Source organism: Oncorhynchus mykiss, chromosome 10, assembly GCF_057628025.1.
Source record: "Oncorhynchus mykiss isolate SJ-2025 chromosome 10, ASM5762802v1, whole genome shotgun sequence".
In the NCBI taxonomy this organism is placed as follows: Eukaryota; Metazoa; Chordata; class Actinopteri; order Salmoniformes; family Salmonidae; genus Oncorhynchus; species Oncorhynchus mykiss.
Window position 1 is genome coordinate 87,511,657 of NC_143031.1, and position 72,089 is coordinate 87,583,745.

Consider the following 72,089-nt stretch of genomic DNA (forward strand, 5'->3'; position numbering starts at 1 on the left):
TATTTGCACATAACACGACATTTGAAATGTCTGTTCATTTGTTTATTTAACTTTTGTTTATTGCATTGTCAATGTAAACATATGTTTCCCATGCCAATAAAGCACCATCCATTAAACTTGAATTGAGAGAGAGAGAGAGACAGAGAGAGAGGGAGAGAGAGACAGAGAGAGAGGGAGAGAGAGAGAGACAGAGAGAGAGAGAGAGATGGACAGAGAGAGAGAGAGAGTACTTTATCTTGTGTCCTTTAACCATTTGTACATTGTTAAAACACTGTATATATTTATATAATATGACATTTGTAATGTCTTTACTGTTTTGAAACCTCTGTATGTGTAATGTTTACTGTTAATTTTTTGTTGTTTTTCACTTTATATATTCACTTTGTATGTTGTCTACCTCACTTGCTTTGGCAATGTTAACACATGTTTCCCATGCCAATAAAGCCCTTGAATTGAAATTGAATTGAGAGAGAGAGAGAGAGGGAGAGACAGAGAGAGAGAGAGACAGAGAGACAGAGATAGAGAGAGACAGAGAGACAGAGAGAGAGAGCGAGACAGAGAGAGAGACAGAGAGAGAGAGGGAGGGAGGGAGGGAGGGAGAGAGAGAGACAGAGAGAGAGAGAAAGAGAGAGAGGGAGGGAGGGAGGGAGGGAGAGAGAGAGACAGGGAGAGAGAGAGAGAGAGAGAGAGAGAGGTCAGTCGTGATGAGCGGAGGTTGACTCCTGATGACGCAAAGAGAGACCGAGCAGGGTGAAAGGAGGAGGCAGACAGAATGGCTGCCCGGTGCCGCAGCTCCAAATGCACCGTAGAAAGGAACGGATTCAAGCGGGAACTCGATACCTGGCGGCACAAACTGATCAACTGCGTCGGTAAGAAGAAACCTAGGCATCTTTTTTTAAATGGCCTTTTGAACTTGGAAGCGATTTTACATCCCCAAAGTACAAAAAGGGAAAGATCCACAACATGAGTTAAACCCGGTTTAGCTGTAACGTTAGCCGCTAATGCTAGATACCTTTACAAGCTGTCTTTAATAACAGCAGGTAACTAACGTTAGCTGATAATGCTAGATACCTTTTCAACAGCAGGTAACTAACGTTAGCTGATAATGCTAGATACCTTTTCAACAGCAGGTAACTAACGTTAGCTGACAATGCTAGATACCTTTTCAACAGCAGGTAACTAACGTTAGCCGCTAATGCTAGATACCTTTTCAACAGCAGGTAACTAACGTTAGCTGCTAATGCTAAATACCTTTACAACTGCAGGTAACTCGTTAGTCGCTAATGCTAAATGCCTTTACAAGCTGCCTTTAATAACGTCAGGTAACTAACGTTAGCCGCTAATGCTAAATGCCTTTACAAGCTGCCTTTAATAACGTCAGGTAACTATCGTTAGTCGCTAATGCTAAATGCCTTTACAAGCTGTCTTTAATAACAGCAGGTAGTTTAGCATGTCCGTTTTCTGTTGACTCCGTTTCTCTTTGTCCTGTCTTGGCTGTTTCCAATGTACGTCCCAGTGAAAACACCTCGTAGAAGTCCATGATTTCTAGCAGCTAACAAGCTAGTTGGATTAGCTTAACTAGCTATACCGTGTTTGTTATGGCTGCTATAACTAGCTATAACGTGTTTGTTATGGCTGCTATAACTAGCTATAACGTGTTTGTTATGGCTGCTATAACTAGCTATAACGTGTTTGTTATGGTTACTATAACTAGCTATAACGTGTTTGTTATGGTTACTATAACTAGCTATACCGTGTTTGTTATGGTTACTATAACTAGCTATAACGTGTTTGTTATGGTTACTATAACTAGCTATAACGTGTTTGTTATGGTTACTATAACTAGCTATGACGTGTTTGTTATGGTTACTATAACTAGCTATAACGTGTTTGTTATGGTTACTATAACTAGTTACCGTGTTTGTTATGGTTACTATAACTAGCTATAACGTGTTTGTTATGGTTACTATAACTAGCTATACCGTGTTTGTTATGGCTGCTATAACTAGCTATAACGTGTTTGTTATGGTTACTATAACTAGCTATAACGTGTTTGTTATGGCTGCTATAACTAGCTATAACGTGTTTGTTATGGTTACTATAACTAGCTATAACGTGTTTGTTATGGTTACTATAACGTGTTTGTTATGGTTACTATAACTAGCTATAACGTGTTTGTTATGGTTACTATAACTAGCTATAACGAGTTTGTTATGGTTACTATAACTAGCTATAACGTGTTTGTTATGGTTACTATAACTAGCTATAACGTGTTTGTTATGGTTACTATAACTAGTTACCGTGTTTGTTATGGTTAGTATAACTAGCTATACCGTGTTTGTTATGGTTACTATAACTAGTTACCGTGTTTGTTATGGTTACTATAACTAGCTATAACGGGTTTGTTATGGTTACTATAACTAGCTATAACGTGTTTGTTATGGTTACTATAACTAGCTATAACGTGTTTGTTATGGTTACTATAACTAGCTGCCGTGTTTGTTATGGTTACTATAACTAGCTATAACGTGTTTGTTATGGTTACTATAACTAGCTATAACGTGTTTGTTATGGTTACTATAACTAGCTATAACGTGTTTGTTATGGTTACTATAACTAGCTATAACGTGTTTGTTATGGTTACTATAACTAGCTATCGTGTTTGTTATGGTTACTATAACTAGCTATAACGTGTTTGTTATGGTTACTATAACTAGCTATAACGTGTTTGTTATGGTTACTATAACTAGCTATAACGTGTTTGTTATGGTTACTATAACTAGCTATACCGTGTTTGTTATGGTTAGTATAACTAGCTATAACGTGTTTGTTATGGTTACTATAACTAGCTATAACGTGTTTGTTATGGTTACTATAACTAGCTATAACGTGTTTGTTATGGTTACTATAACTAGCTATAACGTGTTTGTTATGGTTACTATAACTAGCTATAACGTGTTTGTTATGGTTACTATAACTAGCTATAACGTGTTTGTTATGGTTACTATAACTAGCTATAACGTGTTTGTTATGGTTACTATAACTAGCTATAACGTGTTTGTTATGGTTACTATAACTAGCTATAACGTGTTTGTTATGGTTACTATAACTAGCTATAACGTGTTTGTTATGGTTACTATAACTAGCTATAACGTGTTTGTTATGGTTAGTATAACTAGCTATAACGTGTTTGTTATGTTACTATAACTAGCTATAACGTGTTTGTTATGGTTACTATAACTAGCTATAACGTGTTTGTTATGGTTACTATAACTAGCTGCCGTGTTTGTTATGGTTACTATAACTAGCTATAACGTGTTTGTTATGGTTACTATAACTAGCTATAACGTGTTTGTTATGGTTAGTATAACTAGCTATAACGTGTTTGTTATGGTTACTATAACTAGCTATAACGTGTTTGTTATGGTTACTATAACTAGCTATAACGTGTTTGTTATGGTTACTATAACTAGCTATAACGTGTTTGTTATGGTTACTATAACTAGCTATAACGTGTTTGTTATGGTTACTATAACTAGCTATAACGTGTTTGTTATGGTTACTATAACTAGCTGCGGGGTTTGTTATGGTTACTATAACTAGCTATAACGTGTTTGTTATGGTTACTATAACTAGCTATAACGTGTTTGTTATGGTTACTATAACTAGCTATAACGTGTTTGTTATGGTTACTATAACTAGCTATAACGTGTTTGTTATGGTTACTATAACTAGCTATAACGAGTTTGTTATGGTTACTATAACTAGCTATAACGAGTTTGTTATGGTTACTATAACTAGCTATAACGTGTTTGTTATGGTTACTATAACTAGCTATAACGTGTTTGTTATGGTTACTATAACTAGCTATAACGTGTTTGTTATGGTTACTATAACTAGCTATAACGTGTTTGTTATGGTTACTATAACTAGCTGCGGGGTTTGTTATGGTTACTATAACTAGCTATAACGTGTTTGTTATGGTTACTATAACTAGCTATAACGTGTTTGTTATGGTTAGTATAACTAGCTATAACGTGTTTGTTATGGTTAGTATAACTAGCTATAACGTGTTTGTTATGGTTACTATAACTAGCTATAACGTGTTTGTTATGGTTACTATAACTAGCTATAACGTGTTTGTTATGGTTACTATAACTAGCTATAACGTGTTTGTTATGGTTAGTATAACTAGCTATAACGTGTTTGTTATGGTTACTATAACTAGCTATAACGTGTTTGTTATGGTTAGTATAACTAGCTATAACGTGTTTGTTATGGTTACTATAACTAGCTATAACGTGTTTGTTATGGTTACTATAACTAGCTATAACGTGTTTGTTATGGTTACTATAACTAGCTATAACGTGTTTGTTATGGTTAGTATAACTAGCTATAACGTGTTTGTTATGGTTACTATAACTAGCTATAACGTGTTTGTTATGGTTACTATAACTAGCTATAACGTGTTTGTTATGGTTACTATAACTAGCTATAACGTGTTTGTTATGGTTACTATAACTAGCTATACCGTGTTTGTTATGGTTACTATAACTAGCTATACCGTGTTTGTTATGGTTACTATAACTAGCTGCGGGGTTTGTTATGGTTACTATAACTAGCTATAACGTGTTTGTTATGGTTACTATAACTAGCTATACCGTGTTTGTTATGGTTACTATAACTAGCTATAACGTGTTTGTTATGGTTACTATAACTAGCTGCGGGGTTTGTTATGGTTACTATAACTAGCTATAACGTGTTTGTTATGGTTACTATAACTAGCTATAACGTGTTTGTTATGGTTACTATAACTAGCTATAACGTGTTTGTTATGGTTACTATAACTAGCTATAACTTGTTTGTTGTGGTTACTATAACTAGCTATAACGTGTTTGTTGTGGTTACTATAACTAGCTATACCGTGTTTGTTATGGTTACTATAACTAGCTATACCGTGTTTGTTATGGTTACTATACCGTGTTTGTTGTGGTTACTATAACTAGCTATAACGTGTTTGTTATGGTTACTATAACTAGCTATAACGTGTTTGTTATGGTTACTATAACTAGCTATACCGTGTTTGTTATGGTTACTATAACTAGCTATAACGTGTTTGTTATGGTTACTATAACTAGCTATAACGTGTTTGTTATGGTTACTATAACTAGCTATAACGTGTTTGTTATGGTTACTATAACTAGCTATAACGTGTTTGTTATGGTTACTATAACTAGCTATACCGTGTTTGTTATGGTTACTATAACTAGCTATAACGTGTTTGTTATGGTTACTATAACTAGCTATAACGTGTTTGTTGTGGTTACTATAACTAGCTGCCGTGTTTGTTATGGTTACTATAACTAGCTATACCGTGTTTGTTATGGTTACTATAACTAGCTATACCGTGTTTGTTATGGTTACTATACCGTGTTTGTTGTGGTTACTATAACTAGCTGCTGGGTTTGTTATGGTTACTATAACTAGCTGCGGGGTTTGTTATGGTTACTATAACTAGCTATCGTAACAACATTTGGGAGTGATGTGGTATGGAACTCAATTTGGTCTCCGCATTCCCTTCCATATGGCGCCTCCGACCACATTTTAGAATCAATAATAAATTGGCTTTAAGCACGATGCTTAAGGTCAAGTGCAGCTGGCCCAGAACAGAGAGGCACGTCTTGCTCTTCATTGTAATCAGAGGGCTGATATTAATACTATGGATGCCCAGTCTCTCTTGGCTCAGAGTTGAGGAGAGACTGACTGTATCACTTCTTGTTTTTATAAGAAAATCCCAAATTGTTGAAAATCCCAAATTGTTTTCACAATCAACTTACACACAGCTCTGACACACACACTTTCCCCACCAGACGTGCCCCTCGGGGGTCTTTTCATAGTCCCCAGATCCAGAACAAATTGAAGAAAGTGTACAGTATTATATAGAGCCCTTATTGCATGGAACTTCCTTCCATCGCATATTGTTTTAAATAAACATAAAACCTGGTTTCACAAAACAGATAAAGCCACACCTCACGGCCACACCTCCCCTATTTGACCCAGATAGTTTGTGTCTATGTATTGATATGAGGGCAGATAAAGCCACACCTCCCGGCCACACCTCCTCTCCCCCTATTGGACCCAGATAGTTTGTGTCTATGTATTGATATGAGGGCAGATAAAGCCACACCTCACGGCCACACCTCCTCTCCCCCTATTGGACCCAGATAGTTTGTGTCTATGTATTGATATGAGGGCAGATAAAGCCACACCTCCCGGCCACACCTCCTCTCCCCCTATTGGACCCAGATAGTTTGTGTCTATGTATTGATATGAGGGCAGATAAAGCCACACCTCCCGGCCACACCTCCTCTCCCCCTATTGGACCCAGATAGTTTGTGTCTATGTATTGATATGAGGGCAGATAAAGCCACACCTCCCGGCCACACCTCCTCTCCCCCTATTTGACCCAGATAGTTTGTGTCTATGTATTGATATGAGGGCAGATAAAGCCACACCTCCCGGCCACACCTCCTCTCCCCCTATTGGACCCAGATAGTTTGTGTCTATGTATTGATATGAGGGCAGATAAAGCCACACCTCCCGGCCACACCTCCCCTATTGGACCCAGATAGTTTGTGTCTATGTATTGATATGAGGGCAGATAAAGCCACACCTCCCGGCCACACCTCCTCTCCCCCTATTGGACCCAGATAGTTTGTGTCTATGTATTGATATGAGGGCAGATAAAGCCACACCTCCCGGCCACACCTCCTCTCCCCCTATTGGACCCAGATAGTTTGTGTCTATGTATTGATATGAGGGCAGATAAAGCCACACCTCCCGGCCACACCTCCTCTCCCCCTATTGGACCCAGATAGTTTGTGTTTAAGCATTGATATGGAGGCTACATGGGCCTTTTTAATAATGTATATAGTTCTGTCCTTGAGCTGTTCTTGTCTATTGATGTTCTGAATTGTGTTCTGTGCTCTGTGTTCTGTGCTCTGTGTTCTGTGCTCTGTGCTCTGTGTTCTGTGTTCTGTGTTCTGTGCTCTGTGCTCTGTGTTCTGTGTTCTGTGCTCTGTGCTCTGTGTTCTGTGCTCTGTGTTCTGTGTTCTGTGCTCTGTGTTCTGTGCTCTGTGCTCTGTGTTCTGTGCTCTGTGTTCTGTGCTCTGTGTTCTGTGCTCTGTGCTCTGTGTTCTGTGTTCTGTGTTCTGTTTGGACCCCAGGAAGAGTAGCTGCTACGTTTGCAACAGGCTAATACCAAGTGCCTGGATACAGCCGTTGGCCGTGGTATATGGGCCATATGCAACAAACCACCATGTTAAGACTACAAACGGTTATAAATGGCCCATTTGCGAGATTGACTTGTCATTTCGATAGGCATGGGCAACACATGATACACACACGAGTCCTGCATCTTATTTCAGAGACCTAAACAACACATGATACACACACACACACACACACACACACACACACACACACACACACACACACACGAGGCCCACCTCTCATTTCAGATAGTCTGCAGTAGTCAAGATGTAAACTGAATGGTTTTAGCAGCTTGAATGTTTCAAATTAACAGACAGATGTATTAAACATGAGTAGCGAGGTGTTGTTGTTGTTGAGATGCTTGTTTTCCCCCCGGTAGTCTGCTGGAATAGACTATTGAGGATGAAGATCATTTCAATCACTTCATTAAGTAGGAAATAATATGTATTTGAACTGAGGGTGCTTGTCAACAACAGCCGGTGTTTGTTTAATTTGTTTATTTGTTTATTTTATGTTTAACCTGTAGCCTAATCTCACAACTGTTAACGTCAATATAATGCTAACTGCCAGTTTAACCCACCCTGCCCTGCCTCTAGACCCAAACTGTTACAGACCTATACCCATCCTGCCCTGCCTCTAGACCCAAACTGTTACAGACCTATACCCATCCTGCCCTGCCTCTAGACCCCAACTGTTACAGACCTATACCCATCCTGCCCTGCCTCTAGACCCAAACTGTTACAGACCTATATCCATCCTGCCCTGCCTCTAGACCCAAACTGTTACAGACCTATACCCATCCTGCCCTGCCTCTAGACCCAAACTGTTACAGACCTATACCCATCCTGCCCTGCCTCTAGACCCAAACTGTTACAGACCTATACCCATCCTGCCCTGCCTCTAGACCCAAACTGTTACAGACCTATATCCATCCTGCCCTGCCTCTAGACCCAAACTGTTACAGACCTATACCCATCCTGCCCTGCCTCTAGACCCAAACTGTTACAGACCTATACCCATCCTGCCCTGCCTCTAGACCCAAACTGTTACAGACCTATACCCATCCTGCCCTGCCTCTAGACCCAAACTGTTACAGACCTATACCCATCCTGCCCTGCCTCTAGACCCAAACTGTTACAGACCTATACCCATCCTGCCCTGCCTCTAGACCCAAACTGTTACAGACCTATACCCATCCTGCCCTGCCTCTAGACCCAAACTGTTACAGACCTATACCCATCCTGCCCTGCTTCTAGACCCAAACTGTTACAGACCTATACCCATCCTGCCCTGCCTCTAGACCCAAACTGTTACAGACCTATATCCATCCTACCTGCCTCCTCTACACTCTAACCACTAGGCTACCTGCCTCCTCTACACTCTAACCACTAGACTACCTACCTCCTCTACACTCTAACCACTAGGCTACCTGCCTCCTCTACACTCTAACCACTAGACTACCTGCCTCCTCTACACTCTAACCACTAGACTTACCTGCCTCCTCTACACTCTAACCACTAGACTACCTACCTCCTCTACACTCTAACCACTAGGCTACCTGCCTCCTCTACACTCTAACCACTAGGCTACCTGCCTCCTCTACACTCTAACCACTAGACTACCTGCCTCCTCTACACTCTAACCACTAGGCTACCTGCCTCCTCTACACTCTAACCACTAGGCTACCTGCCTCCTCTACACTCTAACCACTAGGCTACCTGCCTCCTCTACACTCTAACCACTAGGCTACCTGCCTCCTCTACACTCTAACCAGTAGGCTACCTGCCGCCTCTCCACTCTAACCACTAGGGTACCTACCTCCTCTCCACTCTAACCACTAGGGTACCTACCTCCTCTCCACTCTAACCACTAGTTGATGTGTATTCCAGGGCTCTCCACTCTAACCACTAGGGTACCTACCTCCTCTCCATTCTAACCACTAGACTACCTACCTCCTCTCCATTCTAACCACTAGTTGATGTGTATTCCAGGGCTCTACACTCTAACCACTAGTCTACCTACCTCCTCTACACTCTAACCACTAGTTGATGTGTATTCCAGGGCTCTCCACTCTAACCACTAGGGTACCTACCTCCTCTCCACTCTAACCACTAGTTGATGTGTATTCCAGGGCTCTCCACTCTAACCACTAGGGTACCTACCTCCTCTCCACTCTAACCACTAGTTGATGTGTATTCCAGGGCTCTCCATTCTAACCACTAGTCTACCTACCTCCTCTACACTCTAACCACTAGTTGATGTGTATTCCAGGGCTCTCCACTCTAACCACTAGGGTACCTACCTCCTCTCCACTCTAACCACTAGTTGATGTGTATTCCAGGGCTCTCCACTCTAACCACTAGGGTACCTACCTCCTCTCCACTCTAACCACTAGTTGATGTGTATTCCAGGGTTTGAGAGCATTCTGGAGGGAATCTATGGCCCGTTGCTGCTCAGAGACCTCAATATTTTTGACGGTGAGTGTCAGTGTGTGTGTGTGTGTGTGTGTGTGTGTGTGTGTGTGTGTGTGTGTGTGTGTGTGTGTGTATTTGCGTGCAGGTATTTTGTGTTAGACATGAGTCTTGTCTTGTCTATGATCGTGTGTGTACACGTGTTCGCTCCCAGTTGGTGCCACTGAGACTTTATTGTGTGTGTGTGTGTGTGTGTGTGTGTGTGTGTTTCCAGACTGTGAACCCGAGGAGCTAGAGGACTGGGCAGTGAAAGCCAGTTGTTCCTTCTGCAGCCTGCTGATCAATGTAAGTTCAGCTCCGTGATACAAACGGACTGCTATTTTCTGTCTCGATTTACTTCCAGCTCTCTCAGGGAAACGCTTCAGTCTAGTTCCAGCTCTCTCAGGGAAACGCTTCAGTCTAGTTCCAGCTCTCTCAGGGAAACGCTTCAGTCTAGTTCCAGCTCTCTCAGGGAAACGCTTCAGTCTAGTTCCAGCTCTCTCATGGAAACGCTTCAGTCTAGTTCCAGCTCTCTCAGGGAAACGCTTCAGTTTAGTTCCAGCTCTCTCACGGAAATGCTTCAGTCTAGTTCCAGCTCTCTCACTGAAACGCTTCAGTCTAGTTCCAGCTCTCTCAGGGAAACGCTTCAGTTTAGTTCCAGCTCTCTCAGGGAAACGCTTCAGTTTAGTTCCAGCTCTCTCAGGGAAACGCTTCAGTTTAGTTCCAGCTCTCTCACTGAAACGCTTCAGTCTAGTTCCAGCTCTCTCAGGGAAACGCTTCAGTCTAGTTCCAGCTCTCTCAGGGAAACGCTTCAGTCTAGTTCCAGCTCTCTCAGGGAAACGCTTCAGTCTAGTTCCAGCTCTCTCAGGGAAACGCTTCAGTTTAGTTCCAGCTCTCTCAGGGAAACGCTTCAGTTTAGTTCCAGCTCTCTCAGGGAAACGCTTCAGTTTAGTTCCAGCTCTCTCAGGGAAACGCTTCAGTTTAGTTCCAGCTCTCTCAGGGAAACGCTTCAGTTTAGTTCCAGCTCTCTCAGGGAAACGCTTCAGTTTAGTTCCAGCTCTCTCAGGGAAACGCTTCAGTCTAGTTCCAGCTCTCTCACTGAAACGCTTCAGTCTAGTTCCAGCTCTCTCAGGGAAACGCTTCAGTCTAGTTCCAGCTCTCTCACTGAAACACTTCAGTCTAGTTCCAGCTCTCTCAGGGAAACACTTCAGTTTAGTTCCAGCTCTCTCACGGAAACGCTTCAGTTTAGTTCCAGCTCTCTCAGGGAAACGCTTCAGTTTAGTTCCAGCTCTCTCAGGGAAACGCTTCAGTTTAGTTCCAGCTCTCTCAGGGAAACGCTTCAGTTTAGTTCCAGCTCTCTCAGGGAAACGCTTCAGTTTAGTTCCAGCTCTCTCAGGGAAACGCTTCAGTTTAGTTCCAGCTCTCTCAGGGAAACGCTTCAGTCTAGTTCCAGCTCTCTCAGGGAAACGCTTCAGTTTAGTTCCAGCTCTCTCAGGGAAACGCTTCAGTTTAGTTCCAGCTCTCTCAGGGAAACGCTTCAGTTTAGTTCCAGCTCTCTCAGGGAAACACTTCAGTCTAGTTCCAGCTCTCTCAGGGAAACACTTCAGTTTAGTTCCAGCTCTCTCAGGGAAACGCTTCAGTTTAGTTCCAGCTCTCTCAGGGAAACGCTTCAGTCTAGTTCCAGCTCTCTCACTGAAACGCTTCAGTCTAGTTCCAGCTCTCTCACTGAAACACTTCAGTCTAGTTCCAGCTCTCTCAGGGAAACACTTCAGTTTAGTTCCAGCTCTCTCACGGAAACGCTTCAGTTTAGTTCCAGCTCTCTCAGGGAAACGCTTCAGTTTAGTTCCAGCTCTCTCAGGGAAACGCTTCAGTTTAGTTCCAGCTCTCTCAGGGAAACGCTTCAGTTTAGTTGCAGCTCTCTCAGGGAAACGCTTCAGTTTAGTTCCAGCTCTCTCAGGGAAACGCTTCAGTTTAGTTCCAGCTCTCTCAGGGAAACGCTTCAGTTTAGTTCCAGCTCTCTCAGGGAAACGCTTCAGTTTAGTTGCAGCTCTCTCAGGGAAACGCTTCAGTTTAGTTCCAGCTCTCTCAGGGAAACGCTTCAGTTTAGTTCCAGCTCTCTCAGGGAAACGCTTAGTTCAATAATATCAGATTTACTGGGTTTCTCTGTCAGTCGCTGAATATTTGTAGCTGTTGTCGTTCAGGTGACGTTGGTTGTGCTCCGCTGCTCAGACGTTGCGGTGAATCAACCAATGGTTGCGCGCCACGTCATGGACCGCGTCATGGACATCATGATGCGGTTAGCTGATATATAACATATGGATCCAGACGTTGTAAGATCTGGCATGCGTCTGGGCAGAGGAACCTGGGCAGAGGAACCTGGGCAGAGGCAGGCCTGTGATTGGCTACGGCGTTGTTGCGGTTTTGTATGTGTTGTTACGACGCCTCTGTGATGTCATTGTCTCTTCCTCCTCTAATAGGACCATGTCCCAGTGGCCGCCTCCCCCTCAGACGACACGCCCTCCCAAGCCCCTTCCCTCTCGGACAGCAGCCTATCAGCTCACAGGTTCCTCCACGCTGTGTTCCATAAGAAAGGTGAGTCCCCGTCCGACTAGAACAGAGATGACGGCGTTTACACTCTTAATGCTAACAGCGCTACGTAGCATCGTTGGCTACCTGGTTTATACGCGCTGAGATACATGTACGTAGACAGTGTGTTTACCTGTGATTGGCTGAGATAAATGTACGTAGACAGTGTGCTTACCTGTGATTGGCTGAGATACATGTACGTAGACAGTGTGTTTACCTGTGATTGGCTGAGATAAATGTACGTAGACAGTGTGTTTACCTGTGATTGGCTGAGATAAATGTACATAGACAGTGTGTTTACCTGTGATTGGCTGAGATAAATGTACGTAGACAGTGTGCTTACCTGTGATTGGCTGAGATACATGTACATAGACAGTGTGTTTACCTGTGATTGGCTGAGATAAATGTACGTAGACAGTGTGTTTACCTGTGATTGGCTAAGATAAATGTACGTAGACAGTGTGCTTACCTGTGATTGGCTGTCTGTCCAGAGCTGGCGTCCAGCGGAGACCCTAACGTCCCTCTGGTGGCCCAGGAACTGATGAAGAGGATGGTGAGGCAGTTTGCCATGGAGTACGCCTCCAAGACACGCCTTACCACCACCACAGGCTCCCAGCGTTCTGACCTCGACTCACCTCTAGACCTCACTGTGACACGGAACCAGGAGGAGGAACCCACACCAGGTAGAGAACCCGACAGGACATAGAACCCACACCAGGAAGAGAACTCGACAGGTCTTAGAACCCATACCAGGTAGAGAACCAACACCAGATAGAGAACCCAACAGGACATAGAACCAATACCAGATAGAGAACCCAACAGGACTTAGAACCCACACCGGAAAGAGAACTCGTCAGGACTTAGAACCCATACCAGGAAGAGAACCCGACAGGACTTAGAACCCATACCAGGTAGAGAACCAACACCAGATAAAGAACACAACAGGACATAGAACCAAAACCAGATAGAGAACCCAACAGGACTTAGAACCCATACCAGGTAGAGGACCCAACAGGACTTGGAACGCACACCAGTTAGAGAACCCAACAGGACATAGAACCAATACCAGGTAGAGAGCCCAACAGGGCTTAGAACCCACACCGGGTAGAGAACCCAACAGGGCTTAGAACCCACACCGGGTAGAGAACCCAACAGAACATAGAACCCACACCGGGTAGAGAGCCCAACAGGGCTTAGAACCCACACTGGGCAAAGTGCCCAAGAGGGCTTAGAACCCACACCGGGCAGAGAGCCCAACATGGCTTAGAATCCACACCGGGCAGAGATCCCAACAGGGCTTAGAACCCACACCGGGTAGAGAACCCAACAGAACATAGAATCCACACCGGGTAGAGAGCCCAACAGAACATAGAACCTACACCGGGTAGAGAACCCAACAGAACACAGAACCCACACCAGGTGGGGTATACTACAAAGCGGGATCAATGAGCTAGCCAGCTAACTTGCCTAACTATTTTTACATAGTTTTTTTTTTAAAGATGAGCTTAAATGGGCAAGGTCTAATTGACTCTTTCACTAAGCCCCGCCCTGAAATTTTGAGCAACCAATTACAACGCTCCAAGGGATAGCAACTGTAGTCGAGCCCGAAACGCATGAAGGGCAGTGGGAAAAATCGTTGTTTAAATGGTTAAATAATTAAACAGCGAACCAGGTACTGATTCCTGAAATGCAGAGCCTGTTGGGAGTATTATCAGAATCCCAAAACTATATTTAGTTAGTGTTTGCTAGCTCAGCTGGTTAGCTTAGCTCAACTGGTTAGCTTAGCTCAGCTGGTTAGCTTAGCTCAGCTGGTTAGCTTAGCTCAGCTGGTTAGCTTAGCTCAGCTGGTTAGCTAGCTCAGCTGGTTAGCTTAGCTCAGCTGGTTAGCTAGCTCAGCTGGTTAGCTTAGCTCAGCTGGTTAGCTTAGCTCAGCTGGTTAGCTTAGCTCAGCTGGTTAGCTAGCTCAGCTCTTTCTTATTGACCACCAAACGTTGTTAACGCTAGCTAGCCACTTGCTAGAACTTGTTTTCTCTAAATGGATGCTAGCTAGCCAAGTTGGCTATATTAGGAATTTTAACTCACCTTGCTGTCGACATCAGCAAACGATCTGAAAGCAATTTTACGATCCCCAAATGGGTTAGCAACTCGTACTATACAGGGTGTAGTCAGTGGCTAGCCACACTACGAAACAACTTGACCAGGTTTCCCGGGAAGACATTGTAGCAACAATCCACCACAACATACCCAAGAGTTTCCTGAATTAGCAGTGTTTATTTTCATTGCGTGTATTAAAAACATAGTTTGAGATCATTGTGAGGAGATTTCTCCAACGGTTAGAAGGGGGAAAATGGGCTTCCGGGGGAAAACGCTGTCGGAGGTTGCATCAGTATCCAAGGGAACCAGAGGTTGCATCAGTATCCAAGGGAACCAGAGGTTGCATCAGTATCCAAGGGAACCAGAGGTTGCATCAGTATCCAAGGGAACCAGAGGTTGCATCAGTATCCAAGGGAACCAGAGGTTGCATCAGTATCCAAGGGAGCCAGAGGGTTTTAGCGAAGGGTCGATTGATTCAACACCCGAAAACGCATATCTATAAGTTTCTCTTTTTTTCAAAGTTGAAAAGCTGAAGAACGTTAGGTACATCCTGGTACTTTCCTCAGGTGCTGGAGTTGTGGAATTCCAGGACAACAGAAAGGAAGAACGCCGAACACTGCGGCTCATAGTCCCGGGTGATATTTATAACATCCGTGCTTATCAACGATACCTGGCTAACTATTTGATCCTGCTTTGTAGTAGGCTGCTCTGGGAGAGAACCCACACCTAGGTTGAGGATTACCCAGGTCAGGATAACGTTGTAGCACCTAGGTTGAGGATTACCCAGGTCAGGAAAACGTTGTTGAGGATACCCAGGTCAGGATAACGTTGTAGCACCTAGGTTGAGGATTACCCAGGTCAGGATAACATTGTTGAGGATTACCCAGGTCAGGATAACGTTGTAGCACCTAGGTTGAGGATTACCCAGGTCAGGATAACGTTGTTGAGGATACCCAGGTCAGGATAACGCTGTAGCTTTGGGAAATACACAGATTCATTGGGACCAGTGCCGTTGCTAACTAGCATTGTTGAGGATACCCAGGTCAGGATAACGTTGTAGCTTTGGGAAATACACAGATTCATTGGGACCAGTGCCGTTGCTAACTAGCGTTGTTGAGGATACCCAGGTCAGGATAACGTTGTAGCTTTGGGAAATACACAGATTCATTGGGACCAGTGCCGTTGCTAACTAGCATTGTTGAGGATACCCAGGTCAGGATAACGTTGTAGCTTTGGGAAATACACAGATTCATTGGGACCAGTGCCGTTGCTAACTAGCATTGTTGAGGATACCCAGGTCAGGATAACGTTGTAGCTTTGGGAAATACACAGATTCATTGGGACCAGGGCCGTTGCTAACTAGCATTGTTGAGGATACCCAGGTCAGGATGACGCTGTAGCTTGGGGAAATACACAGATTCATTGGGACCAGGGCCGTTGCTAACTAGCATTGTTGAGGATACCCAGGTCAGGATAACGCTGTAGCTTTGGGAAATACACAGATTCATTGGGACTGGTGCCGTTGCTAACTAGCATTGTTGAGGATACCCAGGTCAGGATAACGTTGTAGCTTTGGGAAATACACAGATTCATTGGGACCAGTGCCGTTGCTAACTAGCATTGTTGAGGATACCCAGGTCAGGATAACGTTGTTGAGGATACCCAGGTCAGGATAACGTTGTAGCTTTGGGAAATACACAGATTCATTGGGACCAGGGCCGTTGCTAACTAGCATTGTTGAGGATACCCAGGTCAGGATAACGTTGTTGAGGATACCCAGGTCAGGATAACGTTGTTGAGGATACCCAGGTCAGGATAACGTTGTAGCTTTGGGAAATACACAGATTCATTGGGACCAGGGCCGTTGCTAACTAGCATTGTTGAGGATACCCAGGTCAGGATAACGCTGTAGCTTTGGGAAATACACAGATTCATTGGGACCAGTGCCGTTGCTAACTAGCATTGTTGAGGATACCCAGGTCAGGATAACGCTGTAGCTTTGGGAAATACACAGATTCATTGGGACCAGGGCCGTTGCTAACTAGCATTGCTGGTTTCCTTTTTGCTTAGAATTCTTCCTTGTTTATGCAAAAAGTTATGGGATATTAGAATCCTCGTCCCATCTTTGACCTAGAACCACACCACGTAGAGAACCCAACAGGACCTAGAACCAATACCAGGTAGAGAACCCAATGGGACCTAGAGCCACACCAGGTAGGGAACCCAACAGGACTGAGAACCCAACAGGACCTAGAACCAATACCAGGTAGAGAACCCAACAGGACCTAGAACCAATACCAGGTAGAGAACCCAACAGGACCTAGAACCAATACCAGGTAGAGAACCCAACAGGACTGAGAACCCAACAGGACTTAGAACCAATACCAGGTAGAGAACCCAACAGGACCTAGAGCCACACCAGTTAGAGAACCCAACAGGACCTAGAGCCACACCAGGTAGAGAACCCAATAGGACCTAGAGCCACACCAGGTAGGGAACCCAACATGACTGAGAACCCAACAGGACTTAGAACCAATACCAGGTAGAGAACCCAACAGGACCTAGAGCCACACCAGGTAGAGAACCCAACAGGACCTAGAACCCACACATTTCTAACTAGTTGCCTGACCTCTGACTAGCTGTCTGACCACTGACTAGTTGCCTGACCTTTGACTAGTTGCCTGACCTCTGACTAGTTGCCTGACCTCTGACTAGTTGCCTGACCTCTGACTAGGTGTCTGACCTCTGACTAGGTGTCTGACCTCTGACTAGGTTTCTGACCTCTGACTAGTTGTCTGACTAGTTGTCTGACCTCTGACTAGTTGTCTGACCTCCGACTAGCTGTCTGGCTAGTTGTCTGACCTCCGACTAGTTGTCTGACCTCTGACCAGTTGCCTGACCTTTGACTAGTTGACTAGGTGTCTGACCTCTGACTAGTTGTCTGACTAGTTGTCTGACCTCTGACTAGTTGTCTGACCTCTGACTAGTTGCCTGACCTTTGACTAGTTGCCTGACCTCTGACTAGTTGCCTGACCTCTGACTAGTTGTCTGACCTCCGACTAGCTGTCTGACTAGTTGTCTGACCTCCGACTAGTTGTCTGACCTCTGACCAGTTGCCTGACCTTTGACTAGTTGACTAGGTGTCTGACCTCTGACTAGTTGTCTGACTAGTTGTCTGACCTCTGACTAGTTGGCTGACCTATGACTAGTTGTCTGACTAGTTGTCTGACCTCTGACTAGTTGTCTGACCTCTGACTAGCTGTCTGATTCCTCCTCCCGTAGCGGACAGTGTGCTCGACCTCTGACTAGTTGTCTGACCTCTGACTAGTTGCCTGACCTCTGACTAGTTGCCTGACCTCTGACTAGGTGTCTGACCTCTGACTAGTTGGCTGACCTCCGACTAGCTGTCTGGCTAGTTGTCTGACCTCCGACTAGTTGTCTGACCTCTGACCAGTTGCCTGACCTTTGACTAGTTGACTAGGTGTCTGACCTCTGACTAGTTGTCTGACTAGTTGTCTGACCTCTGACTAGTTGCCTGACCTTTGACTAGTTGCCTGACCTCTGACTAGTTGCCTGACCTCTGACTAGGCGTCTGACTAGTTGTCTGACCTCTGACTAGTTGTCTGACCTCCGACTAGCTGTCTGACTAGTTGTCTGACCTCTGACTAGTTGACTAGGTGTCTGACCTCTGACTAGTTGTCTGACTAGTTGTCTGACCACTGACTAGTTGGCTGACCTATGACTAGTTGTCTGACTAGTTGTCTGACCTCTGACTAGTTGTCTGACCTCTGACTAGCTGTCTGATTCCTCCTCCCGTAGCGGACAGTGTGCTCGACCTCTGACTAGTTGTCTGACCTCTGACTAGTTGTCTGACTAGTTGTCTGACCTCCGACTAATTGTCTGACCTATGACTAGTTGCCTGACCTCTGACTAGTTGTCTGACCTCTGACTAGGTGTCTGACCTCTGACTAGTTGTCTGACTAGTTGTCTGACCTCTGACTAGTTGTCTGACCTCTGACTAGTTGTCTGACCTCTGACTAGGTGTCTGACCTCTGACTAGTTGTCTGACTAGTTGTCTGACCTCTGACTAGTTGTCTGACCTCTGACTAGTTGTCTGATTTCTTCTTCCGTAGCGGACAGTGTGCTCGACCTCTGACTAGTTGTCTGACCTCTGACTAGTTGTCTGACTAGTTGTCTGACCACTGACTAGTTGTCTGATTCCTCCTCCCATAGCGGACAGTGTGCTCGACCTCTGACTAGTTGTCTGACCTCTGACTAGTTGTCTGATTCCTTCTCCCGTAGCGGACAGTGTGCTCGACCTCTCCAAGCGGAACTCTGCCAGCTCGGCCTCCACGTCACCCACCATTCACAAAGCCTCCGGGTGAGTGTCTCTCCTCTCATTGGTCCATAATGTCCATACTAGCACGATACTTAGTATGCATAGCCAATAGATGCCGTCGTTACTATTTACCATGCATTGACAATACAATATTTCACTATTTAGCCTGTACGGCAAAACCACGACATAATTCAGAGTAGTGTGACAGTGTTAGGTGGTCTGTATCAGTAGACTGTCTAGTGGTGGATGTAGTGGGACAGTGTTAGGTGGTCTGTATCAGTAGACTGTCTGTCTAGTGGTGGATGTAGTGGGACAGTGTTAGGTGGTCTGTATCAGTAGACTGTCTGTCTAGTGGTGGATGTAGTGGGACAGTGTTAGGTGGTCTGTATCTGTAGACTGTCTGTCTAGTGGTGGATGTAGTGGGACAGTGTTAGGTGGTCTGTATCAGTATACTGTCTAGTGGTGGATGTAGTGGGACAGTGTTAGGTGGTCTGTACCAGTAGACTGTCTGTCTAGTGGTGGATGTAGTGGGACAGTGTTAGGTGGTCTGTATCAGTAGACTGTCTAGTGGTGGATGTAGTGGGACAGTGTTAGGTGGTCTGTATCAGTAGACTGTCTAGTGGTGGATGTAGTGGGACAGTGTTAGGTGGTCTGTATCAGTAGACTGTCTGTCTAGTGGTGGATGTAGTGGGACAGTGTTAGGTGGTCTGTATCAGTAGACTGTCTAGTGGTGGATGTAGTGGGACAGTGTTAGGTGGTCTGTATCAGTAGACTGTCTAGTGGTGGATGTAGTGGGACAGTGTTAGGTGGTCTGTATCAGTAGACTGTCTAGTGGTGGATGTAGTGGGACAGTTTTAGGTGGTCTGTATCAGTAGACTGTCTAGTGGTGGATGTAGTGGGACAGTGTTAGGTGGTCTGTATCAGTAGACTGTCTAGTGGTGGATGTAGTGGGACAGTGTTAGGTGGTCTGTATCAGTAGACTGTCTGTCTAGTGGTGGATGTAGTGGGACAGTGTTAGGTGGTCTGTATCAGTAGACTGTCTAGTGGTGGATGTAGTGGGACAGTGTTAGGTGGTCTGTATCAGTAGACTGTCTGTCTAGTGGTGGATGTAGTGGGACAGTGTTAGGTGGTCTGTATCAGTAGACTGTCTAGTGGTGGATGTAGTGGGACAGTGTTAGGTGGTCTGTACCAGTAGACTGTGTAGTGGTGGATGTAGTGGGACAGTGTTAGGTGGTCTGTATCAGTAGACTGTCTAGTGGTGGATGTAGTGGGACAGTGTTAGGTGGTCTGTATCAGTAGACTGTCTGTCTAGTGGTGGATGTAGTGGGACAGTGTTAGGTGGTCTGTATCAGTAGACTGTCTAGTGGTGGATGTAGTGGGACAGTGTTAGGTGGTCTGTATCAGTAGACTGTCTGTCTAGTGGTGGATGTAGTGGGACAGTGTTAGGTGGTCTGTATCAGTAGACTGTCTAGTGGTGGATGTAGTGGGACAGTGTTAGGTGGTCTGTATCAGTAGACTGTCTGTCTAGTGGTGGATGTAGTGGGACAGTGTTAGGTGGTCTGTATCAGTACACTGTCTAGTGGTGGATGTAGTGGGACAGTGTTAGGTGGTCTGTATCAGTAGACTGTCTGTCTAGTGGTGGATGTAGTGGGATAGTGTTAGGTGGTCTGTACCAGTAGACTGTCTAGTGGTGGATGTAGTGGGACAGTGTTAGGTGGTCTGTACCAGTAGACTGTCTCTCTAGAGGTGGATGAATTGGGACAGTCCTCTGGTATCAGTAGACTGTCTGTCTAGTGGTGGATTAATTGGGACAGTCCTCTGGTATCAGTAGACTGTCTGTCTAGTGGTGGATGAATTGGGACAGTCCTCTGGTATCAGTATAGCCAGGCTGTATACCTTCTAGTGGTGGATGAATTGGGACAGTCCTCTGGTATCAGTATAGCCAGGCTGTAGACTGTCTAGTGGTGGATGAATTGGGACAGTCCTCTGGTATCAGTATAGCCAGGCTGTAGACTGTCTGTCTAGTGGTGGATGAATTGGGACAGTCCTCTGGTATCAGTATAGCCAGGCTGTAAACTGTCTGTCTAGTGGTGGATGAATTGGGACAGTCCTCTGGTATCGGTATAGCCAGGCTGTAGACTGTCTAGTGGTGGATGAATTGGGACAGTCCTCTGGTATCAGTATAGCCAGGCTGTAGACTGTCTGTCTAGTGGTGGATGAATTGGGACAGTCCTCTGGTATCAGTATAGCCAGGCTGTAGACTGTCTGTCTAGTGGTGGATGAATTGGGACAGTCCGCTGTTATCAGTATAGCCAGGCTGTAGACTGTCTGTCTAGTGATGGATGAATTGGGACAGTCCTCTGGTATCAGTATAGCCAGGCTGTAGACTGTCTGTCTAGTGGTGGATGAATTGGGACAGTCCTCTGGTATCAGTAGACTGTCTGTCTAGTGGTGGATGAATTGGGACAGTCCTCTGGTATCAGTAGACTGTCTGTCTAGTGGTGGATGAATTGGGACAGTCCTCTGGTATCAGTATAGCCAGGCTGTAGACTGTCTGTCTAGTGGTGGATGAATTGGGACAGTCCTCTGGTATCAGTATAGCCAGGCTGTAAACTGTCTGTCTAGTGGTGGATGAATTGGGACAGTCCTCTGGTATCAGTATAGCCAGGCTGTAGACTGTCTAGTGGTGGATGAATTGGGACAGTCCTCTGGTATCAGTATAGCCAGGCTGTAGACTGTCTAGTGGTGGATGAATTGGGACAGTCCTCTGGTATCAGTATAGCCAGGCTGTAGACTGTCTGTCTAGTGGTGGATGAATTGGGACAGTCCTCTGGTATCAGTATAGCCAGGCTGTAGACTGTCTAGTGGTGGATGAATTGGGACAGTCCTCTGGTATCAGTATAGCCAGGCTGTAGACTGTCTAGTGGTGGATGAATTGGGACAGTCCTCTGGTATCAGTATAGCCAGGCTGTAGACTGTCTAGTGGTGGATGAGTTGGGACAGTCCTCTGGTATCAGTATAGCCAGGCTGTAGACTGTCTAGTGGTGGATGAATTGGGACAGTCCTCTGGTATCAGTATAGCCAGGCTGTAGACTGTCTAGTGGTGGATGAATTGGGACAGTCCTCTGGTATCAGTATAGCCCGGCTGTAGACTGTCTAGTGGTGGATGAATTGGGACAGTCCTCTGGTATCAGTATAGCCAGGCTGTAGACTTGGACGGTGAGGTGAATAATGGAATGGGGATGTGTGGGATGTGTGTATATATCCATATAATCAGGTTGTACCTGCCTGTTTCAACACCTGTTGGTACCTAGAACACAGTGCAGCTGGCTGGATCTGTCACCACAGCTAGTCAGACTGACACACAGAAACACGTGGCTGTGAGACAGCGTAACGTCACTGTCCGGATCGTTCCTGTTTCCTAATGACGTTGTGGATCAGAAATCCTTTAACCAAAATACTGGACAGGGATTAACTACGCTGCAAATCTTTCTTCAATGTGACAGTCGCACAGAGATGATGTCACTGCCTCTCTTCATGCGACAGTCGCACAGAGAAGATGTCAACCCTTTTCTTCATATGACAGTCACACATAGATGATGTCACCCCCTTTCTTCACATGACAGACACACAGAGAGGATGTCACCCCCTTTCTTCGTATGACAGACACACAGAGAGGATGTCACCCCCTTTCTTCGTATGACAGACACACAGAGATGATGTCACCCCCTTTCTTCGTATGACAGACACACAGAGATGATGTCACCCCCTCTCTTCGTATGACAGTCGCACAGAGATGATGTCACTCCCAGACCATGCTGTCACAGTCCGTGCACAGTGGTGTTCCCGACACGACATAAAGGAGTCACCCCTCTCCCCCCTTCCCTGATCCTGACGGTGGTGTTTGGTCCTCCCCCCCCACTAGGAGGCAGCAGCAGCGTTGGGGAGCAGCCGGGGCGTACCAGACCGAGGAACACCATGCCCAGAGGTCCAGTGAGCTGTCTGAGGGGCTGCTGTCCAAGGCTCTGAGAGACGTGACGTCTGGTCGTCTCCAGGAGAACAGAGCTGCCCTTCTCTACGGGATCCCCCTTGGAATCCTGCGCTCAGAGCTGGGGGAGGATGTGACCTCACAGGATGTGACGTCGGCGGCGGTGCACGGCGAGGAGGTGCGGCTGGTGTTGCAGAGGGTGGCGTCCTGGGCGGAGCTGGGAGCGAGGGAGGAAAACGGAGAGATGCTCTTCCTTCCCTCCTCTTCGTCTTGTCTGACCCAGCGTGGCCTGCAGAGGGCTTTGTCCCGGTCTCTATCCCCCCAGCTCAGAGAGGAGCTCCACCTCCGTATCCCCCAGGTCAGATCACGCTCCAGACCAGCTGCCCCTCTCCCTGAGCCTTGCAGCCTGGCTGAGCCCCAGCACTACCACCCCCCACCACACCATGGCACCACCACCACTAATATCGCTGCTACCTCTTCCTCTCTGCTGAGACTCCACCGCGCCCTCCTGCCCTCCCTCGATCTGCCTGACCTCTCACCCCACCACCGCTGCTCCTCATTGGATGATCCTGAGGAAGGGGCGGAGCATAGCGGGGAGAACAAGCAGTCCAGGAAGAAGCGCGGGCGCTACCGGCAGTACGACCACGACCTGCTAGAGGAGGCTATCACCATGGTGATGGGGGGCAGGATGAGCGTTTCCAAGGCCCAGGTGGTTTATGGGATACCTCACAGCACGCTGGAGTACAAGGTCAAAGAGCGCAACGGAACCCTGAAGATACCGCCCAAGAGGAGGCCCGTCATCGTCACGACTACGACCGCACGCCAACCGCCGGACCCTGCCGGGTTCCACCGACTCAGGGACTAACGCTGCCACCAACAGGTTCTAGACTACAGAACATTCGAGTCTAGAACCGACAACACTTGAACTCCTCTCGACCTCCAACAGAACAGGAGAATGTTTTGTGGGATCTGGGTCTAATACAGATTTCATAAATACTTGGTGCGCTTGGTTTTGGTTTTCGCTTGACCTTTCGAGGTTGTAGATTTCTGGACTTCTGGTACCATTTGTTGCCTAATCGAGGTAAATCGAACACACCTCCATCTATTTCACCAATGTATCATATTGACCCCCCAAGTCTGATGTTAATCACAAGGCCTTTTTTAAAAACTTGACAGTTACATTCAGGGCACCGTGTGTCCATGCAGACCAGGTTATATGACCCAGGTCACTGTGTGTCCATGCAGACCAGGTTATATTACCCAGGTCACTGTGTGTCCATGCAGACCAGGTTATATTACCCAGGTCACCTTGTGTCCATGCAGACCAGGTTATATGACCCAGGTCACTGTGTGTCCATGCAGACCAGGTTATATGACCCAGGTCACTGTGTGTCCATGCAGACCAGGTTATATTACCCAGGTCACTGTGTGTCCATGCAGACCAGGTTATATTACCCAGGTCACTGTGTGTCCATGCAGACCAGGTTATATTACCCAGGTCACTGTGTGTCCATGCAGACCAGGTTATATTACCCAGGTCACTGTGTGTCCATGCAGACCAGGTTATATTACCCAGGTCACTGTGTGTCCATGCAGACCAGGTTGTATGACCCAGGTCACTGTGTGTCCATGCAGACCAGGTTATATTACCCAGGTCACTGTGTGTCCATGCAGACCAGGTTATATTACCCAGGTCACTGTGTGTCCATGCAGACCAGGTTATATGACCCAGGTCACTGTGTGTCCATGCAGACCAGGTTATATTACCCAGGTCACTGTGTGTCCATGCAGACCAGGTTATATTACCCAGGTCACCGTGTGTCCATGCAGACCAGGTTATATGACCCAGGTCACAGTGTGTCCATGCAGACCAGGTTATATTACCCAGGTCACTGTGTGTCCATGCAGACCAGGTTATATTACCCAGGTCACTGTGTGTCTATGCAGACCAGGTTATATTACCCAGGTCACTGTGTGTCCATGCAGACCAGGTTATATTACCCAGGTCACTGTGTGTCCATGCAGACCAGGTTATATTACCCAGGTCACTGTGTGTCCATGCAGACCAGGTTATATTACTCTCTCTCTGTTTTCTATCATCTCTGGTATTGGGCATCTCAGAAGGAGCCGTTGTATTTAGCTATTGATCTCTCTCTGTTTTCTATCTTCTCTGGTTTTGGGCATCTCAGAAGGAGCCGTTGTATTTAGCTATTGATCTCTCTCTGTTTTCTATCTTCTCTGGTTTTGGGCATCTCAGAAGGAGCCGTTGTATTTAGCTATTGATCTCTCTCTGTTTTCTATCTTCTCTGGTATTGGGCATCTCAGAAGGAGCCGTTGTATTTAGCTATTGATCTCTCTCTGTTTTCTATCTTCTCTGGTATTGGGCATCTCAGAAGGAGCCGTTGTATTTAGCTATTGATCTCTCTCTGTTTTCTATCATCTCTGGTATTGGGCATCTCAGAAGGAGCCGTTGTATTTAGCTATTGATCTCTCTCTGTTTTCTATCTTCTCTGGTATTGGGCATCTCAGAAGGAGCCGTTGTATTTAGCTATTGATCTCTCTCTGTTTTCTATCTTCTCTGGTATTGGGCATCTCAGAAGGAGCCGTTGTATTTAGCTATTGATCTCTCTCTGTTTTCTATCTTCTCTGGTATTGGGCATCTCAGAAGGAGCCGTTGTATTTAGCTATTGATCTCTCTCTGTTTTCTATCATCTCTGGTATTGGGCATCTCAGAAGGAGCCGTTGTATTTAGCTATTGATCTCTCTCTGTTTTCTATCTTCTCTGGTATTGGGCATCTCAGAAGGAGCAGTTGTATTTAGCTATTGATCTCTCTCTCTGTTTTCTATCATCTCTGGAATTGGGCATCTCAGAATGAGCCGTTGTATTTAGCTATTGATCTCTCTCTGTTTTCTATCATCTCTGGTATTGGGCATCTCAGAAGGAGCCGTTGTATTTAGCTATTGATCTCTCTCTCTGTTTTCTATCTTCTCTGGTATTGGGCATCTCAGAAGGAGCCGTTGTATTTAGCTATTGATATCTCTCTCTGTTTTCTATCATCTCTGGTATTGGGCATCTCAGAAGGAGCCGTTGTATTTAGCTATTGATCTCTCTCTGTTTTCTATCTTCTCTGGTATTGGGCATCTCAGAAGGAGCCGTTGCTATTGGACCAAAACACAATTTTCAGGGTGTTGGGGGGGGTTTCTGTAATTCCTCCCACTTAATGCTGCTCTTTCATTAACCTCTCAGCCTGTCTATCTCTGGTCTCATAACGTCTCTGGTCTCATAACGTCTCTGATCTCATAACGTCTCTGGTCTCATAACGTCTCTGGTCTCATAATGTCTCTGGTCTCATAACGTCTCTGGTCTCATAACGTCTCTGATCTCATAACGTCTCTGGTCTCATAACGTCTCTGGTCTCATAACGTCTCTGGTCTCATAACGTCTCTGATCTCATAACGTCTCTGGTCTCATAACGTCTCTGGTCTCATAACGTCTCTGGTCTCATAACGTCTCTGATCTCATAACGTCTCTGGTCTCATAACGTCTCTGGTCTCATAACGTCTCTGGTCTCATAACGTCTCTGATCTCATAACGTCTCTGGTCTCACAACGTCTCTGGTCTCATAACGTCTCTGGTCTCACAACGTCTCTGATCTCATAACGTCTCTGGTCTCATAACGTCTCTGATCTCACAACGTCTCTGATCTCATAACGTCTCTGGTCTCATAACGTCTCTGGTCTCATAACGTCTCTGATCTCACAACGTCTCTGATCTCACAACGTCTCTGATCTCATAACGTCTCTGATCTCACAACGTCTCTGGTCTGAACATGGACAGATTCCTGTATGAACCTCTACTTCCTCAACGACGACCCTGTGAAGGATAACAACAAGCCATTTACTGCTGTTTAGAACAGAATGATTATTTTTTTTTAAACGGGACCTGAGACATCTTTGTGTTGTTGTCACCCTCACTGAATCCTCTTCTCTTAAACCTACAGAGTTTAAGAGACACTATGAAGCCTATAAGGTGCGTTTTTAAAGGGACACTTACAGGATATGATCTATTTTCCCCAGAGTCTCGCGGATACCATTTTTTACATGTCTGTGTGCAGTTTGAAAGAAGTTGCTAACTAGCATTAGCTCAATGACTGGAAGTCTATGAGAACAGCTAGCATTCTAGTAGGGGCAATGACTGGAAGTCTATGGGGATCGGATCACATTCTAGCAGATACCCATAGACTTCCAGTCATTATACCTCCTAGAATGCTAGCAGATACCCATAGACTTCCAGTCATTGCGCTAACGCTAGTTAGCATCGGCTCACAAAACTACCTCTAACTACCTTCACATTGGACTCGGGGACATAAAAATGGTATCCACACGTTCACCTGACTCTGGGGAAGTAAGTAACTAATGCCGACATCCCAAAGTATCCCTTGAAGTTCCTCCTAGCGCTGGGCGGGTATTCCGTGTGTGTTACTATATACCGGCGTTGATGCTCGGACGGGTTCTAGTTTTCACTTTGCCTTCTGTACCGTTATTTCAGTGTTTGGTTTTGTTAAATGTAGTACGCAACTCTGACGCGTATTATAGTTCAATTCGTTATGCTTCTTGAGTCATCGTTCTCCCTCTCCTGCATGCCGCTAACCACACCGAGCCCTGCCTCGTTACTCAAGTGTTACTCAAAGACAGAGCGGCTAATGAGCGGCTAACGGCTAGTTGACTAATACCGCCTGGTACCAGTGCTGCTGTGTGGCTAGATGAGCATGTTAGTGCAACGGTATCTTATCAGAGAGGAATAGACGAAGCGTGAATATGTTGCCTAGCAACGTGAAGTATGAAAACGACGTGTCCTGTAACTTCTCTAATTAGGGTCACCTGGAAAACACCGACAAACACTGTGGTTCCTTCCCTTGTTACTTCCTCCTTGGCTTATTCATTTGTTGCTCACTATTTTGTTTGTTTAGCTTACTGTCTGCAAACTACCGTTTGCTACTTTGTCTTTTCTTAGCAAGGATGTTGCTGAAAAAATAATTATTGTTAATCGCTAGTTGGCTAGCTTGCTAAATGTACTCGGAGTCAGAGCACATGTAGCTAGTTAACTAATACTGCCTGGTATCAGTGCTGCTGTGTGGCTAGATGAGCGGCTAATCGCTAGTTAACTAATACTGCCTGGTACCAGTGCTGCTGTGTGGCTAGATGAGCGGCTAATCGCTAGTTGGCTAGCTTGCTAAATGTACTCGGAGTCAGAGCAAACGTAGCTAGTTAACTAATACTGCCTGGTACCAGTGCTGCTGTGTGGCTAGATGAGCGGCTAATCGCTAGTTGGCTAGCTTGCTAAATGTACTCGGAGTCAGAGCAAACGTAGCTAGTTAACTAATACTGCCTGGTACCAGTGCTGCTGTGTGGCTAGATGAGCGGCTAATCGCTAGTTGGCTAGCTTGCTAAATGTACTCGGAGTCAGAGCAAACGTAGCTAGTTAACTAATACTGCCTGGTACCAGTGCTGCTGTGTGGCTAGATGAGCGGCTAATCGCTAGTTGGCTAGCTTGCTAAATGTACTCGGAGTCAGAGCAAACGTAGCTAGTTAACTAATACTGCCTGGTACCAGTGCTGCTGTGTGGCTAGATGAGCGGCTAATCGCTAGTTGGCTAGCTTGCTAAATGTACTCGGAGTCAGAGCAAACGTAGCTAGTTAACTAATACTGCCTGGTACCAGTGCTGCTGTGTGGCTAGATGAGCGGCTAATCGCTAGTTGGCTAGCTTGCTAAATGTACTCGGAGTCAGAGCAAACGTAGCTAGTTAACTAATACTGCCTGGTACCAGTGCTGCTGTGTGGCTAGATGAGCGGCTAATCGCTAGTTGGCTAGCTTGCTAAATGTACTCGGAGTCAGAGCAAACGTAGCTAGTTAACTAATACTGCCTGGTACCAGTGCTGCTGTGTGGCTAGATGAGCGGCTAATCGCTAGTTAACTAATAATGCCTGGTACCAGTGCTGCTGTGTGGCTAGATGAGCGGCTAATCGCTAGTTGGCTAGCTTGCTAAATGTACTCGGAGTCAGAGCAAATGTAGCTAGTTAACTAATACTGCCTGGTACCAGTGCTACTGTATGGCTAGATGAGCGGCTAATGGCTAGTTGACTAATACTGCCTGGTACCAGTGCTACTGTATGGCTAGATAAGCATGTTAGTGCAACGGTATCTTATCAGAGAGGAATAGACGAAGCGTGAATATGTTGCCTAGCAACATGAAGTATGAAAACGACATGTCCTGTAACTTCTCTAATTAGGGTCACCTGGAAAACACTGACAAACACTGTGGTTCCTTCCCTTGTTAATTCATCCTTGGCTTATTAATTTGTTGCCAATGTCAATGTTTTCAAGGTGCCGACCCCACTATATTCCAACTACAGGCTGTAAGGGCACCTCTATTCCCAGTATAGTGCATTGCTTTGGACCAGGGCCTCAGGGTTTGACATTAAAGGCCCAGTGTAGTCAAAAAACGTGATTTTCCTGTGTTTTATATGTATATTTCCACACTGAGGTTGGTAGAGCTGTTTTGAAAAGACCACCTGAAATGTCAGTTTTGGTGGGATGTAGTTAATAGACCAATAGGAAGGTGAGTTCCAAACCTCTCTGCCAATAACAGCAGGTTGTCACTTTTCTCTCCCCGCGGAGACCCCTCCCAGACAGCTCCAGCTAAAGTCTTGCTTGAGAAGTTGTTCTTTGCTAAGAATTATTTATTTATTTTTTAACATTTTAATTGAAAACAATCACCTTGAGGTACTTAATTGTTACCCAGAAATGATTTGATATTGATATATAGTAGTACACTATATAGGGAATAGGGTCTATAGTAGTACCACTATATAGGGAATAGGGTCTATAGTAGTACCACTATATAGGGAATAGGGTCTATAGTAGTACCACTATATAGGGAATAGGGTCTATAGTAGTACCACTATATAGGGAATAGGGTCTATAGTAGTACCACTATATAGGGAATAGGGTCTATAGTAGTGCACTATATAGGGAATTGGGCTCTGGTCTATATTAGTACCACTATATAGGGAATAGGGTCTCTGGTCTACAGTAGTATCATATGGCTCTGTACCTACCTGCCTGGCACTAGTATTACCATGGTTACACTGGCCGACCCAAACTCAGACGAGGCCCTACTGCGGTATTACCATGGTTACACTGACCAACTCAGACGAGGTTCTACTGCAGTATTACCATGGTTACACTGACTAGTTTCTACTGCAGTATTACCATGGTTACACTGACCAACACAAACTCAGACGAGGTTCTACTGCGGTATTACCATGGTTACACTGACTAGGTTCTACTGCAGTATTACCATGGTTACACTGACCGACCCCAAACTCAGACGAGGTTCTACTGCGGTATTACCATGGTTACACTGACTAGGTTCTACTGCGGTATTACCATGGTTACACTGACCGACCCCAAACTCAGACGAGGTTCTACTGCGGTATTACCATGGTTACACTGACCGACCCCAAACTCAGACGAGGTTCTACTGCGGTATTACCATGGTTACACTCCTCAATACCGGTAACAGCCTTGCTTGTGTACATCTTCAGGTGATTTCTTCGTTGTTTTCAACTGTCTACATATTTAAACAAATAAATACTTGAACAGAAATCAGTTATTTTATACATCGATTTGGACTCTGAATGATAGATGTTTAATTATTAATTTAGTTTAGTTTTGCTGAAATCTTTTTCTTTCTACATTTTGCTTCAGGTCTGTGATTTTTTTTAAATATTATTTTGATTGATTTGTGTCTAAAAAAAAATAAATTTAAAATAAATCTTTAAAGAGGCCCTTTGATGCTGTGTTGTTCTGTTCTAAATGAGTTGGTGATTTTAAAATGTTATATTGATAATTGTATTTATTGTCTCCAGTACCTGCCCCATTTAGACCACTAGGAGGCTGACTGAATCGGGGAAGAAGCTGGTACTCTAGCAGTACTTAAGTAGTATTTTAAAGTATTTTAACTTGTGGGGGTTTTTTTGAGGGGGGGGGGGGGTATCTGTACTTTACTATTTTATATTTTGGACAACTTTCACTTCTCTACATTCCTAAAGAAAATAATGTCATTTTTAACTCCGTACATTTTCTCTGACGCCCAAAAAGTACTCGTTCTATTTTTGAATGCTTAGATGTCAGAGTGTTGGGGTGTGTCCTCTGGACGTCTGTAAATGATGTCAGAGTGTTGGGGTGTGTCCTCTGGACATCTGTAAATGATGTCAGAGTGTTGGGGTGTGGCCTCTGGACATCTGTAAATGATGTCAGAGTGTTGGGGTGTGGCCTCTGGACATCTGTAAATGATGTCAGAGTGTTGGGGTGTGTCCTCTGGACATCTGTAAATGATGTCAGAGTGTTGGGGTGTGGCCCCTGGACATCTGTAAATGATGTCAGAGTGTTGGGGTGTGGCCTCTGGACATCTGTAAATGATGTCAGAGTGTTGGGGTGTGGCCTCTGGACATCTGTAAATGATGTCAGAGTGTTGGGGTGTGGCCTCTGGACATCTGTAAATGATGTCAGAGTGTTGGGGTGTGGCCTCTGGACATCTGTAAATAAAATGCTTTTCTTAATAAAAGGAATTTAAAATAATTTTTTACTTTTGATACTTAAGTATATTTAAAAACAAATTATTCTTTTGACTTTTACTTAAGTCGTATTTTTAAAGGGTGACTTTCACTTTTACTGGAGTCATTTTCCAATAGTTTATTTTCTTCAGTTTTACTCAAGTATGACAATAGGGTGCTCTTTCCACCACTGCACTCTAACCACTAGGCTACCTGCCGCACAGTATTAGAGTGTTGGACTGGTAACCGAAAGGTTGCAAGATCGAATCCCCCGAGCTGACCCAGGTAAAAAAAATCTGTCGTTCTGCCCCCTGAACAAGGCAGTTAAACCCACTGTTCCTAGACCAGTTAACCCCACTGTTCCTAGACCAGTTAACCCTACTGTTCCTAGACCAGTTAACCCACTGTTCCTAGACCAGTTAACCCCACTGTTCCTAGACCAGTTAACCCCACTGTTCCTAGACCAGTTAACCCACTGTTCCTAGACCAGTTAACCCACTGTTCCTAGACCAGTTAACCCCACTGTTCCTAGACCAGTTAACCCCACTGTTCCTAGACCAGTTAACCCACTGTTCCTAGACCAGTTAACCCACTGTTCCTAGACCAGTTAACCCACTGTTCCTAGACCAGTTAACCCACTGTTCCACTGTTCCTAGACCAGTTAACCCCACTGTTCCTAGACCAGTTAACCCACTGTTCCTAGGCCAGTTAACCCACTGTTCCTAGACCAGTTAACCCACTGTTCCTGGACCAGTTAACCCACTGTTCCTAGACCAGTTAACCCACTGTTCCTAGACCAGTTAACCCACTGTTCCTAGGCCAGTTAACCCACTGTTCCTAGACCAGTTAACCCACTGTTCCTAGACCAGTTAACCCACTGTTCCTAGGCCAGTTAACCCACTGTTCCTAGACCAGTTAACCCACTGTTCCTAGACCAGTTAACCCACTGTTCCTAGACCAGTTAACCCACTGTTCCTAGACCAGTTAACCCACTGTTCCTAGACCAGTTAACCCACTGTTCCTAGACCAGTTAACCCACTGTTCCTAGGCCAGTTAACCCACTGTTCCTAGACCAGTTAACCCACTGTTCCTAGACCAGTTAACCCACTGTTCCTAGACCAGTTAACCCACTGTTCCTAGACCAGTTAACCCACTGTTCCTAGACCAGTTAACCCACTGTTCCTAGACCAGTTAACCCACTGTTCCTAGACCAGTTAACCCACTGTTCCTAGACCAGTTAACCCACTGTTCCTAGACCAGTTAACCCACTGTTCCTAGACCAGTTAACCCACTGTTCCTAGACCAGTTAATGACTAAATACAAAGTATGTAGAAGGGTTAATGGACCTATATATGTAAACAATATAAGCACTACCCAGCACCCAAAATATACGCTAGACAATCAGGCCCCCATTGATGTTATAATGTTCCAGAATTAGAACGCAGCTGTAGCCATGGCAACGTGTGTAGAATTGAAGGGAAATGACTTTATAACTGCTAAAATATGATTCCAGTTTCATGGCAAAATGTGTAGAAACTCTGCATTGTTTCAATTCATGTTTTAATTATGTTACATTCAGTTAAATGTTTAGAAGATGGTTTTATTCCTCAATTATTTACTTATTATTGGTCTGGTTCTGTTTTATCACATCTCAACCCTTATGGGGGGCTGTTATCACATCTCAACCCTTATGGTGGGCTGTTATCACCTCTCAACCCTTATGGTGGGCTGTTATCACCTCTCAACCCTTATGGTGGGTCACCTCTATAAAGACAGGCTGTTATCACCACTCAACCCTTATGGGGGTCGCCTCTATAAAGACAGGCTGTTATCACATCTCAACCCTTATGGGGGGCTGTTATCACATCTCAACCCTTATGGTGGGCTGTTATCACCACTCAACCCTTATGGTGGGCTGTTATCACCTCTCAACCCTTATGGTGGGTCACCTCTATAAAGACAGGCTGTTATCACCACTCAACCCTTATGGGGGTCGCCTCTATAAAGACAGGCTGTTATCACCTCTCAACCCTTATGGTGGGCTGTTATCACCACTCAACCCTTATGGTGGGCTGTTATCACCTCTCAACCCTTATGGTGGGCTGTTATCACCACTCAACCCTTATGGTGGGCTGTTATCACCTCTCAACCCTTATGGGGGGCTGTTATCACCACTCAACCCTTATGGTGGGCTGTTATCACCTCTCAACCCTTATGGGGGGCTGTTATCACCTCTCAATCCTTATGGGGGGCTGTTATCACCTCTCAACCCTTATAGGGGGCTGTTATCACCTCTCAACCCTTATGGTGGGTCACCTCTATAAAGACAGGCTGTTATCACCACTCAACCCTTATGGGGGGCTGTTATCACCTCTCAACTCTTATGGTGGGCTGTTATCACCACTCAACCCTTATGGGGGTCGCCTCTATAAAGACAGGCTGTTATCACCTCTCAACCCTTATGGGGGGCTGTTATCACCTCTCAATCCTTATGGGGGGCTGTTATCACATCTCAACCCTTATGGTGGGCTGTTATCACCTCTCAACCCTTATGGTGGGCTGTTATCACCTCTCAACCCTTATGGTGGGTCACCTCTATAAAGACAGGCTGTTATCACCACTCAACCCTTATGGGGGTCGCCTCTATAAAGACAGGCTGTTATCACATCTCAACCCTTATGGGGGGCTGTTATCACATCTCAACCCTTATGGTGGGCTGTTATCACCACTCAACCCTTATGGTGGGCTGTTATCACCTCTCAACCCTTATGGTGGGTCACCTCTATAAAGACAGGCTGTTATCACCACTCAACCCTTATGGGGGTCGCCTCTATAAAGACAGGCTGTTATCACCTCTCAACCCTTATGGTGGGCTGTTATCACCACTCAACCCTTATGGTGGGCTGTTATCACCTCTCAACCCTTATGGGGGGCTGTTATCACCACTCAACCCTTATGGTGGGCTGTTATCACCTCTCAACCCTTATGGGGGGCTGTTATCACCTCTCAATCCTTATGGGGGGCTGTTATCACATCTCAACCCTTATGGTGGGCTGTTATCACCTCTCAACCCTTATGGTGGGCTGTTATCACCTCTCAACCCTTATGGTGGGTCACCTCTATAAAGACAGGCTGTTATCACCACTCAACCCTTATGGGGGTCGCCTCTATAAAGACAGGCTGTTATCACATCTCAACCCTTATGGGGGGCTGTTATCACATCTCAACCCTTATGGTGGGCTGTTATCACCACTCAACCCTTATGGTGGGCTGTTATCACCTCTCAACCCTTATGGTGGGTCACCTCTATAAAGACAGGCTGTTATCACCACTCAACCCTTATGGGGGTCGCCTCTATAAAGACAGGCTGTTATCACCTCTCAACCCTTATGGTGGGCTGTTATCACCACTCAACCCTTATGGTGGGCTGTTATCACCTCTCAACCCTTATGGGGGGCTGTTATCACCACTCAACCCTTATGGTGGGCTGTTATCACCTCTCAACCCTTATGGGGGGCTGTTATCACCTCTCAATCCTTATGGGGGGCTGTTATCACCTCTCAACCCTTATAGGGGGCTGTTATCACCTCTCAACCCTTATGGTGGGTCACCTCTATAAAGACAGGCTGTTATCACCACTCAACCCTTATGGGGGGCTGTTATCACCTCTCAACTCTTATGGTGGGCTGTTATCACCACTCAACCCTTATGGGGGTCGCCTCTATAAAGACAGGCTGTTATCACCTCTCAACCCTTATGGGGGGCTGTTATCACCTCTCAATCCTTATGGGGGGCTGTTATCACATCTCAACCCTTATGGTGGGCTGTTATCACCTCTCAACCCTTATGGTGGGCTGTTATCACCTCTCAACCCTTATGGTGGGTCACCTCTATAAAGACAGGCTGTTATCACCACTCAACCCTTATGGGGGTCGCCTCTATAAAGACAGGCTGTTATCACATCTCAACCCTTATGGGGGGCTGTTATCACATCTCAACCCTTATGGTGGGCTGTTATCACCACTCAACCCTTATGGTGGGCTGTTATCACCTCTCAACCCTTATGGTGGGTCACCTCTATAAAGACAGGCTGTTATCACCACTCAACCCTTATGGGGGTCGCCTCTATAAAGACAGGCTGTTATCACCTCTCAACCCTTATGGTGGGCTGTTATCACCACTCAACCCTTATGGTGGGCTGTTATCACCTCTCAACCCTTATGGGGGGCTGTTATCACCACTCAACCCTTATGGTGGGCTGTTATCACCTCTCAACCCTTATGGGGGGCTGTTATCACCTCTCAATCCTTATGGGGGGCTGTTATCACCTCTCAACCCTTATAGGGGGCTGTTATCACCTCTCAACCCTTATGGTGGGTCACCTCTATAAAGACAGGCTGTTATCACCACTCAACCCTTATGGGGGGCTGTTATCACCTCTCAACTCTTATGGTGGGCTGTTATCACCACTCAACCCTTATGGGGGTCGCCTCTATAAAGACAGGCTGTTATCACCTCTCAACCCTTATGGGGGGCTGTTATCACCTCTCAATCCTTATGGGGGGCTGTTATCACCTCTCAACCCTTATGGGGGTCGCCTCTATAAAGACAGGCTGTTATCACCACTCAACCCTTATGGGGGGCTGTTATCACCTCTCAACCCTTATGGTGGGTCACCTCTATAAAGACAGGCTGTTATCACCACTCAACCCTTATGGGGGGCTGTTATCACCACTCAACCCTTATAGGGAGCTGTTATCACCACTCAACTTTTATGGGTTGTCACCAGCAAAGCACCCCCACACCATCACACCTCCTCCTCCATGTTTCACGGTGGGAACCACACATGCAGAGATCATCCGTTCACCTACTCTGCATCTCACCAAGACATGGCGTTGGAACCAAAAATCTCCAATTTGGACTCGTTTCCACCGGTCTAATGTCCATTGCTCGTGTTTCTTGGCCCAAGCAAGTCTCTTCTTATTATTGGTGTCCTTTAGTAGTGGTTTCTTTGCAGCAATTCCACCATGAAGGCCTGATTCACACAGTCTCCTCTGAACAGTTGATGTTGAGATGTGTCTGTTACTTGAACTCTGTGAAGCATTTATTTGGGCTGCAATCTGAGGCTGGTAACTCTAATGATCTTATCCTCTGCAGCAGAGGACTCTGGGTCTTCCTTTCCTGTGGCGGTCCTCATGAGAGCCAGTTTCATCACAGCGCTTGATGATTGTTGCGACTGAACTTGAAGAAACTTTCAAAGTTCTTGAAGTTTTCCAGATTGACTGACTTCATGTCTTAAAGTAATGATGGACTGTCATTTCTCTTTGCTTATTTGAGCTGTTCTTGCCATAATATGGACTTGGTCTTTTACCAAATAGGGCTATCTTCTGTATAACCCCCCCTACCTTGTCACAACACAACTGATTGGCTCAAACGCATTCAGAAGGAACAAAAATTCCACAAATTAACTTAAGGCACACCTGTTAATTGAAATGCATTCCAGGTGACTACCTCATGAAGCTGGTTGAGAGAATGCCAAGAGTGTGCAAAGCTGTCAAGGCAAAGGGTGGCTACTTTGAAGAATCTCAAATATTGCTAAATTTAAGTAGATTTTTTTCCGTATGAGACCAACAGTGCTTTGTGTTGACTGGTGGGTTAGAGTTGTTGACCGTCTGTTCTGCGTTGGTATAAAGCCTCTCTGCCTTCATAAATAAACCGACTTCTGTTGTGTGGTCATTGTTTCTGTGATGGTAATGAATCTGCATGAGAATGAGTCCTACGGTTTAGTTGGTGAATTTAATGAAGCGGCTCCTTTTAATTAAATAAAATATTTTTCCTATCCCCTGTCTATCTCTAGCTCCCTGTTGCCCCCGGTTACGGATGAACCCCAGAGGGAAGCAGAGGATGCTGGGATGCCTGATGCCCCAAGCGGGAGAAGCTCTGCTCTGGAGGCGGTGCGCTCCACGTTATGCCCCGCCCATCGCTCTCTGCTCCAGCGAATCCTGAGGCTCGCCCACCAGCAGCACCGTCTATCATTGGCCTACAGGGACACCCATCGCCGCCTCGTCCCGCCCCCAGACCCTCTCTGCGGCCACCTGGTGGCCAAACAACAGGACGACACTTCCTCTCCTCCTTCCTTCACTGGCTGTTGGAGCCGTAGTGGAGCCACGCGTCCGACTGACTGGAAGACACCAGGTGGTCCAGGCTGTTGCTGCTGGCTGCCTCCTGTCTGTTTCTGCCTCCAGAGCCTCCGCTGCCTGTCCTGCCAGAGCCTGTCCCTGGGACACATCACCACTGGGGTTCGCTCCTCCTCTTCTCTGTGCTCTTTCACGTCCTCCTCTTCTCGTTCATCCTCCGCTCTGTGCCCTAATCCCTCAGTCTGTCCCGTGGCCTCTGTCTGTTGCTCCAACCCCCAGCCCTGCGCCTCCTGCTGCTCAGAACACACCTACCTGGCCCCGGTCAGACACACAACCCCGGGAGGTGGAGGAGGAAGCGAGTGCCCTGTCCTCAAGAGAGAGCGATCCCGCACCCCCTCTCCTCCCCCTCTCTCCCCCATACCCTCAGACATGGACGGTAAGGAGGAAGACAAGCCTCCCTCTCTTCTGCAGCAGGAGGGGGAAAAAGAGGAGGAGGCTGGGTGTGGTGGGGAGGTGGGTGAGGACAGGGAGCAGCAGGAGGGGGAAAAAGAGGAGGAGGCTGGGTGTGGTGGGGAGGTGGGTGAGGACAGGGAGCAGCAGGACCTGGTGGAGCGTTTCAGTGACAAACTAAAGACAATCAGACCCCAGGAGAAGGATCCTCCACTCAGCTCTGCCTTAGCCAATCACAACCTAGAGAAGGATCCCCACCTGACGACCTCGGCCAATCGGCACATTGCAGAGTCCCGGGCCGACGCCCACCTGAGTGAGATCATCACCACCGTTCTGAACACGGGTGGCGGCAGCGACTACAGCCTAAACGACATGTTGCATCACCATGACAACAACGAGAGCCATCCACCTCGGACGCGTTCCCGGCGGCGACAGGAGGCCCTGGCTGCCATGGCGACTTTGCCCGACCAGTCGTCCGCCCGGCGCCAGACCGTGCTAATCAAACGGGAGCTGGCCAGGCTGAACCAATCGCTGGGCAGGAGGCTGTCGCTAGGGAAGAACAAGAGCCGCAGTGCCACGCCCTTTTCTACCTGCTCGTCACCTGAACCAACCCCTGTTACAGCAGAGATAGACAGAATCACAGAGGAGGAGGGAGAGACCGGTAGAGTGAAGGAGGGAGAGACCGGTAGAGTGGAGGAGGGAGAGACCGGTAGAGTGAAGGAGGGAGAGAGCGGTAGAGTGAAGGAGGGCGAGACCGGTAGAGTGAAGGAGGGCGAGACCGGTAGAGTGAAGGAGGGAGAGACCGGTAGAGTGAAGGAGGGAGAGAGCGGTAGAGTGAAGGAGGGCGAGACCGGTAGAGTGAAGGAGGGCGAGACCGGTAGAGTGAAGGAGGGCGAGACCGGTAGAGTGAAGGAGGGCGAGACCGGTAGAGTGAAGGAGGGCGAGACCGGTAGAGTGAAGGAGGGAGAGACCGGTAGAGTGAAGGAGGGAGAGACCGGTAGAGTGAAGGAGGGAGAGACCGGTAGAGTGAAGGAGGGCGCGACGTCGAAGGTGACAGCAGAGGAGGCAGGTCCAGTGAGAGTCACGAAGGATAGAGTCGGCATGAAGGAGGAGATGGAGAAACCCCCAGTCCTCTCCTCTACACAACAGAGTCCCCCGCAGGAGGACCAACACAAACCAGAGAGCTGGAACATCACCTGTCAGGACAGCAGTAGGAGTGACCTCCCTGAGAAGAGGAAAGAGGAGGAGTCACCAGGTAGTACCAGCAGTGGTCTTCCTGAGAGGAGTAGAGAGGAAGAGGAGGAGTCACCAGGTAGTACCAGCAGTGGTCTTCCTGAGAGGAGTAGAGAGGAAGAGGAGGAGTCACCAGGTAGTACCAGCAGTGGTCTTCCTGAGAGGAGTAGAGAGGAAGAGGAGGAGTCACCAGGTAGTACCAGCAGCACCTGTGACCATGGCAGTGGTCTTCCTGAGAGGAGTAGAGAGGAAGAGGAGGAGTCACCAGGTAGTACCAGTAGTGGTCTTCCTGAGAGGAGTAGAGAGGAAGAGGAGGAGTCACCAGGTAGTACCAGCAGCGCCTGTGACCATGGCAGTGGTCTTCCTGAGAGGAGTAGAGAGGAAGAGGAGTCACCAGGTAGTACCAGCAGTGGTCTTCCTGAGAGGAGTAGAGAGGAAGAGGAGGAGTCACCAGGTAGTACCAGCAGTGGTCTTCCTGAGAGGAGTAGAGAGGAAGAGGAGGAGACAGCAGGCAGCAGCAAGGACAGTAGCAGAGTGTCAGCCAGGAATAGCCCTTCCCACCCCTGCAGAACCAGGAGAGGCAGCAGGTCCCAGCCAGGCTGCAACAGCCAGGTGGTGGTGGGGAGGAGCAGCGAGGCTGGGAGGTCCAGGAGGAGAATCGTCCCTCCCCAGCGGTTCTCCTCCTACGTCACAGAGCCCAGGATGATGTATTCTGCTGCCTGTTTCTCAGAGAGGATCTTCTCCGCCCAGAGGACGCCAAAGGATCGGCAACCACTCAATGCCCCCAACACCAATTGCACAGACTCCCCGTCCTCGGCCACAGACACGGCTGAGGGGTTGGGCGAAGCAAGAGAAGAGGAATTACCGCTGGCATCCAGTCCTGAGGATGTCAGTCAGGAGAGGATGGGAGGCAGAGGCTGTAGATCAACAGCAAGAGGTCAGACTTCAGACCGTGAGTCACAGAGACGAGGTCAGGTGATTCCCGTCACTGCAGCTTCCTCTGAGCAGCAGAGTCCCCCTAAACAGCGCTCCCAGAACAGGGCAGACGTTAGGCTCAGAGCAGCCAAACCTTTTGGGCGCTTACGCTCCTCCCACTCCGCCCAACAGTCCCAACCAGCGAGCCCTCAGACAGCCTCCAGGCCAGAGGTCCCCACAGAGCAGCCTCAGTACATCAGCCCCATCAAGCTGATGTTTGTGTCTGCAGTAGTGGGTGAGGAGGGGGTGAGGTACACCCTGAAGGCGGCTGCACCAGGATCCAGCTGGCATGGACAGGAGACCTTTGACCCCTGTGAGGAGTCATCGTGGGCTGGAAGTCCAGAGAAGACCCCAGAGAAGACTCACAATCCACCGAAGACCAGGAGTCCACCACAGACCAGGAGTCCACCACAGACCAGGAGTCCACCGAAGACCAGGAGTCCACCCCAGACCAGGAGTCCACCCCAGACCAGGAGTCCACCCCAGACCAGGAGTCCCCTCCAGACCAGGAGTCCCCTCCAGACCAGGAGTCCCCTCCAGACCAGGAGTCCACCCAAGACCAGGAGTCCACCCAAGAACACCATATCGTCATCACCAAAGCTGTGTGGAACGATGAGACGAGGAGAGGGGGGTAGCCCGCCAAAACGGTCTCCCGGGTCCCAGAACGGAGACGGCTCGCCTCCTTTTCGTGAAACCACCCCCACAAAGAGACGTCCGGGACGTCCCAAGAAACTGGGCCCCCAGCTGGAGAAGAGGGCCAAGAGGCCGATCGGCCGCCCGCCCAAGCAAAGGGGTGTAGAGCCGAGCTGTGGCTCCAGGCAGGGTGGTCAGGACCGGTCCAGTGGAGTTCCCTTAGGCTGCAGCACCAGGGAGGAGGGCAACGAGGAGAGAGACCCAGCCAACAGGAACCTGAAGATCACCGTGGTGTACGGACGCTCCCACAGGACAAAGAGGACAGTGTCGGAGGAGGCTGCTTGTCTCCAGGCTACAGAGCAGCTGATGGATCTGAACTTCGTCAGACCGGTGAAGGAGAAGAGGTTCGCTCCCCATGCCAGCAACAGCAGCAACATTATCAAGTGCCAGAAGCTGCAGTGTACCGCGGCCATGCGTCGTCCAGGGAGACCCGCCAAGGTCAAGATCTCCGGAATCTCTGTTACCGTCACCACCACGTCGCCGGGGAAACGCAAGGTCCACATGAACCGGGACAGGAAATCTCCGGAGAAGCTCTGTCAGCGGAAAGCCCTCCTTCCTGAACCCCAGCCTTCCAAAGAGCCCAGGAAAATCAGCAGCACGCCGACTAGCGAGGACGCCACTCGGATGCAGATAGAGAGAACGACAGAGTCCAAGGATGGAGAGAGGGAGCGTCAGACCCAGACTCCTCCTGTGTTGGCGGTGCGTCACTCTGTGAGAGTGAGGAAGCCTTCAGTATACCTGCTTCACTCTGTAGCCACCTCCACCTCTAGGTCCCTGAGCCACAGTACCGCCCTGCTGCGCCGATCCAGACAGCTACTGATCAACAGGGCCAGCAGCAAGGGCAGCCATCGCAAGAGGAAGGAGGAGGGAGGAGAGGACACCCCAGGGCGGGAGGAGCTGCTGTCCGGGAGGGAGGAGAGGAGGAGCGAGGGAAGAGGAGGGGTGTTGTGTGAGGACCTGAGCCAGGTAGCGGGGGTTTCGGTAGACTCCATTTTCCCAGCCAGCTCCAGCGAGGCGTTGAGGTGGTGGCCCGTCTCCTCCGACCTGGACAGCCTGAACCAAGAGCTGGCTCGCAGGATCCGCCTCATATCCCAAAGCTGGGTCGCTGCCACTGCCGCTACCACCCACACCACCAGGACGGGGACGATCATGTCCGCCAAGCAGAGACTCGACGACGACTCTTTGTCCTCCTGGGAGCCAGAGGTTGGGTCGGCAGTGCGGCTGCTGTTTGACCGGCGCTGCAGCGTGGAGAGGCTGGCCTCCTGGTTCATGCAGACCACTGAGACTCAGTCTCTGGGCATTGTGAAGAAGACCAGCTCCCGAAACCCCTATGAGCTCCTGCACTACCCCCGGAACGCCAGCAGGGAGAGCGTCTTTCCCAGCCCGCAGACCATACGACTACGCAAACACATCAAGAAGTTTGCCAAAGCTGTGCCGAAGAGCCCCGCCCAGCTCCGTCTGGCCCAGGAACGGCTCCAACGTGGAAGAGAGCTGAATGCCAGGCGGCGTCTGTTCACTGCGAGGCCGGCGTCTGGCGGGCTGCGTCTTAGAGCTCCTTGTAGGAAGGTCAGGGCCCTCGGGACGTACAGAACCACTCTGCTCAGAGTCAGAGAAAAGTTCCTCACCTGGGCCCTCAGAGCCAAGCAGCCCAACAGGCTGATCTGGAGGAGAAGCCTGGTGGAGGAAGGCAACTCACCTCACCAGGTCTGGCCTTCTGCTCAGCCCAGGGAGGAGCTCACCAGGTCTCCACATCACCACTGTCTACCTGCCTCCTCAGAGACCAGTCATCCCTGCAGCCCCAACCAGCTGACAGGCCTCACCAAACAGCAGCGTCTCAGCTCTAAAGCCTGGAGTCCAGAGAGACTGAAGGAGTGTTGCGTGTTCCTCAAGAAGATCAACTCCCCCGACACAGAGTCCACCGTTGAGAAGGAGTGGGACGTCTGCACCGTCAATCTAGACGACACATACTGCCCCGACGAGACCAGACAGGAGGAGAGGAGCGGAGAGGACGACAAAGCTGTGAAAACGGAGAGAAGGAAGAGGAGAGTTCCCTGGAAGGAGTCTAGCGGCTCGCCGCAGGAGGTGATGGTTCAGGAGCACAACCAGGTCCGAGCCGGGAACAGGAGAGGCAAACAGAAAAATTCAGGGAAGGCCACGAGCCAATCACAGACCCCGCCGCCAACGAAAGCCACGAGCCAATCCCCGACCCCGACGCCAGCGAAAGCCACGAGCCAATCACCGACCCCACCGCCAGTGAAAGCCATGAGCCAATCACCGACCCCGCCGCCAGCGAAAGCCACGAGCCAATCCCCGACCCCGACGCCAGCGAAATCCATGAGCCAATCACCGACCCCGCCGCCAGCGAAAGCCACGAGCCAATCCCCGACCCCGACGCCAGCGAAATCCATGAGCCAATCACCGACCCCGCCGCCAGCGAAAGCCACGAGCCAATCACCGACCCCGCCGCCAACGAAAGTCATGAGAAAATCGCGTGGGAGGGGCCTGACCGGGCCGCGGTGGCGTGACTTTATACTGGGTAATGACTTTATCTTCCTGTTGTTTCGTTTACATTCTGACAGTCAAGTAGCCAAAGTATAGAAGTATCCTTAATCTGGATCCATGTTGTTGTACAGTTATAGATCATTGTTTTATCACAAAACATTCTACTCTCCCTCATCTCTGCAGGAACCTGACTGTCCTCCGTCCCGTCTCCGCGGTGACTGTGTTGTAACTGTATTGGCGGGACGCTCCTCCCTCCGTCTCCGCGGTGACTGCGCGTAAAACAACTCGGTGCCTTCAGACTGCCCCTTGGCATTATGTAGCAGAAGGAAACGTTGAACCAGAAGAAGCTTACCATTGCACTATTTTTAAACTATTCAGCCCCCCCCCCACACACACACTGCTTTAAAAAAACCAAACTGTGTATATGTTTGTACAGAACGTTTGTTTTTAAAACGTTGACACACCTTTCTTCTGCCTTGTCTGATACAACTACCAACCCATCAAGTTCTGTTGTAATGAGCCTGGAGGCCCGTTTGGGAGAGTGCACATTCAAACCCTGCGTCTACTATGACACCCTATCGACTATATAGGGCACTATTTTAGACCAGAGCCCTATGGCACCCTATTCCCTATATATAGGGCACTATTTTAGACCAGAGCCCTATGGCACCCTATTCCCTATATAGGGAATAGGGTGCCATAAAGTAGTGCACTATATAGGGAATAGGGTGCCATAGGGCTGTGGTATAAAGTAGTGCACTATATAGGGAATAGGGTGCCATAGGGCTGTGGTATAAAGTAGTGCACTATATATAAGGGTCTGATTCTCTCCTCCATGATGTGTGCACTTCCCCTCGTGGATTTATAAACATTATAGATGTAAACATCAGTTTGGGAGGGAGTTTCACCTTCAGCTTGGGAGGGAGGGAGTGTCACCTTCAGCTTGGGAGGGAGGGAGTTTCACCATATTACCTAACACTAGTCCACGTTAGATCCATGAGGGAGGGAGTTTCACCATATTACCTAACACTAGTCCACGTTAGATCCATGAGGGAGGGACAGTTCAGTGTGGTAGGAACTGAACTAGGTTTTCAGTCTGCCACGGCAGCCATTTTGTATGTAGGTTAAAGTGTCTGCTGCATTAAAGAAGCAGCACCACGATCCCCCCCTCCTCCCCCTCCAAAACAACATACCTCATGATCTAACGGCTCAACCAGCAGACTGGAGCTGGACCGACGCAGCCCCGATGACAACAAACCCCCCCCCATAGTGTCAAAGTCATTCCACTGGAGGGGTTGAGTGTCTGTGGGTTTTCGTTCCTGATTGAATGGAATTAAAAAGGTCACTAATTAGTAAGGAACTCCCCCCTCACTTGGTTGTCTAGGTCTTTAATTGAAAGGGGGAAACCCAGCAGACACTAGGGCCCTGCTTGGAATCAGTTTGACCCCCCACCCCCTGCCCTATTTAGTGCCCTACCAGAGCCGCTCCGGTCAAGGGTAGTGCACAAGGTGCTATTTGTGACTTAAACCCTACTTACTTCATATCGACTCTGTCCAGAAGCTACGGGCTCATCTCGAAGGACACCGTACCCCCGACGTAGCACACGACTCTGGGCCGTGGCGTGGTGAAGAGGACGTGATGCAGGATGTCTTTCAGTACGGCCCGGGAACCACCTTCTAGTGTGACGTTTAAAAGCTAATGAGATCTCTGCTAACGGGGAACGTTGCCTTGAAGCCTTCTGTCTTTTAAACAATGTTGTTGTTGTTGTTGTTGTTGGGCTTTTCTGTCTGTTCTTTGGTTTCTTAGTTTTCACCCAGAGCATTAATGAATTAAACATGTGAATGAAATGAGTCCTGCCTGTCGTGTGTGAACATTATTAACCCTGTACACCCCACTACCCCCCCCCCAGAGGTTATTTACCCTGTACACCCCACTACCCCCCCCCCCCCAGAGGTTATTTACCCTGTACACCCCACTACCCCCCCCCCCCCCCCCACAGAGGTTATTAACCCTGTACACCCCACTACCACCCCACTACCCCCCCAGAGGTTATTAACCCTGTACACCCCACTACCCCCCCCCCAGAGGTTATTTACCCTGTACACCCCACTACCCCCCCCCCCCCCGGAGGTTATTTACCCTGTACACCCCACTACCACCCCCCCCCAGAGGTTATTTACCCTGTACACCCCACTACCCCCCCCCCGAGGTTATTTACCCTGTACACCCCACTACCCCCCCCCCCCCCCCCCCCCAGAGGTTATTAACCCTGTACACCCCACTACCACCCCACTACCCACCCCCCAGAGGTTATTAACCCTGTACACCCCACTACCCCCCCCCCCAAGGTTATTTACCCTGTACACCCCCCCCCCCCCCCAAAGAGGTTATTAACCCTGTACACCCCACTACCACCCCACTACCCCCCCCCCCAGAGGTTATTAACCCTGTACACCCCACTACCCCCCCCCCCCAGAGGTTATTTACCCTGTACACCCCACTACCCCCCCCCCCCCCCCACAGAGGTTATTAACCCTGTACACCCCACTACCACCCCACTACCCCCCCCCCCCCCCAGAGGTTATTAACCCTGTACACCCCACTACCCCCCCAGAGGTTATTAACCCTGTACACCCCACTACCCCCCCCCCAAGAGGTTATTAACCCTGTACACCCCACTACCCCCCCAGAGGTTATTAACCCTGTACACCCCACTACCCCCCCCCAAGAGGTTATTAACCCTGTACACCCCACTACCCCCCCCCCCCCCCCCCCCCAGAGGTTATTACCCCTGTACACCCCACTACCCCCCCTATCATCCCTCAATGGAAATTATTTTACAATGCCCCACAATAACCCATAATGACATCACTATACCCCAATAATGACATCACTATACCCCGATAATGACATCACTATACCCCATAATGACATCACAATACCCCCATAATGACATCACTATACCCCATAATGACATCACAATACCCCATAATGACATCACAATACCCCATAATGACATCACAATAACCCATAATGATATCGCAATACCCCAATGACAACACAATACCCCATAATGACAACACAATACCCCAATAATGACATCACAATACCCCAATAATGACATAATGACATCACAATACCCCATAATGACATCACAATACCCCATAATGACATCACAATACCCCAATAATGACATCACAATACCCCATAATGACATCACAATACCCCAATAATGACATCACAATACCCCAATAATGACATCACAATACCCCATAAAGACATCACTATACCCCATATTACCCCTGTACACCCCACTACCCACCCAGAGGTTATTAACCCTGTACACCCCACTACCCCTCCTATCATCCCTCAATGGAAATTATTTTACAATACCCCACAATAACCCATAATGACATCACTATACCCCAATAATGACATCACTATACCCCAATAATGACATCACTATACCCCATAATGACATCACAATACCCCCATAATGACATCACAATACCCCCATAATGACATCACAATACCCCATAATGACATCACTATACCCCATAATGACATCACAAAACCCCCATAATGACATCACTATACCCCATAATGACATCACTATACCCCATAATGACATCACAAAACCCCCATAATGACATCACTATACCCCATAATGACATCACTATACCCCATAATGACATCACTATACCCCATAATGACATCACTATACCCCATAATGACATCACTATACCCCATAATGACATCACTATACCCCATAATGACATCACTATACCCCATAATGACATCACTATACCCCATAATGACATCACAAAACCCCCATAATGACATCACTATACCCCATAATGACATCACTATACCCCATAATGACATCACTATACCCCATAATGACATCACTATACCCCATAATGACATCACTATACCCCATAATGACATCACTATACCCCATAATGACATCACATCACAGTGATTTTTATTCCAAAATATATATAAACAAACAGATCCCTTATTTTCTGTATTTTCTGTATTTTCTGTACGCAGATTAAGTTTATTTCTCTCATGTTTTGTGCAAAAATGTGTTTCCATCCCTGTTGGATTTCTGCTTTCATCATCTGTGCACTTGACAAACGTGGAACATCAAGAAGCTGATTAAACAGCAGGTGCATCCTCCTCCATCACCTCATGTTTCAGCATAATAATGCACGGTCCCATGTCACAAGGATCTGTACACAATTCCTGGAAGCTGAAAATGTCCCAGTTCTTCCGTGATCTGCATACTCACCAGACGTGTCACCCATTGAGCATGTTTGGGATGCTCTGGATCGACGTGCACGACAGAGTGTTCCAGTTCCCGCCAATATCCAGTAACTTCACACAGCCATTGAAGAGGAGTGGGACAACATTCCACAGGCCACAATTAACAGCCTGATCAACTCCAATCAACAGCCTGATCAACTCTAATCAACAGCCTGATCAACTCCAATCAACAGCCTGATCAACTCCAATCAACAGCCTGATCAACTCTAATCAACAGCCTGATCAACTCTAATCAACAGCCTGATCAACTCTAATCAACAGCCTGATCAACTCCAATCAACAGCCTGATCAACTCCAATCAACAGCCTGATCAACTCTAATCAACAGCCTGATCAACTCTAATCAACAGCCTGATCAACTCTAATCAACAGCCTGATCAACTCTAATCAACAGCCTGATCAACTCTAATCAACAGCCTGATCAACTCTAATCAACAGCCTGATCAACTCTAATCAACAGCCTGATCAACTCTAATCAACAGCCTGATCAACTCTAATCAACAGCCTGATCAACTCCAATCAACAGCCTGATCAACTCTAATCAACAGCCTGATCAACTCTAATCAACAGCCTGATCAACTCTAATCAACAGCCTGATCAACTCTAATCAACAGCCTGATCAACTCTAATCAACAGCCTGATCAACTCTAATCAACAGCCTGATCAACTCTAATCAACAGCCTGATCAACTCCAATCAACAGCCTGATCAACTCTAATCAACAGCCTGATCAACTCTAATCAACAGCCTGATCAACTCTAATCAACAGCCTGATCAACTCTAATCAACAGCCTGATCAACTCTAATCAACAGCCTGATCAACTCTAATCAACAGCCTGATCAACTCTAATCAACAGCCTGATCAACTCTAATCAACAGCCTGATCAACTCCAATCAACAGCCTGATCAACTCTAATCAACAGCCTGATCAACTCTAATCAACAGCCTGATCAACTCTAATCAACAGCCTGATCAACTCTATGTGAAGGAGATGTGTCGCGCTGCATGAGGCAAACGGTCACACCAGATACTGACTGGTTTTCTGATCCACGCCCCCCTACTTTAGTGAAGGTATCTGTGACCAAAGAATTCATATCTGAAATCCATAGATTAGTGACCTAATGAATATTTTTTAAATTGACTGATACGAACTGTAACTCAATCTTTGAAATTCTTTCATGTTGCGTTTATATTTGTTCAGCGTAGAGAATCAGATGGCTATTTCACACGATGTGATTGGCTGAGATGTAAGATCCGGCAGAAACTGGACCAATGTGTTGCGGTCAGTGATAATGACCATCTCAGTACTGTACCACACCCCGTTCAGTCCCCATCCCCCCCCTCCACACACACACACACCGTGACCCCTGCAACGCCCCCACAGAACACACACACACACCGTGACCCCTGCAACGCCCCCACAGAACACACACACACACCGTGACCCCTGCAACGCCCCCACAGAACACACACACACACACACCTGCAACGACCCCACAGAACACACACACACACCGTGACCCCTGCAACGCCCCCACAGAACACACACACACACCGTGACCCCTGCAACGCCCCCACAGAACACACACACACACCGTGACCCCTGCAACGCCCCCACAGAACACACACACACACACACACCGTGACCACTGCAACGCCCCCACAGAACACACACACACACCGTGACCACTGCAACGCCCCCACAGAACACACACACCGTGACCACTGCAACGCTCCCACAGAACACACACACACACCGTGACCACTGCAACGCCCCCACAGAACACACACACCGTGACCCCTGCAACGCCCCCACAGAACACACACACCGTGACCACTGCAACGCCCCCACAGAACACACACACACACCGTGACCCCTGCAACGCTCCCACAGAACACACACACACACCGTGACCACTGCAACGCCCCCACAGAACACACACACACACCGTGACCCCTGCAACGCCCCCACAGAACACACACACCGTGACCCCTGCAACGCCCCCACAGAACACACACACCGTGACCCCTGCAACGCCCCCACAGAACACACACACACACCGTGACCCCTGCAACGCCCCCACAGAACACACACACCGTGACCCCTGCAACGCCCCCACAGAACAAACACACCGTGACCACTGCAACGCCCCCACAGAACACACACACCGTGACCACTGCAACGCCCCCACAGAACACACACACACACCGTGACCCCTGCAACGCTCCCACAGAACACACACACACACCGTGACCACTGCAACGCCCCCACAGAACACACACACACACCGTGACCCCTGCAACGCCCCCACAGAACACACACACACACCGTGACCCCTGCAACGCCCCCACAGAACACACACACCGTGACCCCTGCAACGCCCCCACAGAACACACACACCGTGACCCCTGCAACGCCCCCACAGAACACACACACACACACCGTGACCCCTGCAACGCCCCCACAGAACACACACACCGTGACCACTGCAACGCTCCCACAGAACACACACACACACCGTGACCCCTGCAACGCTCCCACAGAACACACACACCGTGACCACTGCAACGCCCCCACAGAACACACACACACACCGTGACCCCTGCAACGCCCCCACAGAACACACACACCGTGACCACTGCAACGCCCCCACAGAACACACACACACACCGTGACCCCTGCAACGCCCCCACAGAACACACACACCGTGACCCCTGCAACGCCCCCACAGAACACACACACCGTGACCCCTGCAACGCCCCCACAGAACACACACACACACCGTGACCCCTGCAACGCCCCCACAGAACACACACACCGTGACCCCTGCAACGCCCCCACAGAACAAACACACCGTGACCACTGCAACGCTCCCACAGAACACACACACCGTGACCCCTGCAACGCCCCCACAGAACACACACACACACCGTGACCACTGCAACGCCCCCACAGAACACACACACACACCGTGACCACTGCAACGCCCCCACAGAACACACACACACACCGTGACCACTGCAACGCTCCCACAGAACACACACACCGTGACCACTGCAACGCCCCCACAGAACACACACACACACCGTGACCCCTGCAACGCCCCCACAGAACACACACACCGTGACCCCTGCAACGCCCCCACAGAACACACACACACACCGTGACCACTGCAACGCCCCCACAGAACACACACACACACCGTGACCACTGCAACGCCCCCACAGAACACACACACCGTGACCCCTGCAACGCCCCCACAGAACACACACACACACACCGTGACCCCTGCAACGCTCCCACAGAACACACACACACACCGTGACCACTGCAACGCTCCCACAGAACACACACACACACCGTGACCACTGCAACGCCCCCACAGAACACACACACACACCGTGACCACTGCAACGCCCCCACAGAACACACACACCGTGACCCCTGCAACGCCCCCACAGAACACACACACACACCGTGACCACTGCAACGCTCCCACAGAACACACACACACACCGTGACCACTGCAACGCCCCCACAGAACACACACACACACCGTGACCACTGCAACGCCCCCACAGAACACACACACCGTGACCACTGCAACGCCCCCACAGAACACACACACACACACCGTGACCCCTGCAACGCCCCCACAGAACACACACACACACCGTGACCCCTGCAACGCCCCCACAGAACACACACACCGTGACCACTGCAACGCCCCCACAGAACACACACACACACACCGTGACCCCTGCAACGCCCCCACAGAACACACACACACACCGTGACCCCTGCAACGCCCCCACAGAACACACACACACCGTGACCACTGCAACGCCCCCACAGAACACACACACACACCGTGACCCCTGCAACGCCCCCACAGAACACACACACACACCGTGACCCCTGCAACGCCCCCACAGAACACACACACACACCGTGACCACTGCAACGCCCCCACAGAACACACACACACACCGTGACCCCTGCAACGCTCCCACAGAACACACACCGTGACCCCTGCAACGCCCCCACAGAACACACACACACACCGTGACCCCTGCAACGCTCCCACAGAACACACACACCGTGACCCCTGCAACGCTCCCACAGAACACACACACCGTGACCCCTGCAACGCCCCCACAGAACACACACACACACCGTGACCCCTGCAACGCTCCCACAGAACACACACACCGTGACCCCTGCAACGCTCCCACAGAACACACACACCGTGACCCCTGCAACGCCCCCACAGAACACACACACACACCGTGACCCCTGCAACGCTCCCACAGAACACACACACCGTGACCCCTGCAACGCTCCCACAGAACACACACACACACCGTGACCCCTGCAACGCCCCCACAGAACACACACACCGTGACCCCTGCAACGCCCCCACAGAACAAACACACCGTGACCCCTGCAACGCCCCCACAGAACACACACACACACCGTGACCCCTGCAACGCCCCCACAGAACAAACACACCGTGACCACTGCAACGCCCCCACAGAACACACACACCGTGACCCCTGCAACGCCCCCACAGAACACACACACACACACCTCAGTAATGACGTGGTCTCCCTTTGTTAGAGGGATACAGACCTCAATGGGACTTCCTGGAGGGATAAAGAGCTCAATGGGACTTCCTGGAGGGATACAGAGCTCAATGGGACTTCCTGGAGGAATAAAGACCTCAATGGAACTTCCTGGAGGAATAAAGAGCTCAATGGAACTTCCTGGAGGGATACAGAGATCAATGGGAGTTCCTGGAGGGATACAGAGATCAATGGGACTTCCTGGAGGGATAGAGAGATCAATGGGACTTCCTGGAGGGATACAGACCTCAATAACAGAGGGATACAGAGATCAATGGGACTTCCTGGAGGGATACAGAGCTCAATGGGACTTCCTGGAGTGATACAGACCTCAATGGGACTTCCTGGAGGGATACAGACCTCAATAACAGAGGGATACAGAGATCAATGGGACTTCCTGGAGGGATACAGAGCTCAATGGGACTTCCTGGAGTGATACAGACCTCAATGGGACTTCCTGGAGGGATACAGAGCTCAATAACAGAGGGATACAGAGATCAATGGGACTTCCTGGAGGGATACAGAGCTCAATGGGACTTCCTGGAGGGATACAGACCTCAATAACAGGAGGGATACAGAGCTCAATGGGACTTCCTGGAGGGATACAGAGCTCAATGGGACTTCCTGGGGGATACAGAGCTCAATGGGACTTCCTGGGGGATACAGAGATCAATGGGACTTCCTGGAGGGATACAGAGCTCAATGGGACTTCCTGGAGTGATACAGACCTCAATGGGACTTCCTGGAGGGATACAGAGCTCAATAACAAAGGGAGAATTACAGCAGAGAGACACAACAGGAAGGAGGAAGTTTAATCGTTTTATTTAATCCAATAAAATCACATTTTTCATTCAGGTTGATGAATTCCTTCTGTCTCTAAACCTGTTGATCTACATGTCCACTACTCTGATACATTACTGATTCCACTAGGCAGCTAACACACATCCTGACCTCTCTACCCTATCTGACCTGGGACTCTACGAGGTGTTGGCCTCCTGGTTGATGAGGGCACTGAGGTCCAGTCTGGTTTTGTCCAAAGCTGCCGTCTTGGCCCGGCAGGATGGACGGGGTACCGGCACCGAGTCTGGAACATTCTCCCCATCACTATGGAAGGAGAAAGAGAGGAAGAGGGGGAAGGAGACAGATGGAGAGGAGGAGGAGGGAGACGGAGAGGAGGAGGGGGAGGGAGAGAGATGGAGAGGAGGAGGGGGAGGGAGACAGAGGGAGAGGAGGAGGGGGAGGGAGACAGAGGGAGACAGATGGAGAGGGGGAGGGAGACGGAGAGGAGGAGGGGGAGGGGGGAGACGGAGAGTAGGAGGGAGGCAGATGGAGAGGAGGAGGGGGAGGGAGACGGAGAGGAGGAGGGAGGCAGATGGAGAGGAGGAGGAGGGGGAGGGAGACGGAGAGGAGGAGGGGGAGGGAGACAGATGGAGAGGAGGAGGGGGAGGGAGAGAGATGGAGAGGAGGAGGGGAGACGGAGAGGAGGAGGGAGGCAGATGGAGAGGAGGAGGAGGGAGACGGACAGAGAGGAGGAGGGAGACGGAGAGGAGGGAGACGGAGAGGAGGAGGAGGGAGAAATTAAAGGTGATATACAGAACGGATCCATTTCAACATTCAGGGACGATTAAGCACACTTCTCCTCCCCTCCTCTCACCTCTCCTCGGAGGACTCAGCCGATCTGCTGGACTTCTTGGCTCCTTTGGCTGTGGAGGGTTTCCTCTGACCTACACACACACACGATCAACTGTTAGTGGCGCTCAACCGTGTCAGAGGTTAGCAGGAGGTGTGTAAGATGGGGTAATACCTCTCCTGGGCCTCTTGGCAGACTGGTCCAGGTCCTGGTTGGCAGCCTCTGTAGAGATGAAGACTTTAGGAGTTACATCTCTCTCTCTCTCCATGTCATCTGATTCAGTCTAACAGTAACATGACCCACTACCCTCAGTAGTAGTCTCCTCTCTCTCTCTCTACCCTCAGTAGTAGTCTCCTCTCTCTCTCTCTACCCTCAGTAGTAGTCTCCTCTCTCTCTCTACCCTCAGTAGTAGTCTCTCCTCTCTCTCTCTACCCTCAGTAGTAGTCTCCTCTCTCTCTCTCTACCCTCAGTAGTAGTCTCCTCTCTCTCTCTCTACCCTCAGTAGTAGTCTCCTCTCTCTCTACCCTCAGTGGTAGTCTCCTCTCTCTCTACCCTCAGTAGTAGTCTCCTCTCTCTCTACCCTCAGTGGTCGTCTCCTCTCTCTCTTTACCCTCAGTAGTAGTCCCCTCTCTCTCTCTCTACCCTCAGTAGTAGTCTCCTCTCTCTCTCTCTACACTCAGTAGTAGCCTCCTCTCTCTCTACCCTCAGTAGTAGTCTCCTCTCTCTCTCTACCCTCAGTAGTAGCCTCCTCTCTCTCTCTACCCTCAGTAGTAGCCTCCTCTCTCTCTCTACCCTCAGTAGTAGCCTCCTCTCTCTATCTACCCTCAGTAGTAGCCTCCTCTCTCTCTACCCTCAGTAGTAGTCTCCTCTCTCTCTCTACCCTCAGTGGTAGTCTCCTCTCTCTCTACCCTCAGTAGTAGTCTCCTCTCTCTCTACCCTCAGTGGTAGTCTCCTCTCTCTCTTTACCCTCAGTAGTAGTCCCCTCTCTCTCTCTCTACCCTCAGTAGTAGTCTCCTCTCTCTCTCTCTACACTCAGTAGTAGCCTCCTCTCTCTCTACCCTCAGTAGTAGTCTCCTCTCTCTCTCTTTACCCTCAGTAGTAGTCTCCTCTCTCTCTCTCTACCCTCAGTAGTAGTCTCCTCTCTCTCTCTCTACCCTCAGTAGTAGTCTCCTCTCTCTCTCTCTACCCTCAGTAGTAGTCTCCTCTCTCTCTCTCTACACTCAGTAGTAGCCTCCTCTCTCTCTACCCTCAGTAGTAGTCTCCTCTCTCTCTCTTTACACTCAGTAGTAGCCTCCTCTCTCTCTACCCTCAGTAGTAGTCTCCTCTCTCTCTCTCTACCCTCAGTAGTAGTCTCCTCTCTCTCTCTCTACCCTCAGTAGTAGTCTCCTCTCTCTCTCTACCCTCAGTAGTAGTCTCTCCTCTCTCTCTCTACCCTCAGTAGTAGTCTCCTCTCTCTCTCTCTACCCTCAGTAGTAGTCTCCTCTCTCTCTCTACCCTCAGTGGTAGTCTCCTCTCTCTCTACCCTCAGTAGTAGTCTCCTCTCTCTCTACCCTCAGTGGTAGTCTCCTCTCTCTCTTTACCCTCAGTAGTAGTCCCCTCTCTCTCTCTCTACCCTCAGTAGTAGTCTCCTCTCTCTCTTTACCCTCAGTAGTAGTCTCCTCTCTCTCTTTACCCTCAGTAGTAGTCTCCTCTCTCTCTCTACCCTCAGTAGTAGTCTCCTCTCTCTCTCTCTCTACACTCAGTAGTAGCCTCCTCTCTCTCTACCCTCAGTAGTAGTCTCCTCTCTCTCTCTTTACCCTCAGTAGTAGTCTCCTCTCTCTCTCTACCCTCAGTAGTAGTCTCCTCTCTCTCTCTCTACCCTCAGTAGTAGTCTCCTCTCTCTCTCTACCCTCAGTATTAGTCTCCTCTCTCTCCCCTCAGTATTAGTCTCCTCTCTCTCTCTACCCTCAGTAGTGGTCTCCTATCTCTCTCTACCCTCAGTAGTAGTCTCCTATCTCTCTCTACCCTCAGTAGTAGTCTCCTCTCTCTCTCTACCCTCAGTAGTAGTCTCCTCTCTCTCTCTACCCTCAGTAGTAGTCTCCTCTCTCTCTTTACCCTCAGTAGTAGTCTCCTCTCTCTCTTTACCCTCAGTAGTAGTCTCCTCTCTCTCTCTACCCTCAGTAGTAGTCTCCTCTCTCTCTTTACCCTCAGTAGTAGTCTCCTCTCTCTCTTTACCCTCAGTAGTAGTCTCCTCTCTCTCTTTACCCTCAGTAGTAGTCTCCTCTCTCTCTCTACCCTCAGTAGTAGTCTCCTCTCTCTCTTTACCCTCAGTAGTAGTCTCCTCTCTCTCTTTACCCTCAGTAGTAGTCTCCTCTCTCTCTCTCTACCCTCAGTATTAGTCTCCTCTCTCTCTCTTTGCCCTCAGTATTAGTCTCCTCTCTCTCTCTCTCTCTCTACCCTCAGTAGTAGTCTCCTCTCTCTCTCTACCCTCAGTAGTAGTCTCCTCTCTCTCTCTCTACCCTCAGTAGTAGTCTCCTCTCTCTCTACCCTCAGTATTAGTCTCCGCTCTCTCTCTACCCTCAGTAGTAGTCTCCTCTCTCTCTACCCTCAGTATTAGTCTCCTCTCTCTCTTTACCCTCAGTATTAGTCTCCTCTCTCTCTTTACCCTCAGTGTTGACATCTACAGGCTGTAGTGTCGTAGTGCTGAGATCTGGTTGGTTGTTGGAGTCCTGCAGCTGTCCAATCAGCTTCTCCACAGCACGCAGAGCGATACGATCCTTCACCTCCTACACAGACAGTTAGTTTGGTGTCATCAGGTAATGTGTTGTGTTGTAACAGGGTCACCAGGTGTTGTGTTGTTGTCAGTATTGTACCTGTGTAACTTGTTGTAACAGGGTCACCAGGTGTTGTGTTGTTGTCAGTACTGTACCTGTGTAACTTGTTGTAACAGGGTCACCAGGTGTTGTGTTGTTGTCAGTACTGTACCTGTGTAACTTGTTGTAACAGGGTCACCAGGTGTTGTGTTGTCAGTACTGTACCTGTGTAACTTGTTGTAACAGGGTCACCAGGTGATGTGTTGTTGTCAGTACTGTACCTGTGTAACTTGTTGTAACAGGGTCACCAGGTCTCTAGTTGTGTTGCCGTCAGCACTGAGCTCCAGACTGTTCAGTACTTTGGCGTAGAGACGGACTTCGGGAGCTGAAGGGTCCTTCAGCATCTCACCACACACACGCACTGCCAGGTGGTCATGGACACACACCTCCTATACACACACACACACACACACATTTAGCCTCCAGAGAACACACTTCAGACAGAGGGATGAGACCAGTAATTCATGTATTGTGATTCTCATGATTCTAGATGTATTGTGATTCTACATGTATTGTGATTCTCCATGTATTGTGATTCTAGATGTATTGTGATTCTCCATGTATTGTGATTCTACATGTATTGTGATTCTACATGTATTGTGATTCTAGATGTATTGTGATTCTCCATGTATTGTGATTCTAGATGTATTGTGATTCTCATGATTCTCCATGTATTGTGATTCTACATGTATTGTGATTCTCCATGTATTGTGATTCTAGATGTATTGTGATTCTCATGATTCTACATGTATTGTGATTCTCCATGTATTGTGATTCTAGATGTATTGTGATTCTCATGATTCTACATGTATTGTGATTCTAGATGTATTGTGATTCTCCATGTATTGTGATTCTACATGTATTGTGATTCTAGATGTATTGTGATTCTCCATGTATTGTGATTCTACATGTATTGTGATTCTAGATGTATTGTGATTCTCATGATTCTACATGTATTGTGATTCTCATGATTCTCCATGTATTGTGATTCTCATGATTCTCCATGTATTGTGATTCTAGATGTATTGTGATTCTAGATGTATTGTGATTCTCCATGTATTGTGATTCTACATGTATTGTGATTCTCCATATATTGTGATTCTCCATGTATTGTGATTCTCCATGTATTGTGATTCTCCATGTATTGTGATTCTCCATGTATTGTGATTCTACATGTATTGTGATTCTAGATGTATTGTGATTCTCCATGTATTGTGATTCTAGATGTATTGTGATTCTAGATGTATTGTGATTCTAGATGTATTGTGATTCTCATGATTCTACATGTATTGTGATTCTCATGATTCTCCATGTATTGTGATTCTAGATGTATTGTGATTCTCCATGTATTGTGATTCTAGATGTATTGTGATTCTCCATGTATTGTGATTCTACATGTATTGTGATTCTCCATGTATTGTGATTCTAGATGTATTGTGATTCTCCATGTATTGTGATTCTACATGTATTGTGATTCTAGATGTATTGTGATTCTCATGATTCTACATGTATTGTGATTCTCATGATTCTCCATGTATTGTGATTCTCCATGTATTGTGATTCTAGATGTATTGTGATTCTAGATGTATTGTGATTCTCCATGTATTGTGATTCTACATGTATTGTGATTCTACATGTATTGTGATTCTCCATGTATTGTGATTCTCCATGTATTGTGATTCTCCATGTATTGTGATTCTACATGTATTGTGATTCTCATGATTCTCCATGTATTGTGATTCTCCATGTATTGTGATTCTACGTGTATTGTGATTCTAGATGTATTGTGATTCTACGTGTATTGTGATTCTAGATGTATTGTGATTCTACGTGTATTGTGATTCTAGATGTATTGTGATTCTCCATATATTGTGATTCTAGATGTATTGTGATTCTACATGTATTGTGATTCTCATGATTCTCCATGTATTGTGATTCTACATGTATTGTGATTCTCATGATTCTCCATGTATTGTGATTCTCCATGTATTGTGATTCTCCATGTATTGTGATTCTACATGTATTGTGATTCTCCATGTATTGTGATTCTCCATATATTGTGATTCCCCATGTATTGTGATTCTCCATGTATTGTGATTCTCCATGTATTGTGATTCTCCATGTATTGTGATTCTCCATGTATTGTGATTCTACATGTATTGTGATTCTACATGTATTGTGATTCTCATGATTCTCCATGTATTGTGATTCTACATGTATTGTGATTCTAGATGTATTGTGATTCTCATGATTCTACATGTATTGTGATTCTACATGTATTGTGATTCTCATGATTCTACATGTATTGTGATTCTACATGTATTGTGATTCTCCATTATTGTGATTCTCATGATTCTACATGTAATGTGATTCTACATGTATTGTGATTCTCCATGTATTGTGATTCTACATGTATTGTGATTCTCATGATTCTCCATGTATTGTGATTCTCCATGTATTGTGATTCTCCATGTATTGTGATTCTCCATGTATTGTGATTCTACATGTATTGTGATTCTACATGTATTGTGATTCTCATGATTCTCCATGTATTGTGATTCTCCATGTATTGTGATTCTCCATGTATTGTGATTCTCCATGTATTGTGATTCTACATGTATTGTGATTCTACATGTATTGTGATTCTACATGTATTGTGATTCTCCATATATTGTGATTCTCCATGTATTGTGATTCTCCATATATTGTGATTCTCCATATATTGTGATTCTCCATATATTGTGATTCTCCATGTATTGTGATTCTCCATGTATTGTGATTCTCCATGTATTGTGATTCTACATGTATTGTGATTCTAGATGTATTGTGATTCTACATGTATTGTGATTCTAGATGTATTGTGATTCTCCATGTATTGTGATTCTCCATGTATTGTGATTCTCCATGTATTGTGATTCTACATGTATTGTGATTCTAGATGTATTGTGATTCTACATGTATTGTGATTCTACATGTACTGTGATTCTCCATGTATTGTGATTCTCCATGTATTGTGATTCTAGATGTATTGTGATTCTCCATATATTGTGATTCTCCATGTATTGTGATTCTCCATGTATTGTGATTCTCCATGTATTGTGATTCTACATGTATTGTGATTCTAGATGTATTGTGATTCTACATGTATTGTGATTCTCCATGTATTGTGATTCTCCATGTATTGTGATTCTAGATGTATTGTGATTCTCCATGTATTGTGATTCTCCATGTATTGTGATTCTAGATGTATTGTGATTCTCCATGTATTGTGATTCTAGATGTATTGTGATTCTCCATGTATTGTGATTCTAGATGTATTGTGATTCTCCATGTATTGTGATTCTCCATGTATTGTGATTCTAGATGTATTGTGATTCTCCATGTATTGTGATTCTCCATGTATTGTGATTCTCCATGTATTGTGATTCTAGATGTATTGTGATTCTAGATGTATTGTGATTCTACATGTATTGTGATTCTACATGTATTGTGATTCTCCATGTATTGTGATTCTAGATGTATTGTGATTCTCCATGTATTGTGATTCTACATGTATTGTGATTCTCCATGTATTGTGATTCTAGATGTATTGTGATTCTCCATGTATTGTGATTCTCCATGTATTGTGATTCTACATGTATTGTGATTCTACATGTATTGTGATTCTCCATGTATTGTGATTCTCCATGTATTGTGATTCTCCATGTATTGTGATTCTACATGTATTATGATTCTCCATGTATTGTGATTCTCCATGTATTGTGATTCTAGATGTATTGTGATTCTAGATGTATTGTGATTCTAGATGTATTGTGATTCTCCATGTATTGTGATTCTACATGTATTGTGATTCTACATGTATTGTGATTCTCCATGTATTGTGATTCTCCATGTATTGTGATTCTCCATGTATTGTGATTCTCCATGTATTGTGATTCTACATGTATTGTGATTCTCCATGTATTGTGATTCTAGATGTATTGTGATTCTACATGTATTGTGATTCTAGATGTATTGTGATTCTACATGTATTGTGATTCTAGATGTATTGTGATTCTAGATGTATTGTGATTCTCCATGTATTGTGATTCTAGATGTATTGTGATTCTACATGTATTGTGATTCTAGATGTATTGTGATTCTAGATGTATTGTGATTCTAGATGTATTGTGATTCTACATGTATTGTGATTCTAGATGTATTGTGATTCTAGATGTATTGTGATTCTACATGTATTGTGATTCTCCATGTATTGTGATTCTAGATGTATTGTGATTCTAGATGTATTGTGATTCTACATGTATTGTGATTCTACATGTATTGTGATTCTAGATGTATTGTGATTCTACATGTATTGTGATTCTCCATGTATTGTGATTCTACATGTATTGTGATTCTAGATGTATTGTGATTCTACATGTATTGTGATTCTACATGTATTGTGATTCTCCATGTATTGTGATTCTAGATGTATTGTGATTCTCCATGTATTGTGATTCTACATGTATTGTGATTCTCCATGTATTGTGATTCTCCATGTATTGTGATTCTCCATGTATTGTGATTCTCCGTGTATTGTGATTCTACATGTATTGTGATTCTCCATGTATTGTGATTCTAGATGTATTGTGATTCTCCATGTATTGTGATTCTACATGTATTGTGATTCTACATGTATTGTGATTCTCCATGTATTGTGATTCTCCATGTATTGTGATTCTAGATGTATTGTGATTCTACATGTATTGTGATTCTCCATGTATTGTGATTCTCCATGTATTGTGATTCTACATGTATTGTGATTCTAGATGTATTGTGATTCTACATGTATTGTGATTCTAGATGTATTGTGATTCTCCATGTATTGTGATTCTAGATGTATTGTGATTCTAGATGTATTGTGATTCTCCATGTATTGTGATTCTACATGTATTGTGATTCTACATGTATTGTGATTCTACATGTATTGTGATTCTACATGTATTGTGATTCTAGATGTATTGTGATTCTAGATGTATTGTGATTCTCCATGTATTGTGATTCTACATGTATTGTGATTCTCCATGTATTGTGATTCTAGATGTATTGTGATTCTACATGTATTGTGATTCTACATGTATTGTGATTCTAGATGTATTGTGATTCTAGATGTATTGTGATTCTACATGTATTGTGATTCTACATGTATTGTGATTCTAGATGTATTGTGATTCTACATGTATTGTGATTCTACATGTATTGTGATTCTACATGTATTGTGATTCTACATGTATTGTGATTCTAGATGTATTGTGATTCTAGATGTATTGTGATTCTACATGTATTGTGATTCTACATGTATTGTGATTCTACATGTATTGTGATTCTAGATGTATTGTGATTCTACATGTATTGTGATTCTACATGTATTGTGATTCTAGATGTATTGTGATTCTACATGTATTGTGATTCTCCATGTATTGTGATTCTAGATGTATTGTGATTCTAGATGTATTGTGATTCTAGATGTATTGTGATTCTCCATGTATTGTGATTCTCCATGTATTGTGATTCTACATGTATTGTGATTCTAGATGTATTGTGATTCTACATGTATTGTGATTCTACATGTATTGTGATTCTCCATGTATTGTGATTCTAGATGTATTGTGATTCTCCATGTATTGTGATTCTACATGTATTGTGATTCTCCATGTATTGTGATTCTAGATGTATTGTGATTCTCCGTGTATTGTGATTCTAGATGTATTGTGATTCTACGTGTATTGTGATTCTCCATGTATTGTGATTCTCCATGTATTGTGATTCTCCATGTATTGTGATTCTCCATGTATTGTGATTCTCCGTGTATTGTGATTCTCCATGTATTGTGATTCTCCATGTATTGTGATTCTCCATGTATTGTGATTCTAGATGTATTGTGATTCTCCATGTATTGTGATTCTCCATGTATTGTGATTCTCCATGTATTGTGATTCTAGATGTATTGTGATTCTAGATGTATTGTGATTCTAGATGTATTGTGATTCTCCATGTATTGTGATTCTAGATGTATTGTGATTCTCCATGTATTGTGATTCTACATGTATTGTGATTCTCCATGTATTGTGATTCTAGATGTATTGTGATTCTCCATGTATTGTGATTCTACATGTATTGTGATTCTAGATGTATTGTGATTCTCATGATTCTACATGTATTGTGATTCTCATGATTCTCCATGTATTGTGATTCTCCATGTATTGTGATTCTAGATGTATTGTGATTCTAGATGTATTGTGATTCTCCATGTATTGTGATTCTACATGTATTGTGATTCTACATGTATTGTGATTCTCCATGTATTGTGATTCTCCATGTATTGTGATTCTCCATGTATTGTGATTCTCATGATTCTCCATGTATTGTGATTCTCCATGTATTGTGATTCTACGTGTATTGTGATTCTAGATGTATTGTGATTCTACGTGTATTGTGATTCTAGATGTATTGTGATTCTACGTGTATTGTGATTCTAGATGTATTGTGATTCTCCATATATTGTGATTCTAGATGTATTGTGATTCTACATGTATTGTGATTCTCATGATTCTCCATGTATTGTGATTCTACATGTATTGTGATTCTCATGATTCTCCATGTATTGTGATTCTACATGTATTGTGATTCTACATGTATTGTGATTCTCATGATTCTCCATGTATTGTGATTCTACATGTATTGTGATTCTAGATGTATTGTGATTCTCATGATTCTACATGTATTGTGATTCTACATGTATTGTGATTCTACATGTATTGTGATTCTCATGATTCTACATGTATTGTGATTCTACATGTATTGTGATTCTCCATTATTGTGATTCTCATGATTCTACATGTAATGTGATTCTACATGTATTGTGATTCTCCATGTATTGTGATTCTACATGTATTGTGATTCTCATGATTCTCCATGTATTGTGATTCTCCATGTATTGTGATTCTCCATGTATTGTGATTCTCCATGTATTGTGATTCTACATGTATTGTGATTCTACATGTATTGTGATTCTCATGATTCTCCATGTATTGTGATTCTCCATGTATTGTGATTCTCCATGTATTGTGATTCTCCATGTATTGTGATTCTACATGTATTGTGATTCTACATGTATTGTGATTCTCCATGTATTGTGATTCTCCATATATTGTGATTCTCCATATATTGTGATTCTCCATATATTGTGATTCTCCATGTATTGTGATTCTCCATGTATTGTGATTCTCCATGTATTGTGATTCTACATGTATTGTGATTCTAGATGTATTGTGATTCTACATGTATTGTGATTCTAGATGTATTGTGATTCTCCATGTATTGTGATTCTCCATGTATTGTGATTCTCCATGTATTGTGATTCTACATGTATTGTGATTCTAGATGTATTGTGATTCTACATGTATTGTGATTCTACATGTATTGTGATTCTCCATGTATTGTGATTCTCCATGTATTGTGATTCTAGATGTATTGTGATTCTCCATATATTGTGATTCTCCATGTATTGTGATTCTCCATGTATTGTGATTCTCCATGTATTGTGATTCTACATGTATTGTGATTCTAGATGTATTGTGATTCTACATGTATTGTGATTCTCCATGTATTGTGATTCTCCATGTATTGTGATTCTAGATGTATTGTGATTCTCCATGTATTGTGATTCTCCATGTATTGTGATTCTAGATGTATTGTGATTCTCCATGTATTGTGATTCTAGATGTATTGTGATTCTCCATGTATTGTGATTCTAGATGTATTGTGATTCTCCATGTATTGTGATTCTAGATGTATTGTGATTCTCCATGTATTGTGATTCTCCATGTATTGTGATTCTCCATGTATTGTGATTCTAGATGTATTGTGATTCTAGATGTATTGTGATTCTACATGTATTGTGATTCTACATGTATTGTGATTCTCCATGTATTGTGATTCTAGATGTATTGTGATTCTCCATGTATTGTGATTCTACATGTATTGTGATTCTCCATGTATTGTGATTCTAGATGTATTGTGATTCTCCATGTATTGTGATTCTCCATGTATTGTGATTCTACATGTATTGTGATTCTACATGTATTGTGATTCTCCATGTATTGTGATTCTCCATGTATTGTGATTCTCCATGTATTGTGATTCTACATGTATTATGATTCTCCATGTATTGTGATTCTCCATGTATTGTGATTCTAGATGTATTGTGATTCTAGATGTATTGTGATTCTAGATGTATTGTGATTCTCCATGTATTGTGATTCTACATGTATTGTGATTCTACATGTATTGTGATTCTCCATGTATTGTGATTCTCCATGTATTGTGATTCTCCATGTATTGTGATTCTACATGTATTGTGATTCTCCATGTATTGTGATTCTAGATGTATTGTGATTCTACATGTATTGTGATTCTAGATGTATTGTGATTCTACATGTATTGTGATTCTAGATGTATTGTGATTCTAGATGTATTGTGATTCTCCATGTATTGTGATTCTAGATGTATTGTGATTCTACATGTATTGTGATTCTAGATGTATTGTGATTCTAGATGTATTGTGATTCTAGATGTATTGTGATTCTACATGTATTGTGATTCTAGATGTATTGTGATTCTAGATGTATTGTGATTCTAGATGTATTGTGATTCTACATGTATTGTGATTCTAGATGTATTGTGATTCTACATGTATTGTGATTCTCCATGTATTGTGATTCTACATGTATTGTGATTCTAGATGTATTGTGATTCTACATGTATTGTGATTCTACATGTATTGTGATTCTCCATGTATTGTGATTCTAGATGTATTGTGATTCTCCATGTATTGTGATTCTACATGTATTGTGATTCTCCATGTATTGTGATTCTCCATGTATTGTGATTCTAGATGTATTGTGATTCTCCGTGTATTGTGATTCTACATGTATTGTGATTCTCCATGTATTGTGATTCTAGATGTATTGTGATTCTCCATGTATTGTGATTCTACATGTATTGTGATTCTACATGTATTGTGATTCTCCATGTATTGTGATTCTCCATGTATTGTGATTCTAGATGTATTGTGATTCTACATGTATTGTGATTCTCCATGTATTGTGATTCTCCATGTATTGTGATTCTACATGTATTGTGATTCTAGATGTATTGTGATTCTACATGTATTGTGATTCTAGATGTATTGTGATTCTCCATGTATTGTGATTCTAGATGTATTGTGATTCTAGATGTATTGTGATTCTCCATGTATTGTGATTCTCCATGTATTGTGATTCTCCATGTATTGTGATTCTACATGTATTGTGATTCTACATGTATTGTGATTCTACATGTATTGTGATTCTACATGTATTGTGATTCTAGATGTATTGTGATTCTAGATGTATTGTGATTCTCCATGTATTGTGATTCTACATGTATTGTGATTCTCCATGTATTGTGATTCTAGATGTATTGTGATTCTACATGTATTGTGATTCTACATGTATTGTGATTCTACATGTATTGTGATTCTACATGTATTGTGATTCTAGATGTATTGTGATTCTACATGTATTGTGATTCTCCATGTATTGTGATTCTACATGTATTGTGATTCTAGATGTATTGTGATTCTAGATGTATTGTGATTCTACATGTATTGTGATTCTACATGTATTGTGATTCTACATGTATTGTGATTCTAGATGTATTGTGATTCTAGATGTATTGTGATTCTAGATGTATTGTGATTCTACATGTATTGTGATTCTACATGTATTGTGATTCTACATGTATTGTGATTCTAGATGTATTGTGATTCTACATGTATTGTGATTCTACATGTATTGTGATTCTAGATGTATTGTGATTCTACATGTATTGTGATTCTCCATGTATTGTGATTCTAGATGTATTGTGATTCTAGATGTATTGTGATTCTAGATGTATTGTGATTCTCCATGTATTGTGATTCTCCATGTATTGTGATTCTACATGTATTGTGATTCTAGATGTATTGTGATTCTACATGTATTGTGATTCTACATGTATTGTGATTCTCCATGTATTGTGATTCTAGATGTATTGTGATTCTCCATGTATTGTGATTCTACATGTATTGTGATTCTCCATGTATTGTGATTCTAGATGTATTGTGATTCTCCGTGTATTGTGATTCTAGATGTATTGTGATTCTACGTGTATTGTGATTCTCCATGTATTGTGATTCTCCATGTATTGTGATTCTCCATGTATTGTGATTCTCCATGTATTGTGATTCTCCGTGTATTGTGATTCTCCATGTATTGTGATTCTACATGTATTGTGATTCTCCATGTATTGTGATTCTAGATGTATTGTGATTCTCCATGTATTGTGATTCTCCATGTATTGTGATTCTCCATGTATTGTGATTCTAGATGTATTGTGATTCTAGATGTATTGTGATTCTAGATGTATTGTGATTCTCCATGTATTGTGATTCTAGATGTATTGTGATTCTAGATGTATTGTGATTCTAGATGTATTGTGATTCTCCATGTATTGTGATTCTAGATGTATTGTGATTCTCTATGTATTGTGATTCTACATGTATTGTGATTCTAGATGTATTGTGATTCTCCATGTATTGTGATTCTCCATGTATTGTGATTCTAGATGTATTGTGATTCTCCATGTATTGTGATTCTAGATGTATTGTGATTCTACATGTATTGTGATTCTCATGATTCTAGATGTATTGTGATTCTCCATGTATTGTGATTCTAGATGTATTGTGATTCTACATGTATTGTGATTCTAGATGTATTGTGATTCTCCATGTATTGTGATTCTCCATGTATTGTGATTCTAGATGTATTGTGATTCTCCATGTATTGTGATTCTCCATGTATTGTGATTCTTTCTTTTTTGCACGCCCAATTTTTCAGTTTTTGATTTGTTAAAAAAGTTTGAAATACCCAATAAATGTCGTTCCACTTCATGATTGTGTCCCACTTGTTGTTGATTCTTCACAAAAAAATACAGTTTTATATCTTCATGTTTGAAGCCTGAAATTTGGCAAAAGGTCGCAAAGTTCAAGGGGGCCGAATACTTTCGCTAGGCACTGTATATTAAATATTACCTGTGTGTCTCCAGGCTTTATGAGAGAGCTGGGCCGTGTCAGCTCCACCAGCAGCTCTGCTACGTTGGTGACGTCCACCTCGGCCAACGGAGACGTAGCCGGAGCATTCAGCAGGGTCTGGAGGGTGGGCAGGAAGCACTCCTCCACACACTCCTGGTGGGCCCTGAACACACACAGTCAGTAAACACACTGCTGGTGGGCCCTGAACACACACAGTCAGTAAACACACTGCTGGTGGGCCCTGAACACACACAGTCAGTAAACACACTGCTGGTGGGCCCTGAACACACACAGTCAGTAAACACACTCCTGGTTGGCCCTGAACACACACACACAATGTCAGTAAACACACTGCTGGTGGGCCCTGAACACACAGTCAGTAAACACACTCCTGGTGGGCCCTGAACACACAGTCAGTAAACACACTCCTGGTGGGCCCTGAACACACACAGTCAGTAAAAACACTCCTGGTGGGCCCTGAACACACACACAGTCAGTAAACACACTGCTGGTGGGCCCTGAACACACACAGTCAGTAAACACACTCCTGGTGGGCCCTGAACACACAGTCAGTAAACACACTCCTGGTGGGCCCTGAACACACAGTCAGTAAACACACTGCTGGTGGGCCCTGAACACACACAGTCAGTAAACACACTCCTGGTGGGCCCTGAACACACAGTCAGTAAACACACTCCTGGTGGGCCCTGAACACACACACACACAGTCAGTAAACACACTGCTGGTGGGCCCTGAACACACAGTCAGTAAACACACTCCTGGTGGGCCCTGAACACACACAGTCAGTAAACACACTGCTGGTGGGCCCTGAACACACAGTCAGTAAACACACTCCTGGTGGGCCCTGAACACACACAGTCAGTAAACACACTCCTGGTGGGCCCTGAACACACAGTCAGTAAACACACTGCTGGTGGGCCCTGAACACACACAGTCAGTAAACACACTCCTGGTGGGCCCTGAACACACACAGTCAGTAAACACACTCCTGGTGGGCCCTGAACACACACAGTCAGTAAACACACTCCTGGTGGGCCCTGAACACACAGTCGGTAAACACACTGCTGGTGGGCCCTGAACACACACACAGTCAGTAAACACACTCCTGGTGGGCCCTGAACACACAGTCAGTAAACACACTGCTGGTGGGCCCTGAACACACACAGTCAGTAAACACACTGCTGGTGGGCCCTGAACACACAGTCAGTAAACACACTGCTGGTGGGCCCTGAACACACACACAGTCAGTAAACACACTCCTGGTGGGCCCTGAACACACAGTCAGTAAACACACTGCTGGTGGGCCCTGAACACACACAGTCAGTAAACACACTGCTGGTGGGCCCTGAACACACACAGTCAGTAAACACACTGCTGGTGGGCCCTGAACACACACACAGTCAGTAAACACACTCCTGGTGGGCCCTGAACACACAGTCAGTAAACACACTGCTGGTGGGCCCTGAACACACACAGTCAGTAAACACACTCCTGGTGGGCCCTGAACACACAGTCAGTAAACACACTGCTGGTGGGCCCTGAACACACAGTCAGTAAACACACTCCTGGTGGGCCCTGAACACACAGTCAGTAAACACACTCCTGGTGGGCCCTGAACACACACAGTCAGTAAACACACTGCTGGTGGGCCCTGAACACACACAGTCAGTAAACACACTCCTGGTGGGCCCTGAACACACACACAGTCAGTAAACACACTCCTGGTGGGCCCTGAACACACACAGTCAGTAAACACACTGCTGGTGGGCCCTGAACACACAGTCAGTAAACACACTCCTGGTGGGCCCTGAACACACACAGTCAGTAAACACACTGCTGGTGGGCCCTGAACACACACAGTCAGTAAACACACTCCTGGTGGGCCCTGAACACACACACAGTCAGTAAACACACTCCTGGTGGGCCCTGAACACACAGTCAGTAAACACACTCCTGGTGGGCCCTGAACACACAGTCAGTAAACACACAGTCAGTAAACACACTGCTGGTGGGCCCTGAACACACACAGTCAGTAAACACACAGTCAGTAAACACACAGTCAGTAAACACACTCCTGGTGGGCCCTGAACACACACACAGTCAGTAAACACACTGCTGGTGGGCCCTGAACACACACAGTCAGTAAACACACTCCTGGTGGGCCCTGAACACACAGTCAGTAAACACACTCCTGGTGGGCCCTGAACACACACACACACAGTCAGTAAACACACTGCTGGTGGGCCCTGAACACACACACAGTCAGTAAACACACTCCTGGTGGGCCCTGAACACACACAGTCAGTAAACACACTGCTGGTGGGCCCTGAACACACACACAGTCAGTAAACACACTCCTGGTGGGCCCTGAACACACACAGTCAGTAAACACACTGCTGGTGGGCCCTGAACACACACAGTCAGTAAACACTCCTGGTGGGCCCTGAACACACAGTCAGTAAACACACTCCTGGTGGGCCCTGAACACACAGTCAGTAAACACACAGTCAGTAAACACACTGCTGGTGGGCCCTGAACACACACACAGTCAGTAAACACACAGTCAGTAAACACACAGTCAGTAAACACACTCCTGGTGGGCCCTGAACACACACAGTCAGTAAACACACTGCTGGTGGGCCCTGAACACACACACAGTCAGTAAACACACTTCTGGTGGGCCCTGAACACACAGTCAGTAAACACACTCCTGGTGAGCCCTGAACACACACAGTCAGTAAACACACTCCTGGTGGGCCCTGAACACACACAGTCAGTAAACACACTCCTGGTGGGCCCTGAACACACACAGTCAGTAAACACACTGCTGGTGGGCCCTGAACACACACAGTCAGTAAACACACTCCTGGTGGGCCCTGAACACACACACAGTCAGTAAACACACTCCTGGTGGGCCCTGAACACACAGTCAGTAAACACACTCCTGGTGGGCCCTGAACACACAGTCAGTAAACACACAGTCAGTAAACACACTGCTGGTGGGCCCTGAACACACACACAGTCAGTAAACACACAGTCAGTAAACACACAGTCAGTAAACACACTCCTGGTGGGCCCTGAACACACACACAGTCAGTAAACACACTGCTGGTGGGCCCTGAACACACACAGTCAGTAAACACACTCCTGGTGGGCCCTGAACACACAGTCAGTAAACACACTCCTGGTGGGCCCTGAACACACACACACACAGTCAGTAAACACACTGCTGGTGGGCCCTGAACACACACACAGTCAGTAAACACACTCCTGGTGGGCCCTGAACACACACAGTCAGTAAACACACTGCTGGTGGGCCCTGAACACACAGTCAGTAAACACACTCCTGGTGGGCCCTGAACACACAGTCAGTAAACACACTCCTGGTGAGCCCTGAACACACACAGTCAGTAAACACACTCCTGGTGGGCCCTGAACACACACAGTCAGTAAACACACTCCTGGTGGGCCCTGAACACACACAGTCAGTAAACACACTGCTGGTGGGCCCTGAACACACAGTCAGTAAACACGTAAATATGGAATCATGTAGTAACCAAAACGGTGCTAAACAAATCAAGTATATTTTATATTTGAGATTCTTCAAAGTAGCCACCCTTTGCCTCGATGACAGCTTTGCACATTCTTGGCATTCTCTCAACCAGCTTCATGACGTAGTCATCTGGAATGCATTTCAATTAACAGCTGTGCCTTGTTAAAAGTTCATTTGTGGAATTTCTTTCCTTCTTAATGTGTTTTAGCCAATTAGTTGTGTTGTGACAAGGTAGGGGTGGTATACAGAAGATAGCCCTATTTGGTAAAAGACCAAGTCCATATTATGGCAAGAACAGCTCAAATAAGTAAAGAGAAATGACAGTCCATCATTACTTTAAGACATGAAGGTCAGTCAAACATGAAGTTCAGTCGCAACAACCATCAAGTGCTGTGATGAAACTGGCTCTCATGAAGACCGCCACAGGAAAAGACCCAGAGTTACCTCTGCTGCAGAGGATAAGTTCATTAGAGTTACCAGCCTCAGATTGCAGCCCAAATAAATGCTTCACAGAGTTCAAGTAACAGACACGTCTCAACATCAACTGTTCAGAGGAGACTGTGTGAATCAGGCCTTCATGGTTGAATTGCT

The 72,089-nt window shown here is 46.2% G+C and overlaps 2 protein-coding genes across 11 annotated transcripts in view; one reads left to right on the top strand and one right to left on the bottom strand.

Moving 5' to 3' along the window:
• Nucleotides 1-506: 506 nt before the first annotated feature.
• Nucleotides 507-45,187, top strand: LOC110512243 (uncharacterized). Of its 4 annotated transcripts, XM_090188699.1 has the most exons (10): nucleotides 507-869; nucleotides 9,684-9,749; nucleotides 9,958-10,028; nucleotides 12,200-12,314; nucleotides 12,800-12,991; nucleotides 18,705-18,783; nucleotides 37,205-39,189; nucleotides 39,361-39,435; nucleotides 39,493-43,371; nucleotides 43,521-45,187. In XM_090188699.1, exons 1-10 carry the CDS (start codon nucleotides 773-775, stop codon nucleotides 43,526-43,528), a joined length of 6,567 nt encoding a protein of 2,188 aa, XP_090044825.1. In that variant the 5' UTR covers nucleotides 507-772; the 3' UTR covers nucleotides 43,529-45,187. The 4 variants fall into 4 exon arrangements, with proteins under 4 accessions (XP_090044825.1, XP_090044823.1, XP_090044824.1 ...); XM_090188697.1 differs by having other exon boundaries at nucleotides 37,205-39,435; XM_090188698.1 differs by having other exon boundaries at nucleotides 39,361-43,371.
• A 7,909-nt stretch (nucleotides 45,188-53,096) lies between these two features.
• ncapg (non-SMC condensin I complex, subunit G) overlaps nucleotides 53,097-72,089 on the bottom strand; it is a 67,956-nt gene continuing 48,963 nt past the window's right edge. For 4 of the 7 annotated variants that reach the window (XM_090188705.1, XM_090188706.1, XM_090188703.1 and 1 more), the window contains exons 17-22: nucleotides 67,925-68,087; nucleotides 56,994-57,161; nucleotides 56,565-56,685; nucleotides 54,095-54,142; nucleotides 53,945-54,014; nucleotides 53,097-53,394 (exon numbers count right to left, since the gene is read on the bottom strand). In XM_090188705.1, the coding sequence (XP_090044831.1) occupies nucleotides 53,268-53,394; nucleotides 53,945-54,014; nucleotides 54,095-54,142; nucleotides 56,565-56,685; nucleotides 56,994-57,161; nucleotides 67,925-68,087 (697 nt within the window). In that variant the 3' untranslated portion in view covers nucleotides 53,097-53,267. Of the gene's footprint in view, nucleotides 53,395-53,944; nucleotides 54,015-54,094; nucleotides 54,143-56,534; nucleotides 56,686-56,993; nucleotides 57,162-67,924; nucleotides 68,088-72,089 lie in introns of all 7 variants that reach the window. The other 3 variants (XM_090188700.1, XM_090188702.1, XM_090188701.1) reach the window with 1 other exon arrangement.

What these genes read in the sequence shown, in the direction of transcription:
- LOC110512243 (XM_090188696.1), top strand. Translation starts at nt 773, where the DNA reads ATGGCTGCCCGGTGCCGCAGCTCCAAATGCACCGTAGAAAGGAACGGA. An exon ending in GGAGGAGGAACCCACACCAG is followed by an intron (nt 12,992 to 18,704) that starts GTAGAGAACCCG and finishes CTTCTCCCGTAG; the next exon opens with CGGACAGTGTGCTCGACCTC. An exon ending in ACCATTCACAAAGCCTCCGG is followed by an intron (nt 18,784 to 37,204) that starts GTGAGTGTCTCT and finishes GTCTATCTCTAG; the next exon opens with CTCCCTGTTGCCCCCGGTTA.